The following is a 72,089-nucleotide window of genomic DNA, read 5'->3' on the forward strand; positions in this document are numbered from 1 at the left end:
TTTAAAAATTTTTTTTTCAACGTTTTTTATTTATTTTTGGGACAGAGAGAGACAGAGCATGAACGGGGGAGGGGCAGAGAGAGAGGGAGACACAGAATCGGAAACAGGCTCCAGGCTCTGAGCCATCAGCCCAGAGCCTGACGCGGGGCTCGAACTCACGGACCGCGAGATCATGACCTGAGCCGAAGTCAGCCGCCCAACCGACTGAGCCACCCAGGCGCCCCAAAAATATTTTTACTTCAAAGCTTTTTATACACTCCAATTTCAAATTGTATATGTAAAAGGGCTTATAGTTAATATTATTTTTAAAAATCAGTATAAAGATTTTTTTAACTTAAGCATGTAGCTAATTTACATTCAATACAATTACTAAAATATTTGTCTTTGAGTTGATTATATTCTTATGTCATTAATAGTTTTTTTCTTGGGGTGCGTGGGTGGCTCAGTGAGTAAAGCATCCAAATCTTGATGTCGGTTCAGGTCATGATTGTACCATTCGTGAGATTGAGCCCTGAGTCGGGCCCTGTGCTGACACCCAGAGCCTGCTTGGGATTCTCTCTCTCCCTCTTGCTCTACCCCTCCCCAAGTCTCTCTCTCTCTCTCTCTCTCTCTCTCAAAATAAATAAGTATTTAAAAAAATTGTTTTCTTATTTTATATTCCTTTTTTCATTTTTTTGCTATATATACACACATACACATAAATACATACATAGTCACAATATATAAATATACACACATATATTTAAGAGTTTGGAAGTTATAAATTTTTCCCTTCCAAATGTTTTAATACAGGTATTCATGGCCATACCCTGGAGATAATACTGTACCTATGCTTTATCATAGATTAATAACTATCTTTACCTGAATTATCCTTTCAGAAAATGTAAGGATCTTAGAATACTTTTTATTCAATTACCTCATCTCAATTTATATGCTCTTAAGTGTTTTGATTCTCTTTCTATACATTAAACCCCATAAGACACTTTACATTTTATTTTCTATTATCAATGTTTATTTAAATTTGCCACATATGTACTGTTTTCTTTACTTATCATGTCTTCCTGAATTTCTGAGCTTAAAATCTGCATGAATGTGGTAAGACTGGTTGTTTTATTGTCCACACCTAATAATTCCAATATCCAGATTCCCAATGGGTCTCTTTTTGTTTTCTGTTATTCCTTCTGGTTTGGCTTATTTTGTCTTATGAGTCTGATTATCTTTCTGTGTTGGACATTGTATTCAAAAATTGCTTTTAGAAATAATCTGAGGCTGACAATGGTGTTTGTTTGTTTATTTGTTTTTCCCAGAGAGGATAGCATAGTCAGGGCCAGGGCAGCAAAGAAATCCAGTTGAAAGGATTCAGAAACTATTTATAGAGTGTTCTGGGGCAGGAAACCAACAAGGGACATTGAGTCACTTGGTCTAGTTTAAAAGGACAAGGGAGGTAGCAGTGGAGAATCACCTGTGAAGCTTTACTTGGAGATGAGTACAGCCACTGCATGAACTATAGCAGAAATGGAGGTGGGGGAGGCAATGCCCTGATTTCTCTGTCCTCCCAGCCTCTGCTGTCCTGACCATGCTTCTCTTTGTCCAAACCCGATTAGAAGCCAGAGGACATGGGAGCCTGAATGATGTAGTCAATTAGGTGTTAGTGATACTGAAACAAAGAGCAGGGAAGAGAAGGGTAGAAAGTAAATCTGGACAGCCAATGTGGAATAACAGATACAATGGGTGTATTTTTGCTTCTCCTGCTCTTTGCTGGGGCCATGACTTGAGTTTTTCTGGAACATGTAAGTAACTTATTGGAATAAAGTCCAATCTTTCACTGTCAGGGTGGAGAGCCTCTAGGCCTAAACTCAGAGGGATGGTGACTCAACTGGAGACTCCTATCTTGATGGGCTCTCTATGCGATCCTCTGCTTACTGAGTCCCTAAAAGTAAAGCTCCACCTTTCAGCTGTCTTCAGTCAATCTGTAAAGCCTCCAGGGCAGAAGCACGACTTAGCTATAATGTTCTTTGATCTCTACCTGATTACCCACTTTCTGTAATATTTTTACAAGAAATTTTGAAGGAAGATGGGGAGGATCTAACTATTTTCTTTGTCTTCAGTAGAAAGGTTGAGCACGGGTTGGCAAACCATGACCCATGGGACAAATCCAGCCCAATACTTGTTTTTGTAAATTAAGTTCTGTTTGAAAAAAAAAAACCTGTACCTATTAATTAATATATTGTTAATAGCTGTATTCATGATGCAATGGCAGAGTTGGATAGTTTAGCTAGAGACAGTAGGACGCCACAAAGCCTTAATACTTACAATCTAGCCCTTTATGGAAAAAATTTACCAGATTCTGCTAAACATGCCCGTCATTTTCAGAAACCAATCATCCTTCCCACAAGAAAATTTAAACATATATAATTCACAGTCTGAAGCATCTTCATATATACCATCTAATTAAATTTTAGTGGCAAACTTGATCGAGTTGAGTTTCTTTATTATTATAGATCTATCTAATGATGGTGATATTAATGAAATTTTCAGTGCTCAAACTGAAGTTAATTGGTAGGAAAATAAGAAAGAAGTGGTGTAGATTACTGGAAAAGGCCAATAAAACTGCCATTGATGGAGATAAATGGAAAACTGGAACTTTAAAGTGATTAAAAATATGATTAAGAGATTTAATTAATGTACACACAAACAAATATTAGGCTTATCATCATTTAAATCATATTTTGATACTTTCTAGCACCTACTGTGTGGCTGATAATGTGCTACAATTTTTATATGTACTCTCCCAATCAAGTTCCAATCTCTGTTGAGTTAATTACAATTCTTCTCATTTAACAGATGGGTAGACTGAGTTCCAGAAAGTTTAACCAATTTATTTGTGATCTCAAGCTTGCAGGGAACGGTTTTGGGATTTGGATCCCCTTTAGAGTGAAAGCAGCAGAAGGTCCAGCTGGGGCCATTTCATGTACTTCTTTAGACAACAGGGTTGTACTGCCCCAACAGGTTTTCTTCATGCTGTAAATACGGTAACAATACCATCTCTGACTTTTTGTTTCAGTTGTATCCCGGAAAAAAAACATCAAATGGCAGAGGCAGAAATGTTTACTTCTAAGAAACAGTAGGACAGATCTGATTGATTTGGACTGAGGCATACTGACAATTCAACAGTAGCTGGCTGAAATTGCCTTTTCCAACTGAAATAGGCAAGCCTCGTTGAGAGCACTGTAGTCAGCCCGCACCTGCTGCAGGAATCCTTTGCAGTACTTCCGAGGCAACGCGTATCTTGGAGGTATCTTAAGACTCTGTTATGTATTTATTATGTTCATGAATATCAAAGAGGTGGAGGACAAGTTTGGAAGCTTCAGATAAACTTCAGATAGGCTCTGGGAACTTCTAATTGCATTTTTTAAGTTGTGTTTTATGTATACTCTTTATAAAAGATTTCTTCCCCATAAATTCCTAAGAGACTGTTCCTTAGCCTGCACTCAACAACTGGAAAGTTTTTTGTCTCTTAAAATCCAATTGATGTTTAGGTGTTTGTGCCTTTGTAATGTCCTCGGTTGCTTTCCCAGCAAGATGTTTGCACTTAGGACTTCGTTTTGCTTTAACTTTGGCAAAGATTTGCCCTGAGTCTGAGGCCAGGAAGGAAGTCATTTAGGCCCCAGAAGGACAAATTCATCTTGACTGGTAAGTAACAGAAAATGGGTTTGTTGTTACAGAAAACTTACAGGCTTAACTTGAACAGCTGTGAATGCTGCAATCGATATGAAATGGTTGTTTTAAAAATAATTAACTACAAAAACAAATGCATAATTAAATTCTAAATATTGTTATACTGGTAGGCATGTTTATATATTGTAATTAGTCTGAGGTGAGGAAAAGAGCCCAAGGAGGTTCCTGAACCATTAGAATACTTCCAGTGTCAGAATGCTTCATCCTTCCCTTCCCTATTTTTTTGCTCCACCCTCCTAATTTTGTTACTTCTTAGTCTTGAAGAGAGAGAAATATAGGGGAAGAAATGATAGAAAAAGGCAGAAAGATTGGTACTTTCTAACACTGGAAACACAAATCATATGACATCAGTGGAGAAGCAGTTCGCTTGGAAATTCAAATATGTGACCTCCCCGTAATGTAACATGAACGATTACTGAGAGTTGATCTCTATATTTTTTAGAATGTGTCCTTTAACAAATGCACAGTAAATGTGCTGTCTCTGGAAGGATTGACCAGTGTGTAAAGTCTTGTTTCACGCAACTTGAAACCATTGAAAAATATTTTTGTGAGTTACCTTTACATGTCCTCTGTAGGACAAAGATAAAATAAGGGAAGAATAATTTTTATATGACAATGAAATGGACTCTTAAGGGTGGAGGAAAGGATTGGAACAAAAAAAATGTCAGTACATTTAAATTAAATTTGCTTGCAATGATTGGTTCAGTTTCAAAACCTCTTCTGGTTAATAACCATTTTGCCACACACCTTATCCAAAGGTCACTACTCTCCTGACGGTTCCACCATTATAGATTAGTTTTGCCTACTTTGGAAAATTATACACATGGAATCATACAGTATGTTCTCTTTTATGTCTTTCTTCTTTCATTCATGAGATTCACCCATGTCATTGCATTTGGTTTTGGTGTTTGTTCTCATTGTGTGACTGTACTACACATTATTTATTAATTTGACTGTTGAAAGATATTTGGTTTGTAGGACTGCAAACCAGGTATGTGGAATCCTGGAAAACCTTTTTTACCCCAAGGTCTCTGCCTACATAAATGATTTGAGTAAAAATGAATTACAAAATTTATGGGCCTATGTGATACTGATTTATGACTGTTGAAAGATATTTGCTTTGTAGGACTGCACACCAGGTATGTGGAATCCTGGAAAACCTTTTTTCCCCCAAGGTCTCTGCCTACATAAATGATTTGAGTAAAAATGAATTACAAAATTTATGGGCCTATGTGATACTGATTTATCAATAAACATTTAGAATAATAGGTAGAGAAGAGGTATTTACAAATTTGTTTATTGTCCAATTGGTAGTCATATTCTTCGTAATATCCAAATATCTTCTAAATAAGACCCAGGAATTATGTCTTAATGTTCTTAATTGTCACATATCTTATTCCTGGCTAATGTTTTTCTTACTATAAGGAAAAGTGAGCAAGACTTTACTATCTGCAATGCCATGGCTCTTCGGCACCTGTTGGTATTGAAACACCATTGATTTTCTTGCCTTTGCATATCCCTAATACCTTTTTGTTAAATGCTGGTTACCTTATTACCCATGATGTTGCATCACCCATGTGACATCTGTGAATATTGGCTTCCAATGCCTCTCCCAAAGATTGTTACTTTACTTCATTGATTGTGACCACACATGCAAGTCTTATCCATAGTGTGCAGTGTCAACAAGAATTCATTTCTAGTCATGATAAATTTACCATTCAGAATTTTATAGGATAAACATAGAACAACACATCTTGTTAGCTATGTCTTCTCTTGAAGTCTTTTGACTAGAATCAGTATAATCCTAGAATGTGATATCTTTTGGTGTTGGTTATAACCCCTGCCTTGTACTTCTTCGCACCACTGGGAATGATCAGCTAGGAGTCGATCAGTTTGTACAAGCAGGGTGGTTCCCGTCCATACAAGGTACATCCCTGCCATGTTCGGTACGGCTTAAGAACAGTCAAGGGGAGCATCAAGAGGACCCACTGGCATTACAGAGCATCAGTCTGGTTAGCCCATGGAGGAGATAGCTATGAGCAGTGCTGGAGGACTGGCGGATATGAGATACACATTCTATGGAGAGGGTGGGGATTGTACTGGCTGTTCATATGGGATGAGTGCTGCCACCCTCACCACTGCCAGGTGCAATAGACTAGACGTGGCACTGAAGTAAGAGCTGATACATGGATGTACATAGGTGGTGAAGTTGTCAGTGGACTGTTAGTAGCCCAGAGCCTGTGTCTATCTTGTGTCACCCCAAATTACTGTATTAGCCTCATTCTGGTGACTCAATCCCATGTGATTTTATAGAAAAAAAATGCCAAACAAGGAGTCCTGGACCTCCTTGGGACATCCAGTCAGCCCCATTAGTGGGGTAGAGTGTTGGAAAGCACCTAGGAGAGGGGAAACAGGGAGCAGTACACATATGAGTCCTAGTCTGGGCTCAGACACCCTACATGGATGGCAATACCAGCTCCAGCTGATACTACCCACTTGAAAGAGAGATAATTGCAAGGAAATCACTCAAAGCATGGGGTTCCTTGTGGCATTGGTAGGTAGAATGCTGCATGTCTAAGGACAATACTATTGGGTTGTTTCTAGTTTTAACCATTACAAGAAAGCTAGTATGAATATTTTTGGTGCACATATGAACTGATTTCTGTTGGCCCTATACTCAGAGTGGAATTGACTGTAACTAATTATATATAACTGAACATAACATGCATGTTCACTTTAGCAGGTGCTGACAAGTTTCCAGAGGATTTCTATCAAGTCACACTCTCAGAAACCTGACAATATCAGATCTCCACACCCTTGTCAGCATTTGGTGAGGTCATTATTGTTATTTAAAACAAAAAAAATAAGCTCTTCTGGTGGATTCAGTGGGACTTCATAATGGTTTTAATCAGATTTTTCTGATGAATAATGATATAGATACCTTTTCATATGCTTATTGGATATGTTGGTATCCTTGATGATTTTCGATTTTTCTATTGACTCTATTTGATAGAAAAACATCTTTTTTTCTTATTGCTTGGTAGAAATCTTTTTCTTATTGAATGTAGGAGTTCTTGATATATACCTTTAATACTAGTCTTTTATTGGTATTTGTATTGCACATATCTTTATCCTATGTAACATTTAGGTTTTTATTCTCTTAATGGTGCCTTTGAGTGACAGAACATTTTAATTTTAATATAATCCAACTTATCAACATTTTCCTTTATTGTTAGTACATTTTTGTCCTTGAGAAAGGCTTGGTTTCAGCCTTTCATAGGGCAGTTTTTCCTATTTTTTATGGACCACACTCTTTAGGGTTTCATCTGAAATTCTGGGTTCTTTACCAGAAGGAACCTCACCTTGGCAGACCCTGAGCTCTAACCCTGTCTTTCAGTACCAAAAAACTTCAGATATTTTTGCTCATTGTTTTAGCCTCTCAGACTTACTTTCCACTTGTATTCTTGGTGACTTGCATGTATAGCTTTGGTGTCAGCTAACATCTTGTGGGGAGATTGCATATAGAATTTTCTAACTCACTTTTGTGCCATTCCTTCCTCTGTGATCTTGGCCCTGCAAATCTGGGTATCTCCAAATTCTAATTTCTGTCTCCCCAGCCTGATGGAACTGCCTCCAGCTCCAGATTGCTTTCTGCTTCTCTTTCCTGGGCTGCAAATTGGTAAATTACTCAGGAAAAAAAAAACCCACAGAGGCAAATTTGAGTCTCACCTCAGTTAGCTTATTTTCTGTGATGTTGATCTTTCAAGTCCTGTCCTCTTTGGATCATTTATGATGCTTTCAAATATTAATTAATTAATTAATTCATTCATTTTTGTATTTATTCAAAATAATCTGCTTTTATTGTTGATCTGAGAGAGAGAGAGAATTACTCTGATGCATGACATATGCTATCATTCCAGAGGTGGAATGAAGTCATAGTTCTTAAAGTAATCCTTTAAGCATGCTACACCTGGGGAGTTTCATTGGTCCTAGCTGGTATCTAGTTCCAGCTTTCCTCCATCTTTATGGCCCCTCCTATCCCTTATCTCTTTCTTTTCTGTAATTTTATTTCTGTTCCTCTTTGGCAATAAAAAATTCCTCTGTTTACCTTATGCAGAGTACTGCTGTTCTCTCTCTCTCTCTCTCTCTCTCTCTCTCTCTCTCTCTCTGTCTCTTTCTCTCTTTTAATCCTTGAACTCTGTAGTCACCTTAACTGGCAGGACCCATTGTCCATTCCAAGCTTTTAACTCTCATGTGAGGATAGTTCCCACTTTAAGAGGAACTCTAATGCAGTTGTTAGAAAATTGTCCCCCTACACATTTCTACAAAGGTATGTATCAGTTTTTATATAAATGATACCTAATTCCAAAGAGAAATTGAAGTGGCTTGACAGAAGGAAGTCAAAGTCCTTATGTCTGAAGTATATTTTTTGTTTTTATCTTGCTCTTATTTTTTTGAGTAATATTTCCTATATATATATTCTACTATGTTCTAAGATCTTAGAAAATATTTAAAACTTCAAACCTGACTTGAAACTTCTTAAAATTAAAGGAGACTTATTTATTTACTTATTTCTTTAATGTTTACTTATTTTTGAGAGATAAAGTGTGAGTAGGAGAGGTGCAGAGAGAGGCGGGGGGACAGAAGATCTGAAGTGGGCTCTGTGCTGACAGCAGAGAGCCTGATGCTGGGCTTGAACTCACCAACCTTGAGATCGTGACCTGACCCAAAGTCAGATGCTCAACAAACTGAGCCACCCAGGTGTCCCTTCCTTACCTAATTTTTAAAAAATTGACTTCTAAATGAAGCACTGATGCTAGGAATATTGCTCTGTTAAGCCTAAATTTCCTTTAGGCTCGTCCTCTGGATTCACTTAGATAAATTATCATTTGCACAGACTCTCAATGTATATATGCTGTTCACTCATTCAACACATATTTATTGAGTGCTAACTCAGTGCCATGCTCTGTGCTACGTGCTAGGCATACAATGGTGAGCAAAACACACATGATCTCTGTCCCCATGGAGCCTACTGTTCTGTGGGGAGGAGCAGATATTAATAAAATGACATAAAATGCTACCTCAATCTACAAACGGAAAATTGTTGACAGGAAAATGTGCGGCCTCTGTGATAGCACAGAGAGATCACATATTGGCTGGGAGTTGCTAAACAAAGCCTTGTTATGTGGATATTTCACCTAAGGTTACATGCAATTTCTATCATTACTCTGAATAATCAGCAAGGTGAATGATTTTGTTACAACTGTGTGCTACAACTATGTAGCATAACATTTCTAATCATCATGAGATCATCACATTAATAAAATTCCAGTATATAAGACGTATCCCACAAGCCTACATATTGTATGGCTAGGATGTCCTTTATTTTAAACATTGCTCTATTTAATGGCATAGGTGGATGGCACAGGGATAGAGAAAAAGACGGTTCTTTGTTGTATAGTACTAAGTAAATTTAGATATTCAGTGTATTGTTTTAAATTTTTATTTATGCTTCCAGTTGGCGTTGCTAGGTGGAAAGAAGGATGTGCTAATATTTTTCAGGGCAGATCATATTTACTTCTGGTCTTTGAGCATAAACTTCAACATATATACAAAAATGATGAAAATTGAATATCTTGGAAGAGAATACCTGCCAAACACTATTGTCACTTGAAATGCTACCAATTCTGTTCTTGCAGCTTTGCCGAGGGAACACTATGAACAAAACATGCAGGCATGAATGTGTGTCATATTCTCAGGGAAGGGCGAGCATAACAGTAAGTACAAAGAGAGGTAGAATGGAGTGGAAAAAATAGAGTGGACCCAGATTACAGGTTGAGGGGTGTCCTGCTAAGAATTTGTAGGTAATAGGGGAGCCACTGAAATGGGTATGTTGTGGCAGGGAGGATATCTATTATTTGGTAAGATTGCTTTGAGAAACCTGAGAAAATGGATTGAAACGAGGAGAGTTATGGACTGAGCCACAGTGAACAGATAATATCTGGGAAGGGATGGTATTCGAGAGTCTCAGATATGTCACCTATGATTAAAGATAATCTCTGTTGTTGTTGTTGTTTCTTTCTTTTCTTTCTTTTTCTTTTTTACTTTTAGGAAAAGCTTAACAACTGGAGAATTTTAATGAATCTGATAGGATTGCGAGATTACTAATTAACAACAATCGATCTTCATTTCATAATTTGGGGTCCCTTATCTGATTTTCCTATTACCTTAAGCATTCTATGTTCTGACTTTTTGCTTTTGATTCCCTCAAACTATGCTGCTCACAAATGAAGAATACATTAATGTAAATATGTAAGGAAGTTCTCGTCTTTATCATTTGCTCCTGAGCCTTGGACAGTTCTGATGTAAATCATTTTAGAAGCTTCCCTAATTAAAATGGAAACCCATTGTGTCAGTTTGTCTGAAGGAACTAGAGTAATGTATATTTGAATGTTTGTTTGAATATACCTTTTAGGCTATTGACAGAAATTTGAGAAGGAGGCCAAGTTTAGCAGCATGGGCCCAGAGAAAGACCAAAGCCAGGCATGAATATTTACTGACAGGCGGTTAAGCAAAACAGCCACTCTGCTGTTTGTCTTTTCACTGTCCTGGATATTTGCTTCTTATTAATCTTTTAGGATGTATTCTTCCTTTGCTGAATCCATTATTAAACAGAGAACAGACATTGTGTTAGTAGCATTGTTTGTTCTTGCTCAGGTTGATGGAGAAAAAAATATGTTGGAGGTAGTTAAAAGAAGTTGTATTACTTTTCTAATTATGTGCATTTACAAACAGAACAAGATTTCTAAAAAGACATCCTGTATTTTTTGTTGTTTTTAGGTGAGAAAAATGTATATCTTAACACTAGATTGTAGAGAATGATCTCACAAATTCTCTAAAATCTGCCTCTTGCTCCCTGGGAGTTTTAATAGAATTATAAAAACTATTATGCTGATGAGTTTTTATGATAAAAAAAGAATACACTGGATTTTGTGTTTCATGGGCCAGCTATGGATTGCTTCTCTAGGATGATTTTGCCATTTTTATCTGCAGTATTTTTTTGGCAGTATTATTGTCTTATAACAATTAAAATAATATTGTTCTATTAAAATTAAATATGTAGCTACAATCTTCATTCTTTTAACAACCTTGTAGTTTAGAGATAAGGTTGCTGAGGCCCAGAGAGTTTGAGTAACTTGCCAAATATCACGTAATGGTAAATAAAGACACTGATATTCAAATTTAAGTCTGCCTCCAAAGATCCTATTTTTTTCTGATATACCCTGCCGCTTTTTCACAGAGATAAATGTCACACCAAATTATTTTTCTTCTTCTACTCAGAGGAGGAGGATGAGGCATGGAGGAGTTGTGTCTTGACGATATGAAGCAATGAGACCTTGTTGTAATAAAAAATGGCAGCCAGTCTTTCAGTGGCTTGCTCATTAGTGTCTCAAAATAAAGAATTCAGTTCTGATGATGGCAAATTCTTGGCAACTAACAAAAGGAAGCAAAATACAAACATTTTGAAGTAGGCTTCTACTGATACTTCTGTCTGAGAGATTTATACTTTTGTCTCTTTGTTTTCCCAAAGTGTCCGTTTCAGGAAAACCAAATCTCCATTTCAGTTTGACCTGAACGGGTTGTGTGAAGCCTTGTCACTTACCGCTTGATGGATGATGTCATGATGAGTGGCATGTACAAGGATGGAGTCAGTGATCTCAAACTTTCCAAAGCTTGATTTGTATTTTAAGAATGTATATGTCTGGCCAAAAGGAAAGATACATTCAGTGGCAAAGAAGCAAATTTTGGCATTTTAAAAGCCCATATTGTTAAATTGTGCAATTGAAACTGTATCAGGGATTAATAAACTACAGCCACTCGGACCAATCTCCATCATCTGAACTTGTTTTTGCATGGCTTCCTAAGTTAAGATGGTTTTTTACATTTTTAGAGGGCTGTAAACCAAAAACCAAACAAACAAATTCAAAAATGCAAAGAATATGAAAGAGACCTTATGTGCTCCACAAAGTCCAAAATATTTACTATCTGCCCATTTGGAGGAAGAGTTTGTCTATGCCTGACCTATACAATGATGGTTAAGATATCTAAACATATACCAATTCTATTCCATGCAGCTTGCCTTAGAGAAACAATAGATTTGTGCTTGAATCCTATTTACTGCTTGTGTGAACTTGGGTAGAATACACAATGTTCTTGAGGCATGCTTACCCATTCTTGAAATAGGTATAATGTTATCTGTGTCATAGCGTAGTCAGAAAGATTCTGTATGTGAAGAAAGTTTTAAGTGTCAAAGCAGATTGCAAAGTAGAATGTAGAGTATAATCTCATCTTTGTAAAAACATGTTTATTTTTACGATTTTATTCACATGAAAAATGCCTGGCAACATAGCCACTGAGTTGTGTTAACAGTGGCAAATGCTGGAGAGTGAGAATAAAAAAAAAGTTTACTCTATTTTATATGGTTCTGTATTAAATTTTTAAAAGGTACTTCTTTGTTAATTACAGAATAAAAATAATGTAAAAACTTTTGGCTTATCATAGGGATAGGGTGAGTGTTGATCCTTCCTTTTTCCTTAAAGAAGAATAAAAGATTCTCCTGATGGCAGATTCTAATTTGTGGATTTGAACAGCATTTTGGAAAAGGCTTAAGTCTTAGCCTAGGATAGCAGAGCTCAGATTATTTAGGAGAACAAACATGTAAGTGTCTTTTAAAATGTACTTTATTGTTTAACAATTTGTAATGTCTTGACTTCTGAAAGGAAAATTAGATTCAATATTTCATTTCAAGTTTTAGCCTTTATATGGTTGGATGGGGCATCCTCAAATAGGATGCCATCCTCCCTGCATCTCACTTGGGGGAAAATTCCACCGCTTATGTGTCCGTCTGGACTTTCTTTTATCCCTGAAATCAAATTCATGGAAAGCTCAGCCTAACCTCAGTGGATCCAATACTTCTGTTATTATAGACTTACTATGACTGAAAGTATTTCTGTAATTAATGAGAAATAAAAGACATAATTAGCGACATTCTCCTTCCATTATAGCCCAACTGGGGCTCCATCAGGTCTATAAAGATTTCAGATTCTCTTAGACTGTTAGGCAATGCTGTTTGCCATGGTCTGGCTTTGTCCAGATATATAATGTAAGTTGAAAGAGCATTATATTTATATAATGTAAATTGAAGTGTAAATTTCATCTGAAGTTGAGGAAACATGCCCATTAGTTTCATTCCTAAGTGCTATGACTTCTAACTAATGATGCTTTGGTGAAATTCCAACACTTTCAATATACCCAAACATCCTCAAGACCCCACAAAACTGTAAGATCCCAGGTAAGGTCACTTGAGCAGCTTCTCACCAAGACTGATGGTTACTCTCATCCTCTGGAGCTGCCATGCTCTTTTGTTCTTTGCACAGTGCACAGGCCCTGCATATCATTCCCTGTAACTCCCACTCTTCCAGGACCAGTTTGCCTGCCTTGGATTTCTCTCACACCTATAATTCTTTTTTTTTAATTAAAAAATATTAATGTTTATTTTTGAGAGAGAGAGAGAGAGAGAGAGAAAGAGGGAAAGAGCATGAGCAGGGGAGAGGGCAGTGGGGGGAGATAATAGATAGATAGTAGATAGATAGATAGATAGATAGAGAGAGAGAGAGATAGGGATACTCTTAAGCAGGCTCCGCACTCAGCCTGGAGCTCAGTGTGGGGCTGGATCCCATAACCCTAGGATTACGACTTGAGCTGAAATCAAGAGTTGGACACTGAACAAATTGAGCCATCCAGGCGTCCCTCTCACATCTGTAATTTTGATTCACCCTCACACTCTTATCTTTCTGAGGTGTGGGTCATCCATTTTCACCATTGCTCTCCACTGTCCCTAGGATTACCATTATTCATCTTTTAACCTGTTAAAAAAAGCTTTTCTTCTTGGAGATGTTTCTTTTACAGGATACAATGCAGTTGATTTAATTTTATTACTCAGCTCTCTTGAATAGGATTGTCTCTGTGTTATGTCTCTGTCCTGTTAAAGGGATAAATAGTCTGCAGAGAGGAAAGGAAGATGGGTTGGTTTAAGTTCAAGTACAATTTTACGTGGCTTCCACTCAAGATCCTACAAGGCCTGATGAATCTCATTCCTCATGTCTCAGTGTCTGTCCCTTAGAATGCTGTGTTGTCTTCCTGAATCTGTCCACCACCATGGCTATCCTTTCTCAGCCAAGCCTTCAGTTATAGCTTTGTTTGGTCTAAAACTGTGAACAGGGCTTGGACCTTTCCCATAGGAACTTTGTTTCTTAGGAAAACTTTGGGAGGGATCTAGTTGTCTGATAAACTTCCTCTCTGTATTCTATGACTTTGTTAAAAAAAGTGTTTAAAGGTTTTTTTTTTTTAATACTTTGATATCCTAAAAACTGCAAAAGACAGTATAGACTTCTCATACTCTTTGCCCAGTTTTCCCTGTTGTTAACATCTTATAATAGTACATCTGTCACAACTGAGGAACCACCATTGGTATATTCCTATTAACTAAACTCAGTCTTTATTTGGATTTCACTAGTTCCGTGATTCTTAAGGAGGTATTTTTTTTGCCAAAAGCACAGGGGATATATAGGAGAGTGTTGCCTGTTATATTTTGGATTAAGCTCTGATCCTTTCTAGGTAATTTGGGGTGGTGAGTTGCTTGGTTGACAATTAATTACATTATTTTCTAGGTGTGTCCTGATTAAACGACTTGAAATGGGTGCCATTAGGGACAAACATTGTTTTTTCACACAGCGGTTCTTTGCGTTTTTAGAACTCCAAAGAGGACAGATTAGGGTAACCTGAGTCTTCTTTTAGTGAAACCTTTTGCTGAGAAAGAGCAGGCAAAGGCCTCTGCTCCAATTTTAGTATATGTGCTGCTGGAGGGAGCACCAAAGGCCTCTGTTCATGTGGCTCCCCCTGCCCTGGGGCTTCATGGGAATAATGCTGACTTCAGGCAAAACTACAGTGCCTGGGAGAGCAGTAGGGGCTAAGGAAGGTTTACAAATAGGGTAAAAATAAAAATCATTTGGATTTTTGGAGAAAGCAGAATGAAGTGAAACCAGGATGAACTTAAAAACATAGAAAACTATTAAAGTGCCCAAGGGGATTTGGGTTAGTGGTCATAGAAAATCTTGTATGATTACTGTACCTTCTTTAAATGTAAAATGTATCTCATAAATGTTCTGAAGATACTGTATGTTTGTGTGTGTGTGTGTGTGTGTGTGTGTGTGTGTGTGTGTGTATGTGTATATTTGAGCTGGCAGGGTGACATTTATTAGGCAAATAAATATTGAACAGCTAGCTAGCTGTGGACTAGACACTGTAGTAATTACTGAGGATACTGAATAAAGAAGACTGTTCTTGCCCTCAAGAAGCTTATGACCTGGCTGATGGTGACCTTACATATGTATAACCTAGCAGTTTTTCTTTTCAACTATTTCTCTTCTTCCAATTTATACTACATTTTATCTGGCATGGCAGGAGATGTCTAGCTATGGCAATATGACCATTGTCATAAGTTTGTCCTTATGACAAATATAAACACAAATTATCACCTTCATTAACAAATGTTGATTAAGTTTTTGCTCTCTGTAGCACTTTTACCAGCCATTAGGCAAATAAAACCAATGTAAGACATACTCTATCCCTTTTTTACCCAGTGTATTATCCTATAAAGAAAAACAATGGTACAAGTTAGCCCCAGTTCGTTCTGAAGAATGTTACAGATTTAAATTCTCAGGGAGATTAGAAAAGGATGCAATCGCTTCCAACTGGAACCAGAGGTGAAACCTCATGGAAGAAAGCCTCAGATTATGCACCAGAAGTAAAACCTTATATATTCACAGGGTTTTCGAGGGTTGAACTAGACCAGCCCAATTTATTAAACACCCCCCTGTTTTCTTTGGTATTGCTCATTTTCTCACCTTTTTGTGCCACGATGACCAATTATGGTGAACATCATTCATTTCTCATTAGCTGAGTTAGAAGAAATGGTTAATATAGATTAAGATTGGCAGCAACAAGCCATGCCACCCTGGGAGTTAACACAGCAAGTGTGGAAATTATCCTGGTCTCTTCACTTCTCTGGGTTCCAATGCAGACCTTGAAATCCCCTATAGCAGTGATTAACTAACTGGTTATCTGTATATTGTGCCACAGTATAGACTTTTGGCCCAGAGTCCTAGTTCATGGTAGAAGTAAATACTTATTCTATGCTTTTTCTTGAATTCTCCAATTGCTGTTTTACCCATAGGATATAGTTGGAGACTGTCATAATTCTGCCATAATATTCCAGATTTAGTTTTCAAACAGTCTTTGTCACATGCATTGTTATTTTTAAGATACAAGTGGCACAAGATTTATTATGCTATAGTCATATATATATGTATATGTGTGTATGTATATAATTTCCTACCCCCTAAGAGGTGAATTCTTTAGAGGAAATGAAAATAAAAATTTCATAGGGTGTAGGGCAGAGCAAATGCTCATCACAGACTTATCTGACAAGTCTCTTTCAAGAGCCTGTCCACAGATTGAAGATTCACTCTTTGCTCAATTTGCATCCTTGGCCCAATAAATGTTTTATGACCTCCCTCTATGAGCACTCACAGCCAGAAGGAGGTAATGCAAAATTGATCTGTATATTAAAACTGCTGAGCCAAGCGGGCTTGCTCCTGGAATTACACTGATTATGTGTATATGTGATTCAACAGGCCCTATTGAGACACCATAGTATTTGAAAAGACACCCATCAGCTGCATTTTTTATATACACAGTTTCTTCTTTTCCTCCTCCTCTTAACCCTCTGGACCAACTCCTATATTCACATTTTTAACTCCCTTTGGGCTCATGAATAGCAATAAGTGTTTTCAGAAAAGAAAATGCTTCACCATTATGCTCAGCAGTCTATTATTTCTAGAATACAAGGAAGGACATAGACCTTCAAATCAAACACACAGAGGTCGGAATCCCAGCTTTACCATTTAATTGCTATGTGGATTTGGGCAAATTATTATATCTCTCTGGGCCTCATATTGCTATTTTAAAGTAGAGATAATAACATCTACCTGCCTGAATTGTTGCAAATATAACTGGTATAGCCAGGCTTTCGCTGTCTGTGAATATAAAATGAGGTCCATTTCCTTTCATATCCATGTTATGATGGTGGAGTTAACGCTGACATGATAGATCCCCTTAAAGCATGCTCTAATTATTTCTGGAAATGACACCAGGTTCTCTTTTACATGGGCTAAGAACAGATTTATTCACGTTTTTCATTCTGTCCTTTTTTGACAAGCTCCCAAGATATTCATTTATATAACAACTATTTTTATTGATACCTATTTTGTGCGAGGAGCTTTTCTAGCACATGGGTTATTGCTGAATAGGACAGACAAGGTCCTTGTTTTCGTGAAACTTATAGATTATGTGGAGCATCTGGGTGGCTCAGTTGGTTAAGTGTCTGACTCTTGATTTTGGCTCAGGTCATGATCTCCCCAGGTTTGAGAGTTTGAGACCTGCTTTGGACTCGGCTGTCAGCACAGAGCCCAAGCTGTCTCTTGGGATTCTCTCTCCTCTGTGCCTTCCCCATGCACACATGCTCCCTCTCTTTCTTTCTCTCTCTCTCTCTCTCTCAAAGTAAATAAACTTAAAAAAAAGAAACTTACAGATTGTCGCAGGTGAGGAGTGAGGGAGTCAGATCAAATAGATAAATAATTATAGATAAGGATACTCTGAAAGAAATAAAGCAGAGAAATCCTCTAGAAATTGACTAGCAAGCTGTTATAAAGGAACAACATTAGAGATGATAGGTAGTTGACATTTGAGCTAAAACCTAGATGGTGAGATGGAGCCTACTAAATGAAGATCAGAAGTAGAGGAAGGATATTCCAGATTGAAGGATCTACAAAGGCAGTTTTGAGAAAGAGCCACGGAGTTAGAGCAACTGAGGGAAGAGGAGTATGATTCTGGTCATCAATTCTGACATGTGGGTGTCTTCCCACACCACCAAGCGCTTCATCAACACCAGGTGGGTGTCTTGCAATTCAACTCAATTCTGACACTATCTACCCAGGAGAGAGCATCAGATTCCACAGGGTAAGGGTTTAGTCCCATAACACTCGATACTATCCCACCCTGAACTTGCACTTCAGATGCCAGGTTGCTACCTGTGCTTCTGACTGACTGGCTATAAATCAGAGCTTCCCATGACCCCCTCCTTTGGTTTCATTAATTGCTAGAACAGGTTACAGAACTCAGGAAACCAGTTTACTCACTAGATTACTAGTTTATAATGAAGGATATCAAAGGACATGAGTCAACCTACATGTGAAGAGATATATAGGGCAAGGTATAGGGAAAGGGCACGGAGCTTCCACGCCCTCTCCTTGCACACAACTCTTCCCGATCTCCATGTGTTCACCAGTGAGGAAGTTCTCTGAACTCTGCCCTTTTGTTTTTTTTTTATGGAGACTTCATTTTTTAGGCAGTGTTGATTAAATCATTGGTTGTTGGTGATTTATTCAGTCTCCAGCCCCTTCCCCCTTTCCAGGGAAGTCAGGTGGGTGGGACTAAAGGGTCCAACCCTCTAATCATGTGGTTGGTTCCTCTAGGGCCAGCCCCAATCCTTAGATGACCTAGGGACTTTCCAAAGGGCACCTCATTAACATAACAAAAGACACTCTTTGTCATTCTCATTGTTTATAAGGGTTCTAGGAGCTTTGTGCCAGAAATGAGGGATGAAGACTAAATATATGTTTCTTATTATAAATCACAGGGAGTATAACTGAAACAGTGAGAAAGGGTAAGGTAGTACAAGGTGAGTCTGATAATTGCGCAGGGGCCTGATTATGTATGTCCCTGCAGGACATCAAAGGGCAATTAGAATGACTGGAAGATACTGATTGATATGTTTTAAGCAGATAAACCACATGATCTAATTTACTTAAAAAAATTACGTTAAAAAAAAAACAAAAAACTTCTGGCTGCTGTATGTGTAAGAATATGAGTACAAGTGTGGAAATAGGGAAAATATTTTGGCTATGATTGTAGTTCAGATAGGAGGGGTCGGCTGGGTGGCTCAGTGGGTTAAGCGTCTGACTTTGGCTCAGGTGATGATCTCATAGTTTGTGGGCCTGAGCCCCATGTTGGGCTCTGTGCTGACAGCCTGGAGCCTGGTTCAGATTTTCTCTCTCTCTCTCAAAATTAAACATTAAAAGATTTTTTTCTGGCAGTGGCTTGTGGGTATGATGCAGAGCATGAGTTCTGTTTTTCATAAGCTGGTACTAGTCTTACTATTGAAGATGTCAAGTAGTTAGATATACAGCCTGAAATCTAGGGTTTAGAGAGGATGGGAGATTTAAATTTGAGAGGCATGAAAATATATATAGTATTTAAAGCAATGGATGTGGATGAATTATTGGGGAATATGAATGGGACATAAAAGAAGAGGTTATAGGATCAATCCCTAGAGTACGCTAACATTTAGAAGTCAGCTAAAGAAGAGAAGGAAGTAAAGAATATTGAGAAAGAGAATTAACGAAGCTGGGGGAAAATGGAATAATGTATGATGTTCTGGACCCAAGACAAAAAAAGGCTTTTAAAAAGGTAAGAGTGTTTTGGAATGTACGGCTAAGAAGTGCAGCGAGAGGAGACAGAGAAGGGATTACAAAATTTGGCAGCATGGAGATCACTGACAAGATCCTGAGGAGCTAGTTCATTGAGTCATTGACGTAAAGAGTGAAAACCCAGTTGAAGTGAGGTGAAGATAAGATAGGACCTGAAAAAATGGATATAGATACGTATTTCCAGACATTTGGCTATTGAATGAAGTAAAGAAAGGAGACACTCTTTGGCAGAACATGAAAGGCCCAGAAAAAAACTTTTTTTGTTTGTTTGTTTATTTTTTCCAAATGGCAGATCCAGAACCTGTATACTTTTCAATGTTAATAATCCTTGGAGAAGAATAATTGATGGTCTTGGAGAGAGGGGGAATCTTTGCCACAGTGAAATCTTTGAGAAGCCAAGAGAGGATGTCTATAGAACACAGGTGCTCTGCTGGCATTTGATAGGTAAGGATTGGTCTTTCATGGTAGGGGAAGAGAAAGCAGTGACTGCACGTTCATTTTGGGGGAAACTGAAGACAATTCCATCTGATTATTCTATTATCTCAGTGGAGTACAAGGGAAGGTTATTATTTAAGAGTGAGCAGGGAGGAAGAGGGGATTTGGAGGGTTTGCGGAGAGAAAAGATGTGAAATAGTCTCTGAGGGGAGAGGCAGTGCCAGTCTTTAAGGAAGTGTTCTGGTCTTGCTGGGAAGGCTTGAGTACCCTCAGAGAAGGAAACAAATTTAAATAAGACCTATTAGCGTGGTGGAGTGCCTCTGCTCCTGCACACGCTCTCGAAAGTGCTACTCAACACACAAAACACTGCTGGCGGCTGCTCTGAGAGGTGCTCCGTGAGGGACTAGTCCCTTTGGGACCACGTTCCAAGCATAAAATGAACATCCACAGAGCAAGGTCATGCTACAATTTTTAACAAAGTTTTGGATCTGGTGGAAGGAAGCCATGATGGTATGAATTTAAAAGTATTCTTGAACAGAGCTACTCTTGCAGTTCACAGGAGAATTTTCAAGGAAGGTCTGATGAGCATTTTGATGCTTATAAGTCGACTGGCTCCCAGGTAGGTAGTAAGGGTCAGTTTACCTTCTCCAAAGAGAATGCCCTTGACAGTGGCTGTTCTGTGTCCAAGAACCAGGTATGCCAAGGCCCAGAGAGATGAAAATACTTCATTCTCATCCCAGCCTGAGGTGTTTCCCAATCTCCATTTTTTGTCCCTAGAATTTTCCTCTTTCCAGGTTGACTGACAATAGTAATATAAAATCACATTTTTAAAGCTTATTTATTTATTTTGAGAAGGAGAGAGAGAGAGAGAGAGAGCGCACATGAGCAGGGTAGGGGCAGAGAGAGAGAGAGAATAAGAGAGAATCCCAAGGAGGCTCTGCACTGTGCAGAGCGTGACATGGGGCTTGATCCCCATGAACCGTGAGATCATGACCTGAGCTGAAATCAAGAGTCAGTTGCTTAACCGACTGAACCACCCAGGCACCCCAATATCAAATCACATTGAAGAAAGTCTGTCTTAACCAAAATGGATGTAGTCTTACTTAATGGCCTGAATAAAATAGCAATATTAGTGCATTTGGATTATTCCCTCTAAATGACATCATGTATAGAACATCAGTTCTATCAACATCATCATCATCAACATCAGGTTGAATCTGATCAAATACTTTTTTTAAGTCAATGAATAGTAGCTTGAGGGCAAATCCATATCTGTATTCTTTTTCCATAGTTCTCTCTATTTCAGCTTCATACTTCCTATTTGAGCTACTTAAGAACATATACAATTCCAATGAGCAATAGTATTTTTTTAATCTACACACCATCCAGGAATACAGCTTGCAGAAACACAGTTTATGCAGGGCAATTTACATTGCCAAATAGAATTCATGGCAGTGAATATTTTATATTTTTCCCTAAAGAAAATATGTGTGTGATGGTTTTACATTTGCAGAATTATGGCTCATTCAAGAGGTTCTCCCCCATGCCATAACTACAACAAAGGGTTTCTGTTTCCTTCCACAAAGAAGAGTTGAGGTCTCTTCTATGTTGATGTATAGATAACCCCAGTGACTTGACTTTGTTTGTTTGTTTGTTTGCTTGTTTATTTATTTATTTATTTATTTATTTATTTATTTATTGAGAGAGAGAGAGAGAGAGAGAGAGAGAATGAATCCCAAGTATGCTCTGAGCTTTCAGTGCAGAGCTCAGTGTGGGGCTCAAACTCATGAGCCCATGAGATCATGACCTGGGTCAAAATCAAGAGTCAGATGCTTAACTGACTGAGCCACTCACGTGCCCCCCCCCTCCACCACAACTAACTTTTAAATAGTAATTTTCTGAGGTTTCCAAACATTTAGGGTTGAGTTGTGGTCTAAGGACCTTGCTAAATGAATTTTAAAGATCACATGTTTAATGTGGCTTGAACATACCTACAAAATAATAGGGGCCCTATCTTATAGATTTTAAGTTCTATATAAGTTAATGCTATAGTATTATGGTACCTACATCATAGGTAGATACCTAGAAAATGTAGATTCTTTTACCTATAATAATCATTGTTTCTTTCAAAATACAAAATTAAATTATTATAATGTACATTACTATTAGTACAAGTGCCTAAATTTGCATTATATACTGCATTTCTGCTACTTGATTGGTTCTTCTTCATGGGCTTATTACCCCAGTTTATTAAAAATCGGCATTTGCTATAAGATGGATTTGTCTTGAAACTTTCCCATGGATCTATTTATGGATCTATTTATTTAAAATGGCTTAATTTAACTTCTAGGATATATTAAAAATAATAAATTATAATAGTAAAATTTTATTATACCACTTTATTAAAAAATAGTTTGCCATATTGGGAATCCAATTTACTTAAGTGTTTACACTGGTGGGGTGGTTACAGTAGGGTCAGAGAAAAAATGAGAGGAAAAGAGAGAGAAAGAGATTTACAATAGATTACAGCAAGAAAATAAAACCTTAGAGTATGACCATGTAGGTTAGCAACTATAATCATAGAAAAAGGGAAAAAAAAGGACGATGTCTCAATGACTGGAAACAAGATAATTGCAAATAATGCACCAAACTCCAGGCTACTGCATGAAGAACTATGAAACAGAAAATCTTGGCCTGTTGTGAAAAAAATTAATGTTTCTGATATTCCTTCATTCACTCACTTAATCATTTATACATCAATCCTTGCATCATGTTTAGATGAGAACAGTGAAGAAAAAAATTGATGTCTAAATTCTGAAAAAAGGTAATGAAATAAACTCCTATTTGCTTATATGTCTTTCTTTGTAGAGACATGTGGATACTTGATTGGTAATCATAATTAATTCTACCACTTTATAAAGGATTAAACCTGCAAAACTATAAAACTCCTAGTAGATAACATAGAAGAAAATCTAGGTGATGTGGGTATGGTGATGCCTTTTTAGATGTAACACTGAAGATGTGATCCATGAAAGAAACAGTTAACAAGCTGGGCTTTACTAACATCACAAACTTCTGCTCTGCAAAAGACAATATTAAGAGACGCAGAAGACAAATTATTTGCAAAATAGTTTTTGGGAAAAATATTTGCAAAAGACACATCTGATAAAAGACTGTTACCCAAAATATACAAAGAGCTTTTAAAACTCAGTGGTAAGAAAATAAACAACCTGATTTAAAAATTGGCCCAAGACACCTTAACAGACACCTCATCAAAAAAGAGACACATGGGGCGCCTGGGTGGCTCAGTCAGTTAAGCGGCCGACTTCGGCTCAGGTCATGATCTTGCGGTCCATGAGTTCGAGCCCCGCGTCGGGCTCTGTGCTGACAGCTCAGAGCCTGGAGCCTGCTTCAGATTCTGTGTCTCCATCTCTCTGACCCTCCCCTGTTCATGCTCTGTCTCTCTCTGTCTCAAAAATAAATAAACGTTAAAAAAAATTAAAAAAAAAAAAAAGAGACACAGATGGCAAATAAGTACATGAAAAGGTGCTCAACATCATATACTTAAGAGAAATGGGAATTAAGACAACAATGAGATACCACTAGACACCTATTAAGATGGCCAAAATTAAGAACACTGACACGAAATGCTGATGAGGATGTACAGCAACAGGAACTCTCATTTATTGCTGGTAGAAATACAAAAGGGAACAGCCTCTTGGGAAGACAGTTGGACCGTTTCTTAGAAAAAGAAGACATATTCTTACTATATGATCCAGCAATTGTTTTCCTTGGTGTTTGCCCAAAGGAGTTGAAAACTTGCGTCTACACAAAAATCTGCGTGCAAGCGTTTATGGCAGCTTTATTCATAATTGACAAATCTTAGAAGCAACCAAGATGTCCTCCAGTAATTGAATGCGGAAATAAACTGATATATCCAGACAATGGGATAGTATTCAGTGCTGAAAAGAAATGAGTTATTAAGCCATGAAAAGACATGAAGGAAACTTAAATACAAATTATTAAGTGAAAGAAGTCAATCTGAAGAGACTATACACAATAATTCCAACTAGGACATTTTAGGAAAGGCAAAGCTATGAAGACAGTAAAAACATTAGTGTTGGCAGGAGTTTCGGGGTGGAGGGAGATGAATTTGCAGAGCACAGAGGATTTTTAGGGTAGTGAAAATACTCTGTATATTATAATGGTGGATATGTGTCATTATACTTTTGTTTATACTCGTGGAATGTACAATGCCAAGAATGAACCCTAAGGTTAGCCATGGACTTTGAGTGACTATGATGTACTGATATAGGGCTATCTTTGGTAAAAAATTGTACTATTTTGTTGAGTGATGTTGATAATGGGGAGGCTATGCATGTGTGGGGGCAGAGTTAATGAGAAATCGCTGTACCTTCCTCTCAGTTTTGTTGTAAACCTAAAACTGCTTGAAAAAATAGTCTTTAAGAAAAAGCAGGCCCTTGACATCAAAAATCCATATGATCTTTTTGGCCAATAGGACTACTGTGAAATTGAAATGTGCTGACTTTAAGTGTATAACACATACTGGATTTTGAAGTGATAATAATAATGATAAAAAATATAAGATGTCTCAATTTTATGTTATATGCTGAAATGGTATTATTTTGGATATATTGGGTTAAATAAAATACATTATTAAAATTAATGTCACTAGTTTCTTTTGCTTTCTTTCAAATGTATTTAATAGAAATTTAAAATTATACATGCAAGGGCACCTGGGTAGCTTAGTCAGTGGAGCAACCAACTTTTAGCTCAGGACATGGTCTTGCGGTTCATGGGTTTGAGCCCCTCATTGGGCTCGCTGCTGTTGGCACAGAGCACACTTTGGATCCTGAGTCCCCCTCTCTCAGCCCCTCCCCTATTTGTGCTTTCTCTCCCGAAATAAACATTAAAAAAAAACTTTAAAAAATTATAAGTGCAGCTTAAATTATATTTAAGGACAATACTGCTCTAGACCAGTCTGCCCCCAAATAATGAAAATTGTTGGAAATAAAGGAGGAATTAAAACACACATACATAAATAGGTATTTGAGAGAGGTTTGCGACTTTTAAGGTGCAATCCACACTTCTTAGATCAGAGGAATTTATATAGATTTCTTCTGATTTTGACTTAGAATTTATTTCTGAAGATTTGTTTTGCGGATTGTGCTGACTTTTTTGTTCATCTCTCCTAGTAAATTAATTGCGCTTACAGGATTTTTCTTTGTTTTCTGGTACATTTCTCCTTCCTTTCATGTTTGTCATCTATTCTCCGACCTGTTCCAAGGGTTTGAAATTGACTCCATATATGACTTTCCACATGGTGGATTTTGAGAATCCTCTGAGAAACGATCTAGGGTGGGATCTATGTTTCTCACTGTAAAGGTGTTTATGGCTTTCCATTCTCAGCCACCCTTTGGGCATCACAATTCTGACTTTCTCGCTCCCACCTCCTCTCCCTCCTTCCCTTCACTCTGTGTGGTATGTGCATGTGTACTTTGGATTTTGTGGGAGTTCAGAATGTGTGATGTCTAAGAATGGAAACTAAGGTAGGTTTTTTTTTTTTTTTTTTTTTTTTTTTTTTAGCTTGTGTAAGAAACAAGTAATCAGACAAATGCTGTATAGGATTTTGTTGAATATCGGTCAGGAACCCCGTTCTGTTTGAAATGAAGTAGCATCCAGCATATTGACATGAATGAAGCTGACACTTGGATGCAGAAAATTCACTGAATATAAATTTAAATATTAAAGAATAATGAGGTTATAAGTGCCTGAAAAATTGCTTTTGCTCATGCCCAGTAGGAATTTTCATGAGCATGGAATTATGTAACTGTTTCTGCCTCTCTGAAATATTACCAAAGTTTAATTGGCAGTTGTACAATTGGGTGGAAATTTTTTAATGGTTTACTGTTTTCTATAGATTGAAGTCTTCACTTATTATTACAAAATGTCTTCATACATTTGACAACAATAAAACCCAGACAGACAAAATGAAAGTGTTGGTACCTTAAGAAATGTAAGATGTTGGTCAATTTATAAATGTGGACAGATCTGTTAAATGTCCAGGAATGTTAAGGTATTTTATCCTCTATTTAATTTAGACAAAAATATAGTCACAATTTATAATTGCTTATATTTAGATGATATTATATGTGTATCTATATGTGTATAATAGTCCATAAGATAAATGGCAGTATCTTTCATTATTGTCATATCTTTACTTCTGCATCTTTATATGTGTGAAATTAGACATTAATTTGGAGGTTTAATGAATGAAATATTTATATGCAGAAGTTCCTGGGTGGCTCAGTCAGTTAAGTGTAGGATTCTTGATTTCAGCTCAGGTCATGATCTCACAGTGATGAGATCAAGCCCCAAGTCGGGCTCTGTGCTGCACATGGAACCTGCTTGGGATTCTCTCTCTCCCTCTTTTGCTGTACCTCCTCTGCTTGTGTGTGTGCCTGTGCTGTCTCAACATAAAAAAAAAAGAAAAAGAAAAAAAGAAATATCTATATGCAGATTTACTGCATATGTTTCCTATTTATATATATTCCCATAAATGAGTGAACAAGTCTTTGCAAGATGTTTTGTAAAAGTCATTGTTCTTAAGATATTCACTCATTATACCTAAGCTTGGGAATGGATATGTTTACATTTTACCTATCTTTTGTTCAGGTGAAATTTGTAAATATTAATGGAATGTCTATTATGCGCAGGTGCTTCTTTCTACTTGCCTAATGGGGCCACTGATACTGATGGTTTTATTGTGGTTTTGTGTGAAAATGTCCCTGTTTTAAAGCATTTGACTGTGATGGGACATAGGTCAACAGTTCTCAATAGTTCAGGAAGAAAAGAGTTTTTTTGTACTTATAATTATGCACCATACTTATAATTTTCCTGTAAGTTTGAAATGTTTCTAAAAAACAGAAGGGAAAAAAAAGACTATCACTTGGCAACTGTTTGAGCTTGGAAAAATAACTTCAATGTTCTGAGCTCAGTTACCACACATACTAATATCTTTTTTAAAAAGTTTTTATTTACTTATTTTGAGAGTTAGAGAGCACACATGGGCAAGTGGGGTAGGGGCAGACAGAGAGGGCAAGAGAGAGAATCCAAGCAGGCTCCACACTTTTATTGAGGAGCCCGATGTGGGGCTAGATCTCATGAACCACAAGATCATAACCTGAGCCAAAGTTGGAACATTAACCAACTGAGCCACCCAGGTGCCCCTGGGCATACTAATATCTTAAAAAGTTGTTTTAAGGATTAGGACTGTAAGTTAATTATAGATTTATGATTTCCTATTTTATTCAGTGGTTTATAATTTGTTAGAGTCATTATTTACTTTGATGTTCAAATTATTCCATATTTGCTAGTGGGAGCCCCTTCTAGTTTGAAAGCCTGTTTTAACATCCTTGCAACAATCCTATTTTATGATTAAAAAAAATCTTTAAATTGCACCAGTATAGCACATCAAAGTACACATGACATAAGGGCATTTGCAGACATCTCAGAATAGAGATCTGGACAGTGGTTTGCAACAACACAAAACAAATACAAAGTCCCTGAAGAACCACCCGTGTTACAGAGAATGCAGCACCTGTAGGAGGTGTCTGTGATGGCAAGCACTGGGACAATAACCTGAAGTGTTGTTTGCTCTATTCGTGGTGGTAGGCAGGGTAACCCTCTGATTAAAAAATAAAAAAGACATTTCCTGACTTATTTCAAAAAATATTAATCCCACAGAGAAAGAAAATCATGGTTAGGAAAAGGGAATTCTAATATTTTTGCTTATAATCTCTGAAAACTGAAGAGATGAAATTAACAGAGGAAACATGGGGGGAGGTTGTAATTTCCCTCTTTTTCTTACCTTTAGGAAAAACCAGACCCAAGCTATTCCAGACACATGATGTTATTTCTTCAAGACCTCCAAAAACAGGAGACTCCACCACCTTCTCAGTCCATTTCAACATCTACTGATACTTACAGCCTGGAATTCTATGTCTCTAAACCAAGTATCATGTGCTGCTTTAAGATGAAACCTGCCATTCTTGTTCCATAGTCAAAAAAATAAAAATTCTGGTTATCATTCTCTTCAAGATGTCTGTAAGGGAGTAGTTTTCAAATTTATAGTTGCCGTGTTCATTCTCTACTTCCAAGGAGTAAGGATGGAATATTTTCTGGATTTTTACTCTTTGCCAGAGAGGCATTTTACTAACATTTACTGAGTACTTACTATATGCCAAGGGTGGACCTTACTAATTTGTTGAAAGCCTGAATAGAAAGCTGAGTAAGAAAGAATTCTTTCTCTGCCTGTCTTCAAGCTGTGACGATAGTCTTCTGCTTTCAGACTCAGAATCAGATCAGAGCTTATACTATTGTGTATAAGACCAGTCCAGACCAGACCTTCTCAGCCTCCATAGTTGTGTGAGCCAACTGCTCATAATTATCTATCTATCTACCTATCTATCTATCTATCTATCTATCTATCATCTATCTATCCATCTATCAACTATCTGGCTAGCTCCTGTGGGTTTGGTTTCTCTGGAGAACCTTGACTAATACAATAAGCAAGAAGCAGAGCTTGGAGCCCAGGCAGTCTTACTTCAGCATCCTTGCTCTTAACTAACACACTGAGTTGTCTCTGATTCAATAAACATTGTGTAATCTTCACAACTCAGCAAAATTGGTGGGATTTTTTTCCCTCTCTTTTACAGATGAGGAACACAAGACTTAGAGAGGTTAAGCAATGTACCTGTGATCAAATAGCTAAGCTAGTAAGTGGCAGATATAAATTAAAAATTCAGATAAACACGGCTCCAAAGCCAGTGGTATTTATCTTCTAAATTTATTGCACTCCTTTCACGCAGCTATTTATTTATTTATTTTTAATTTATATATATATATATATTTTTTTTTTTTTTGTAGGCAGGAGAGGGAAGGAGAATGTTATCTACAACAGGGGGCCTGCTCAGAAAGGAACAGAAACCATTACTTTGCCTGGACAAGAACTGTATTTATCAGGTGTATTTCATCAGGTGGGCTCCAAATTAGATCTATAAAAGGCTGCAAAGGTAAAAAGACTTTCAGCTCCCTTCTTAAAGAACAGATAGTAGTTGCCATTTATCAAAGGCCTGTTATGTGGTCAGTACCATTCCTGGGTATAATAATCTTTCATTTAGTTCCCAACAGAAACCATTGAGGTAGTTTATTTTCATAGGCTGGGTTTCCCAGGAGCAGACTCTAATATAAAGATTCAAATGCAAATGATATATTATGGAGAAACCAATAAGGGATTGAGGAAAGCAGGCAGAGCAGGGAAGAAGGAAAGCAAGGATACAAATTAAGGCAAGAATTCACTCACAGAAAGTGACTTCAGCCTGATCCCATAAGGGCCACTGGAAAGGAAGGCACGCCTCAGGGTTTATCCCAGCCTGAGGCATGGAACAGTGCTTTCCTCAGCTGCTCATTTTCTACCCTTGGTGAGTGTTGTTCTGGTATTTGGGAAAGGGTGGCATATAAACTCCCAGGCATTTATGAAGCTCCAGTAGCCTGAGGGCGGCCCAGGGAAGAAAAGTCACATGTGTGGTCAAGTTGGAGATAAAACCACCATCAAATTTGGGGAGAGTGCACAGAAACAGTAAAGGGATCTGAGGGAATACCCCGTTTTGCCTCTTCTTGATTCCCCTACCCGAGCCTGTCTTTCCTTATTCCTGGCTCAATTAACAGCCACAGACCCAAGGACTGAATTACCCTGTATCGTGGAAACCAATCACACTGAAGGCAGTTGAGAGAATCAACAAACTCAATTCCATTTCCTAAAGGGTTTAGTAGCCTTCTAGGCTTAGAACTCCAGAACTAGTGGTTTAGGAAATTGATTTCCCATGTTACAATTTATGAAATTTTAAAACATTTTTGTAACTTTATTAAAAAAGCATTTAAAACTTATAAAAATAAAATGAAGCCTCCTGTAAGATGGCCAGACCTCTGTCCTTCAGGGCAGCAATGTCCTCTCTGTGTACTTTGGGGGACCTCCTTTTCCTGGACCTCACAAGACAGCAGCTCCTACCTGGGTTGTTTGTGTTCCTGGTGGGAGCAGGTCCTGGACAAAAATAAGTCCCCTCCTGCCGTAGGGACCAGATACCTTGTGGATTTCTGATGTATGAATGCACAGGACACAACAGATGGGATCTTTGAATTTTGCTTTTCTGAAAGTCTCCTTTCTTTTTCTCTGACAAATCTTATTTATACTTCTCTAAACTTGAATTATTAAGGCTTTGTGGTCTTGTGTATGCTGCAACTTGATGAACATAGACAATAGCACTAAGTAAAAGTGTGAAGAACAACTTTACATTTTTATAGCGTTTTTCACAACCGTTGTATCCCGAGGCACTTCACAGGAAGTAGCAACACCGACTTTTCCTATAGGTCTTATTTGGGTGTGAATTCTGAAACCCAGTTCTGGCCTTCTAAAGTTCATTTGATGGAGTGGGAGACTAAAAAAGGCACTCTTTAGCTTTTTTCTTTCTTTCTTCTCTTTTTAAATTTAACTTTCCTTTGGATTGTTTCCTTTGATGTTTTTATACACCTCTCCTTTAAACAAATATTTATTTAACATTCAGCAATGTACTAAGCAATAGGGCATAACATGGCAAACAAGAGATAATTTTGAATTTCATTTAAAAAATTTTGAAGTTTATTTATTTATTTTGAGAGAGAGCGAGAGAGAGAGAGAGAGCGCGTGTGCAAGTGGGGGAGGGGCAGAGAGAGAAGGAGAGAGAGAATCCCAAGCAGGCTCTGCACCACCAGTGCAGAGCCCGACGTGGGGCTCACACTCACAAACTGCAAGATCATGACCTGAGCCGAAGTTGGATGCTTAACTGACAGAGCCACCTAGGTGGCCCGTGAATTTCATTTTTGCCACTTTGAGCCTGGGTTTTGTTACCTATAAAATGAGAGTTATATGTTTCCTATGGGGAATGAAATGAAGTGCTGCATATTAAGGTCTTAGAACAATATCTGGGAGTCAGCTAATAATTAGGTATTGAGAACTGATTGTGTGTGTGTCAGGCACTGTTCTAGGGAGTATGAAAATGGCATAATGCTGCTGTCCTCAAAGAACTTACTTCAAATAGAAGGAGACAGACACAGCGCAGAAATTATAAAAATTTAATTACCAATAAGTACAATGAACCAAATAAAATGATAATCCATTGGAGATAAGAAAATTTTCACTGGGGTCATCAAGGAAGGCATCTCTGATGAGGTGACCTTTTGAGTTGGGACCTGAATGATGAGGAGGCTGCCAGGTGAAGACCTGGGATTAAGTCATTCCAAGCTTAAAGTGCAAATGCCCTGAGATGAGAATGAGTTTACATATTTAAGATCCAGAAAGAAGGCATGTGGTTGGAGCACAGTAACCATGAGCGAATGGCGGAAGAGGAACTTGGAGAAGTAAGCAGGGGCCAGATCATCTAGGACCCTCCACTCTGTGGGAAGGATTTAGAATTTTATTGTGTTTGCTGTGGGGAGCCACAGGATGCTTTTAAGGAAACTAAGTGGTAGTGATTGGAGTAATATTGAATTGGGTTGACTTAATTTCACTTCAGAGTGGAAAAAAAACGCATAATAGGGTCAAGAATGTGGTAAGAGGGAGCCTTTGTGATGGTGGTCCAGGTGAGAGAAGAAGTTGCTAACTGGAGTTAGGGAGTGATGATCAGATGTGGGATACCTTTTTGAGGGTATTAAAACTGGACTTATGGGGTTGGATGTGGGAAGGGGTGGTGGGTTTTGACTAGCACAAATGGATGAGTGGTGGTGTCATTTTCTCTGAGCAGGAAGACTTGGATTGAGTTGATAGTTATGCTTGGGTCATGCTAAGTTAAAGTGAAGTTAAAATTCCTCTTGCACATCTAAAAAATGAAACAGCCAAATAAGCAGTTGGCTATGTAAGTCTTGAGTTTAGGGAGATTTCAGGGCTAAATGCAAGCATTTTGAAATTATCAGCAATTAGGTGACTTTTAAAATCATAGGATCAACTGAAATCCTGTAGAAAATAATAGCTAGTATTTATTCAGCACCTACTAAATACCAGATACTGTTGTAAGTGATGTATGCATTAACATCTTTATTTAATACTCACAGCAATCTGACAAGGTAAGAGATGTTCTTATATCAATTTTACTGATGGGGAACAGAGACAAAGAGAAGTTAAATATTTGCTCAGTTATATACATAGTCAGATGAAAAAGTCAGAATTTGATTGTAAGTAATCTGGCCTCAGTTTCCAGGCACCAGAGTATAGAGAGAAAAGAGGGAATAGGATTCAATTCTAAAGCAATTTAACATTAAAAATTTTTTTTAATGCTAATTTATATGTGAGAGAGACAGAGACAGAGCACAAGTGGGGGAGGGAGAGAGAGAGAGGGAGACAGAATCTGAATCTGAAGCAGACTCCAGCTCTGAGCTGTCAGCACAGAGCCTGACATGGGATTTGAACTTGTGAACTGCGACATCATGACCTGAGCAGAAATCAGATGCTTAACCAGCTGAGCTACCCAGAAACCCCCTAAAGCAATTTAACCTTTTGAGATCAACTTAGAGGAGCTGTGGTCTGTGAGACAACTGAGGAGAGGTGGTCAATGAAGAGGGAGGAAGTCTAATTGCTGGTGAGTTGTGGATGCCCAGATAAGTAAGTTAATGAGTAAGAGGCTGATGCACCAAATGTTACAAGATCACCACTAGATGTGTTAAAATTGGAACAAAGCAAAGAAAATGAGCTCTTATCCTTGAGCAAAGGTGTTATGCAAATCTGTGAAGTGGTTCATGTATTTTTGTGGGCCCACATCTCATGCTCTACAAAAAATATAAAATTTATGTGGGTTAAAGATTTAATTCTGAAATTTAAACTTTAAATCTTTTAGAAGAAAATATAAGAGAATATATTATGAGCTGGGAGTAAGAAAGAATTTCTTTTATGAAAATAGCCAATGCTTATTAAGTACTTAAAATGTTAAATGCAGTTACAATAAGTTAAAGATATTAATACATTGAATCCTCACAACAATCCTGTAAGATTATCCCTACTTTACAGATGGAGCCACTGAAGCATATAAGGCTAAGTACCCAAGGTTGTACAGCTGATGAGACGTGGAGCCAGGACCCAGGCCAGCACGATAACTCTGAAAACCATACACTTTAAACACCATTCCTTATTAAGTCTAAGATAGGATACAAGTACACATTCCATAATGCAAAATATTAATGGACTTCAGTACGTTTCATTAAACATTTTTCATCAAAAGTTATCGTAGAGAAAAGAAAGAGACAAACCACAGACTGGGAGTGTATATCTGTAACACATGTAACCAGCAGATGATGAGTCTCCTGAATATTTAGAGAGCTCTTAAGATGATCAATAAGAAAAAGACAAAGAATTTCACAGGAAAAAAGGGCCAAAGACTTGAACAGGCGTATTTCACAGAGAGAAAATGTAAACCATCTATCACCTAGAAGTTACTCAATCTCCTTGATAATTATGGAAATACCGATTACAATCGTTTGGTTACTTAGGTAACCATTTGATACCCAGAAGATGGGCAAACATAAAAACATCTGGTAATAACAAGCTTTGGTTGGGACATGGAACAATTTATGCTGTTCGTGGAATGCAAACTGGTGCAATTACATAGGAAGACAATTTGGTGTTATCTAGTAGAACTGAAGATGTGTACCATCTAGGTCCCAGTTTATATCACTAGTAAATATGTGATCTAGAGAAACTCTTATGCCTGTGTATCAGAAGACATGGCTAAAACATCTACAGTGGATTTAAAAATAAAAAAAAAATATTCAAACGAAGAAATAAAATCTGGAAATAGCTAAAATATTCATTGATACGGGATAATGAAATGAATTGTGATATATTTATACAATGGAAGGTTTCTCATTGTCACTGTTGTGGCTATTGTTGCATTATTATTGTTTTGTTTTGCTTTGTTGTTTAAGATGAGAAGGGTAAGAAAAGACTGGCATGCTGATGCAGATAATTGAAAAGAAAGTGCTGAACTGGTGATATAGAGAGGGAAAATAAGACTAGACATAAAGCCCGTAAGAAGGCAAGAGGAAATGAGATTAAAAGCTCACATGTGCCAGTTGGACTCAGGAACAGACAGATGGGAGGCAGGTAGGTGGATACCTCTGCAAGTTGTGAATGAGGTGGCAAGAAGGTGAGATGGTTCCTTTGCATCTATGCTTTCTATGGTGTTTGAAGTCAAGTCATTGTATGGGGACACTGCATGGAGACAGATTGTTGGAGAATTGAGGAAGAAGAGGAGGTGTAAAAAAAATTCCCAAAGAATTGGAAAATGGGTAAAACAATTGTCAAGATATTAACGCTCTCCTGTAGAAGAGAAACAATGCTCAGAAAGATGAAATAAACTCGATGAAGCCCCATAGCTAGGTAGTAACAAGTCTCGGGTTCTTACACAGGTCTTCTGTCTCAGGTCTGGTATGTTTTCTCCCATGCTTTGACTTCAGAGAGGTGAAAATTTGCTTCTTTTTAGGGATCTTAATGATCCCTGGAATTTCTGGATGAGTTGGAATTGTTTCAAAGGTCTACCTGCTCCAGGAGTGCCTGGGTGGCTCAGTTAGTTAAGTGTCCGTCTCTTGGTTCTGGCTCAGATCATGGTCTCACGGTTTGTGGGTCTGAGCCCCATGTTGGACTCCACACTGACAGTGTGGAGCCTGCTTGGAATTCTCTCTCTCTCTCTCTCTCTCTCTCTCTCCCTCTCTCTCTGACCTTTCCCTGCTCACATTATCTCTCTCAAAATAAATAAACTTAAAAAGGTCTGTCTGCCCCAGGCACTATTAGGGAGATCAGATACCTGTCTTTTTTGAACTTATATAGCATCATTGTATTCTTATTTGGCTTATTTTAAGAGTAAAACTACAGGTAATGAGTCCTTGTTTGAGGATTGTAATTTTCAGTCATTTATTCATTTGAAACATTGAGCACCTACCATGTGCTTTAAAATAACGGTGTGTTGTAATATATTTATGAGCACCTCTATAATTTGGGGTGGGGCAGAAAATCCCAGGTAATTATGTCAGATGGTGATAATTTCTACGGAGATAAATTAAGCAGAATAAGGGGGTTGATGGAGAGATTACGATCTTATATTGGACTGCTGAATGAACAAGCTTCAGAGGACAATGGGAGGAGAAAGATTAGACATGGTGGGTATCTGCAAATCTTTAAAGAAATTTTGCTATAAATGAGAGTGAAAGGGATTTGTAGTCGGAAAGAATGTAGAAGTCAAGGGAGAGCTTGTGTTATTTTTTTCAGGTGGGAGATTGTGATGGTTAATTCATGTATCAACTTGATTGGGCCATGGGGTGCCCAGATGTTTGATTAAACATTATTTTGGGTATGTCTGTGAAGATGTTTCTGAGAGGAGATTAACATTTGAATCTGCAGACTGAGTAAAGCAGATTCTTCTCCCCAGTGTGGGAGGGCCTCATTCAATCCACTGAAGACCTGACTAGAAAAAGAAAAGGCTGTGTGAGGGAGAATTCATTCTCTCTCCTACCTTGGTATGTTTAAGCCTGGACATCATTCTCCCTCTGTGTTTGGACCCAGAATTAGATGGGAACTTCTATCATTGGCTCTCAAGTACAGGTCTTGGGACTCCCCAGTCTCCATAATCATGTGAGCCGATCCCTTACAATAAATCTCTTTATATGAACAAATTGGAATTTTCCAGTAAAGAGGGGAAAGTGATGATTCTGGAAAGGGACAATTGCTGGTATAATATTCTTGTTTAACAGAGAGGGAGTGGTCTCGAGTGAACAAATGGAGAGATTATATACCGATAGTTCATTAAAAAAAATGGGATGTAAGGAAGAACAGGTTCAGGAACAGGTATGTATATGTTTGTGGATGTGGTGGTGCATGCTTGTGGAGGTTCTTTTTGATTTCCTCCATTTTTTCAATAGAACAAGAAGCAAGTTCCATAGCTGAGTGTAAGAAGGGGTATAGGTGTTGAAAATTCGATAAGTAAACAATTTTAAAGGAAAGAATATACTAACAAATAATTTCTTACATAAAATGAATTTCTGTACAACTCTAAAGTCTGATTTTTGTGTCTTCATTTCAACCTCCGCATTGATATTAAAAATCTTATAGTAACTGAGAAAATTGCACTTTATCCTATGTGTAGTATGGATGATAAGCATTAAGTGTCAAAAAGGTTAGTGGAGACAAGTGAAAAAATAACAAAGACCTTGAGTAATCCACAAAGAGATCCCTCTCTCCTGAGTACTTTCATTTTAGACAGAGATTGACTTTGTACTCTGAAATTGGACTATGAGACTTGATATATGTTCTGTTTTTTTTTTTAAGAAGCTCAAGCATTTTGCCTGTGCTTTCAATTTTTCTCTAAAGTGAGGGAATGTTTTAACATTTATCCATGTGCAAACATTACTCTTGTAATCCCAGAGGGTTATGGAGACCTTGGTTTACCCACCACATCACTTTCCTTTGCCCATGGGCAGCTTTACCTTGTGTATCCCAAAATTTCTAAGAGGCCTTGCCCTTTCCAGATTGGTAATAACTTATATTTTTATTGATCTCCAACTTTGACCAAGGTGCCTGTCTCCCCGACAAAAGTGTAGACCAGCATATAATAAGTGTTAATATTAAAACACAGAACCTTGTGTTTTAACATTTATGACAAACTAAAATTTTAACTTCCATACTGCTAAGGTATGGGGAGAAGCAGGTGCTAAGTTGTAACCAAGTAAAAATAAGTAGGATTGGACAAATCTCGGTGGAGAAGTCAAACCTCCCATGGGGATTACCAGAAATAGTTTGGGGAACTTTTTCCTTCCTTCCACTTCTGCTTTTTTTTTTCCAGCTTTGTCTATAAGATTAAGATTGGAAATGTGAGCACAAAGAGCTCTTTGCTACAGTTTTACTGTGTGTTTTGCTCATTCAGGGAAATCTAATCCAAAATAAACTTTCTGGCTTTTATGAATTTCTTTTTTTAAATTTTTATTTAATTAAATTTTTAAAAAAATTTACATCCAAGTTAGTTAGCATATAGTGCAACAATGATTTCAGGAGTAGATTCCTTAATGCCCCTTACCCATTTATTTAGCCCATCCCGCCTGCCACAACCCCATCATTCTTAAAGCCAAGCATGCTGTCTTATTGTCAAAAGACATTAGCTTAATTTGAAAAGTACTTTCCCATAAGTAGATTTTGTTCCAATGATGTATTCATTGATTTTTTTTCAACTTGTGTTGTTTTTTTTTTCAGGGGTGTGTGTGTGTGTGTGTGTGTGTGTGTGTGTGTGTTTAACAATTGTAGCGTGTTATTTTTGCTTGGTGGAGCCTTCCCCGGAATATGAGCTCTTTTTCATACAACATTGTGTCTGTTTTCATGATTCATTTATATAAAAAAGAGACATATAATTACCACCCAGGAAGTCTGTGACAGTAGCACCTCAGAGTTACTTGTTGTTGTTGTTGTTGTTGTTGATACTTAATTTTGCATATATATTATTTATGAAAACTTTATAAATCCTGCCAAAACACATTGCTGCTGAATTGGAAATGGCATCACAAGAAAAATTGCCTGGTGTGGATCCACAGGCTTTGTGGCCTGTTTTATAAATGTGCCTTTTTGTTGTTTACTTTATAAATCATGTATGTAGAAGGAAGAAAAAGAGTGATTTATTAAATGTTTATGAGAAACTCTAGTACACCCTGTTTTTAAAGTGCAAGGAACAGACAATTAGCTCAGGGATTTGTCATTCAGGTTATTGATCACAACGGGGGTCTAAATGGAGGGAAAATGTGAATTTCTCCTCAAGCCAACAGTCACGGTACAGATGAAGTAACCCTAATTTTGAATTCCCTTTCCTTCTCAAAAGTTTATTATCACTCAGTTTGCAGCGCTGAGATCTTTAGCCTTTGACCGAGAGAGAAAGAAGAATTTCTGAAGGGGGCTCTCTTTATCCCCTTTTATCAGTTTCCTTAAGAAAGGAAGACATGTTTTTGTCTCTTTTCTTGCTTAAGAAAAAGGCTGGCATAACGTTATAGATCTTGTTGGCTGCGAAAGAAGAATAACTATATCAATTTGATTGAAGGTGTCAGAAATGTTTTGGGAAACAGCAGAAGCAGAGTTCTAAGGTGGGAAAGGTTTGACATATAGCAACGGCAGCGTCTGCTTTGTTTGTGTTTTGATTTAATACACCCACTGGGTTTTTAAGCATATTATGCTAGAAGAGTGAATTGCTTATTTGCCAACCTGGCTAGAGTGTGTTTTGTGGACGTTTGTCCTTATTTTACCTCCACGTTTAAACAAACAAACAAACAAACAAACGTAATTTTGAGATTTTTGTGAAGGGTCTGGTCGACTTTTTCCCCCTGGTTGAGAATGGTAGGCGTCTCTCAGTCGGATGAAAATGAAGAGGAAGCAGTGTTTTAGGTAACAGATTGTTTTAATAAAAAGTGTCCCTCACCCACAGAGATTCTCTGTTGTATGCATGGCTGCTGCTGGAAATATTTGCCTTTTAATGGAAATAAATAGCTCAAAATCAGAGCTCACACTAAAGAAAGTGAATCACACCCATAATTATCCTTATATTCTTAATTTTTCCACTTGTTTACATGTGTGCATTTTGATGAGGCACTTTACTTCCTGGTGCCTTAGTTTTCATATTCACATAGTGGGGTCCATAATATGCGTTTATAACCCTGCTGAGAGGATCAATGAGGTCCGTGTACATGAAGGGGCTTAATAAAGAGTATGTGATTTGAGCTTTCTGGATGAAAGGTGCTACGTGAGGACAAAGTAGAGCAGCCTCCCACAGGTAATGCCTTTGCCTGGGTAACTCTGATTATAGGCTTTCTTTATCTCTTCAAAACAGAGATTTTTCTCCTTGATTCCTTCCTATATCTTCGTTGTGGAAGCTAAGATTCCTATTTACTCAGTACCATTTCCTTTTGAGCATGCATCCACCAATCAAGGAACACACTTGGCAAAAAGATTTGTTTACTTAGTGCACACATGGTCAATCACGTAAACGCAGATAGGAAAAAGGAACAGCATGAAAGCGATGTTCACATCACATCCAGCCCCCAGATGGCTCTCAGAACCTTTGCCATCTCAGGTGGAACAAAATTTTAGAATATGTATTTTCAAGTAAAGCCACTGTGTCCCCAAAACATTGAATAAAATATTTTTTGGAGTTAATTTAAATTCGACTTCATTCTATTTCCATGTCCTGTGCGGCTCTAGATAAAAGTGATAACAAGAAATAATTTTATACAACACTTTAAAGTGTTTACAAAACATTTTCGAGGGCATTCTTTAATTTGCTCCTCACAACAGCCCTGTGAGGTGGGAAGAACCTGTGTGCTTGGGAAGGTTATGTAACGTGTCAAAAACTACCCCGCTGTTAAGTGGCAGTGTGTAATTTAGAACAAACGTCTTCGGTGCTTTTCCACATTTTCTGGGATGGCAAGTGAGTTTCAGCAGACATTCCATCTCTGATTAATAAGTAGTGGCTGTCTACAGTGCTGTGCTCAGTGGTGAGTATCTGAGGGAAAGAGGGCAGTAATTGACTAGTGATGTCTGTTCTGTATGTGGGCAAAGCACTGGGTCACGAGTGATGCGTATCTGCCAACCCAGAATATACTATAATGTGGGTGCTATGGACTGAAAGTTTGTGTGGGCTTCCCTCCCCTGTTTGTCTGTTGATATCAAATTCTTCATGCCATGGTATTTGAAGGTGGGGCCTTGGGGAGGAAATTAAGTCATGAGAGTAGAACCCTCATGAGTGGGATTAGTGCTTTTAGAAGAAGAGGCCAGAGCACGCTCTTTCCACCTTGTGAGGAAAACACAAGAAGACGGCTCTTTATAAAGGAGACGTGGTCACGCACCAGGACCTGACCATACTAGCACCCTGCTCTTGGACACTCAGCCCCAGAACTGTGTGAAATAAACTGATGTTGTTTATAAGTCACCTATCTATGGTAATTTGTTATAGCAGCCTGAATTGACCATGACAGTACGTTGTTTTTAAATGTTTTGTCCCTCTAGTTCTCATTTACAATTGGTATTGCTAAACAATTTGTACCTGGGGTGTGGACTGGGTGTGTTATCAGCCACCATATACAAACAGCCGCTTGATCAGCAAGAATTTAATTGAACTACTCCTTTACCTAGATTTCTGATTTTGAAATGTGGCAGATGATTATGATACAGGTATATATTTCCTTGAACTTTCTCTCAGTCTGTGTGTTTATTTATTATCACCAATCCCCCTACTTATCCTTTAGAAACTCTTGCAGAGTTTGGGTTAGGTGAAATCTATTTAGAAAAACTGATGCATGAAAATGAGAAGGTAAAGGCACTGGGTAACAAACTTCTTCTAAATATTGGTTGGTAAAATGAAGGAGAAATAAGGGGAGATGATCTGAAATAGAAGTAATATGGCAGGGAATCTTAGTTTCCTGACATTATATCAGGTAGGTGACAGTCTGTCCTCAGTATTGTAAGGAGAGCATTGATTGCTGAAGTAAGTTATTTTAGGAGAGCATTAATATTATGGTAAATAATTTAGGCCTATCAACCACAGGAAGTATCCTATCTTAAAAGACACATCAGAAGACATGTCTTTTGGCTTTTAAGAAAATGATATAAGACTCATGCAGTTAAAATTATTTTTGAAGCTGACTATCCCTAGGTGCATAACTGTACTGATATTTTCCCATCAGTTTGCAGACAATTGGCCCACTTTGGTGATGAGTCATTCAGTTCCACTTTGAATCTTGGCATTGAAACAGACATAGATAACTCTAGTGTGAAAAAAGAAATTTCCATATTCTTACCTTAAAATTAGATTTGGAACTCTATGACCTGCTATTTTGTTTCTTTTACCAGAGGTTTTTGCAATGAAATTTTTACAAAATTGCTCTAATACATTTTTATAGTTGGGAGGGACCATTTTAAAATATGAATTGGAATTCATCACTGTGTGATTGGCTTCCAAGTCTGTACCTTCCGCCAGGCACCTCCTTAGAGTTCTGGAGCATATTTATTGACATAAAAGGAGATTTGGAGTGGAATAAGGAAGAAAGGTGGGTGTCATTATTGATATTTGCTAATTTTTGACTCTGCTATAACAACCTATCCCAGTAGAGATAATTTACTCCCTAAATCATCTCTAAAATCTGACCATATCACTCTGGGTCCATTGTTAGAAACGTTAGGCTTAACCTTAAACCAAGCTAGCAATCTCTCCCTGGACTTTTAATGATGTCATAACTGATCTTCCTACACTGATTTTCCTACTCTTGCCCCTCTCCTATTCATTATCCAGATGAGCTTTTTAAATGAAGCTGCTATACATCCTTCTCCACAACACTAGAGGGTAAAGGCATTTTTATTTCTAGAAACAAATTGAATCTGCTCACAGACCTTGGGTCCTGGAAAATTGAGTCTCAGATAGTACAGTAGATTTAGATGAGGGAGGCCAGATTCAGACTCTTCTAGCTCAAGTGCTGAATTTGTAAACCACGTGATATTGAGCAGATCACTTATCTCTTAAAGCCTCTTGCTCTTTCCTCATGTGTAAAATAGGGACAGCAGTAGTCTTTAACTCACAGGTGGTTGTCAGTATCCAATGAGACAATCCCAGTAAAGATATGTTGGATGTGAGGTCATGCAGATCATCCTCAAGGCTGCCGTGGGCAGTCCTCGCTGCCTGTCCCCAAACTCCATAGCATCAGTGCTTGGCCGAATCCACAGGAACTCTTGCTGTGGTCTTCCTGGTCATGATTTATATTGTCCACCTTTGGTAGGCATCCTATATTCCAAAATTGAGACCTGGGATTCTGCTCTAATGCAACCCCCCACACCTCTACCTCTAACTTCATCCCTTCTCTCAGTCAATACCACGTAATGGACCTGGTGATGGAGTCAGGGAGTGGGGAAAGGGCAGGGAGGTAGAGATAAAATGGCTACTCAGCCCTTTGGATAAATAATCCTGGCCTCTCTTTCCTTATGTCAGATGGGACAGGAGAAGCAAAGTTTTATTTATTTTTTGTCCTTAATAACTTCTCATTATCCTAAAGTCAACTCTTACTATATCACCTACCTTGATTTCACATCCTTTACGGGTGCCAAGATCCACCCAGGCACAGAGCCTATGCCTATGGTATTCCAACGCACTTCCTGTCTTTCTTTGCCTGGTGAATTTCTACTGGTTCTTTGTATCTCAGATTAAACTTTCTCAGAGAAGCTTTCTCTGATGCACCGAGTGAGGACAATTCCCCCTGTTGACAACATATTTTATATTTCTGTGTGTTCCCCCACTCATGACCTGTCATAGTTTATAATGATCTTTCTAATGTGCATATGGTAACTATCTCATATCAGACTGAAGGCTCCAGGTGGATAGAAACTATATCTGTAAGGTGTTGACTGACTGAATAAGTAATTTTTTTCATAAACACTGAGAATTTATATGGTCTGTAGTACCCTACTATCTTTTAACATTTATTTTTAAAAGTTTTTTAAATCTGATCTGCAAAGGACAGCAAACATGCAATAATCTATTCTTAATTACATTATAGCTGAAGAACAATTTTCATGTTTGGATTTTCCAGTTGCCTTCATTGACCAAGCATAGGAATTAGTCATTACTGCTTTCTGTTGTCTGCACCGTTTATTGCAAACTACTGATATTTAGAATTAATCTTTTTATAAAACATTTTAAGGTTATATATCAATTCACAAGGGCACATATACACAGAGGTAAATACTTCCTTTTTGTTTTTTTAGAATGATATTAACTATGGGCTTTCCAAATCTTCTTTCTCCTCTTTTCCTTCTCTATCCTGCTTCCTTCCTCTCCCTCTCTCCTCCTCCCTTTCTCCCCCTCCCCACCCCTCCATATATACACTTCCTGATCTGAACTCACAACTGTAGGAAACGATGGAAGCATCTATCCATTGGTGGCCTGGTTAGCTCGAAGTTAAGACACATGCAATATTGAAATATTCTCTTTAAACTTCCAGCTCTCCATTGTGATTTAAAAATTTGCATTATCATTTTAAAGGATTAATTTTATTTGGCAGTTCTTCCAGGATTCTGCTCTTAAAATCACTTTGGGAATTAACAAGTGCATTTGTTTTCCAAATCTGCTCAGCTCTGCACCTTCAGCTCCAAAGCGTTCAGTGCTTGCTTCCCTCATTCTCTCCTTGCTACCCCAGTTAACTCAGAGGATGAATAAGTCCTCAGTAGACTAGTAAAGAGGCTGCTCAGAGATCTCTCCTTTTCTCTTTTGGGGGGAGAATTTCCTTTGACAAATTTGGCATGAGTGCTATCAGTCAGTTAATACTTCATAAAACACAGACCGGAATAAAATTAATCTTCAGAATACTGGCAAATCAGTTACACTTCTGCTAATTAGGATTCAGTGTGCATGAGAATGTTATTGGAGACGGAATACATCTTTCCATCGTGTAGTTAATCTGATTGTTTCCAGCTCACTCTACTCTCTGGAATCAGTATAACCCACAGAGCTAAATCTGGGTAGTATGTTGGTCTTACACCCCCATTGATGCTAAGAAGGAATATGCAGTAACTGGATGAGGTGATGTTGGAGGTAATTACCACCCTCCTTAGCCTCTCAAATATTCAAAAGATTCCTTAACCCTGTAATAGGTTGCCAAACTTTAATGTAAGGGCCATGATGTACAGGTGCTACTTTTTAAATATCAATTTTGTTGTCTTAAGTGTAGCAGTACCAGGGAGACCTTATGGAATGGGAAAAAAATAAGAAAAAGAAAATTACTATTGTACTGCTGCTTTAACACATCTGGTATCATTTTGATGTGGACTCTTCTAAATTATTTGTACATGTGTTTTTAAGTAGCTGTATTCACAATTTTGTATACTGATTTTTCTTTGATACCATTTCAGAAATATTCCTACATTATAAGGTAGAGGTCTTCAAGTATCAATACGATATTATCTAGCTAATAGATATGGCATAATTTGCCTAAACATGTCCTGTTATTAGACATTTGGGCTTCCTATAACTCCTCAATATTTTAAATAACATTGTAATGAATAGTTTTGTGCATAGATATTTTGATTTATTTTCTTAAAAGAAATTCACAAAGTGGTATTATCATTGTTTGACTTTTGAAGGGTTGATATTAATAACATTCTTCTTCTTCTTGAATTGCCATGGAGTCTCAGAAGGAGAAACTGTGAGGTCACATGATAATTCTATAAGAGCTTTATTCATTGAATAGTTTCAAATACCCTTTCAGTTGTGTTTCTTATTTTCCCTTTTTTGGAACTAGGTAAATCAACTTCATCTGTAAAAACATCACTACCAGTAGCCACAACTCTGTACTTAGTATCTATGTTAATATGCCAAGCCCTTCATTTATATTATGTTAGTTGATTCTTATAATAATCCCACAAAGTAGACATTACCATTGCACCTACTTTGCAGATGAAGAAAGGAAGGTTCAAGATGGTTGGGTAACTTGCCTAGTCACACTAGGAAAATGGTAGAACTGGATGTTAAGCCCTACTCTTATGATGCACTTTACAGCTTAATTGTATGGACTCTCTGAAATTATGGACAGTTTTTCACCGTGTTCCTCAGAAGAACCAAAACTTCATGCTGTGCACATTTTAAATACCACTCTCATTGTTTATTGAAGTGAATACATGCTATTTCATCAGGTGAATAAGAACTCGGCAGAAACAGTAATCACTTAAGGAGAAATACTGGATACAATTAAGTAATGGATCATATATTTCTGGGTTTCTGCACGGCTAGATTGAAAACTTCATGACCAAAAATTCATGCCTTTGTGTTCACAGCTACATTTCTAACCTTGTGCGATAGTATTCACAGAGGACATTCGAATACTGCATGTTGGATGCCCATCTCCAAATGCTAACCAATTCTTTCATAGCAATTTGCTACCTATAGCATCGGAACTATTCACTGAGCCTTGACTAAGCTTACTTGTAAGTTACTCAGAGTCCTTTTTTATCTATTAAATCCCTCTCCTATAATAAGAATCCTATAACATTAAAATACCTCATTGGAGGATGACATAATTCTGCCACTTGGAAAAAAAATAAAGCAAACAAAACATCGTTAGGCCTAGAGCCTACATAAGTAATTGCAATTCGAGAAAAGGAGAACAGCTGAAAATAATTTAAAACCTATAGAATCGAAATTGATAAATGTTTAATAAATAGATCTAGAAAATGTAACAATGCTATGTAGTCAAATGAAATTCCACTGACCTCTTAAAATGTTATAAATTTTATTTATGGTGATATGTGGTTATACTTTATTATGTTTACAATTATGCGGGGGGAGTCTTCAATGTTAAGAGTTCCTAGGGTTGCTGAAGTCATAACACTGCAGGCCACTGCTATTTGGTTCAAATAAAAGACAGCTCATTAGTCCCATACTGATTCCTCTGGCTGTTGAAGGCCAGATTCCAGAACGGCAGGTGTAATCAATAGACACTTGTTAGTCTTTCTTACTGTTGGGTATTGGGGGTCAACAATTGGTGAGCCTTAAAAAAGTATGGGCTTTTCTTCCTCTAGTTAAGTCCTGTTCTAGACTAGTATTTTTTTTCTTTTCTCTCTCTCTTTTTTTTTTCTTAACTCTTATTTGGTCAAATATGTGCACACATATAAATTTCCTGAAATTATTTTCTGCTTAGGGATTATCTTTTAGATACTGTTCAGATGCTTCATGTACTCTCATGGAGACTTTTAATGCTGTTGCATGTTAGTCTTAGCTTTAGTTCTGGGAAATATTTGCCCTAGGGGTGGAAACTTTAGACTTTCTGGAACCAGAGCTCATGAAATCAGCCTTGAGTCAGTTTTGCTTCTGGGTTTGGACCCGGATGTTTGAGCTGGGTTTTGCTACTGATCTTTGGTTGGTGTGGTTGTATTTCCACCAGGAGTGCCTGGATCCCCAGATGTTATCTATCTGATTGATTGAACCTCTGCTTGTTGCCGGCCAACAGTCACAGGATGAGAAATTCTGTTCACCTGTAGGGCTATCCACCTGTTTCTACTTTTAGACCTATTTAATGCTTAACACCTGCCTGCCTGCCTGAACTTCCTTCAGTATCAGTCCAGTCTTCCTTTAGTTCGCTTCGAGGCTTTTCCTAACAGCCTCTCCATCTGTCCATTCTGGCTCCAGTGGGACGGTCTAACGTTTGTGCCCGGTCTCCTCCAGATTGGCCATTTGTGGTACTGACAAAATCCCTGGTCCTGAAGCAAAAGAGAACACCATGCAGTTTAAATACGTGAGAAGCAGAAAGCAGTGAGTATATAACATTTAAGTAAAACAAAATGTTTTATTTTATGTTACTTTAACCCACATTGAAACCTAGTGGTTTTTGTTGTTGTTTCAGACAATTGTCACCTCAGCTTTTTACTTTATGTTCTGTATAGAAATCTTTGGTTTCAGGCAAATGGAGTCAGAATGAAAATGAATTCTTTTACTTTTTTTTTTTTCTTTTTTCTTTATGGAGTGGAAGGTGTGGTATTTACCAAAATATGGTTATTGGAGGAAAAGTTTCCAGATTTAAATATGGAACTTTATTTTCAAAACTATTTTCTATATTAGCTTGAATTCTAAGAATGCTCCTTCAGTAACTTTTTCTCTCTGTATTGCTACTCGTGATTGCAGCACCTCAGCCTTGCTTTCTCTCCCTTCTAAGAGAAGTTGCCGCTTTTCATCCTCAACACCCGGTTAGCCGTTGACTGATGTTGATTATGGCAGTTTGCTTTCTTTTCTGGAATTGGAGACTCCCATCTTGACCCTGGCCAGTCACTTTGTGCTTAGTGTATTACAGTGGGAACCAGGTTAGAAAGCGGGACTGGATTTGTATGGAATTCACCTGTGAATAGTGCTTCTTATGGAAGTTCCGTCATATCACTTCTCTGAAAGGACATTTTAATTATTCCTAATGAATCCATTTTCCTGGTTCATTTCTCCTTTATTTTTGGTTGTTTGTCATCCACAGGTGGCAGATTTATCAATTGGATGACCTGTTTGTGGGGGAGTGGCTTTCTTCTGTTCTTACTTGGTGTTTGGCTTTATCTGGTGATAATGATTTTCCTCTTGGATTTGTATGTGCATCTTCCTCGTTTCCAGTGCTCATATGGAGAAAGAAAGCACAACATGGCAGTGTTCAATATAGCGCGAACTATTTGGCTATTCTGACGTCTGATAACCATCAGTGTACTGTTGAGTTCCTTTTGTTGTTGAGTATATCCATTTTGTGGCTCCAACAGACTATCCTCCCCCCCCTTTTTTTTTATTTGAACATTGGAATGGGAATGAGACCAAATAAACTGAAGCAGAAAAATTACGCTTTTTAATCAGAATTGCCTAAAACTATGGTTGCCCTTACCTTCTGGTGTTCGAGTGGTTAGCTGGTGTTCTATCCTACAAACATCAATTACTCAGCCTGAAATGATTTAGATTTAAAGCGAAAGTCGTACCCTTCTGTAATTATGGCTATTTGATCAATGGTCTTGACATTTTTACATTTTCAGTATTGTGAAGAGAAAATCCAGTTTTAAGGCTTGCCCTTTAAGAAATTAGAAAATTAAAAATTAATCTGATTGAATATTGTGCGTCTACAAAAAAGAAAATTCCAGATGTCATTAAAAGACAGGTGTTCCCTTTCCAAAACCTGACATACATAGTGAATACCAGCTTTAATATTTTGATGACCTCTTGGGATAGAAAGTTAAAAACGTGCCAAATATTTCTAAATATTATATAGCTAATGGGGTTGAAGAACAAGGCAACCTCTGATGAGTGGGTATTTCCCATAAAAGAGTTCCCCAAAATGTTCTGTGCTTCATGAAACTATCATTGGTGAGATCTATAACACAGTGAATCTCAATTTTCTAATACACTATGTGAATTATAATTTTTACATAGGGAATGGTATGTACTTTATAAAGACTCTATTTGATAAATAAGGGTCAGGCCCAGATTTAGAACGAAACACACTATCTTCTAATTGAATGTTAATTCGGGACTCATTTGAGGACTCAGGTGATCTCATTTTCCTATGAGGTAAAACGTGGAATGTTAGAAATCAAGTGACTGGGATTAAAAGGATACGAGGTTGAATTTTATATTTGATTCTTACTAGAAATGTGGTTGTCGACAACGTAACCTTCTTGTACAGTTAAATTTTACTCACAATATTGCTTTAATTTAATGAGCAGACAGTATATGATCATTTAAGGCAAGTTATGAACATTAGCTTAATTTTCATAATACCGCGGTGAGATAGATATTGTCATATATGTATTACATATAAATAAATTGAGTCTTGGAGAGGCTAAGTAATTCCAATTTCATAGAGTGCCAAGAGTCAATATCCAAAGTGAGACCTCTTTCTTTGTGAGAAATGGTATTAAATTCTCTTGCAAGGTGTTATAAGAATTTAATGAGATAATGCAGTATATTTCCAGCCACTATATAAATGCTCTATTTGGCATCCTATTTGGCCATCCTGTTCTTCACTCTTTACTTCTAGTCATTCTTTAATTCCTGCCTTTTATATTTCTTTTAGCCTTCTTTACTTCTTAGATTTCGCAGTGTTAATGCCCTGATTTAGGACATTATTTTTCTTTGAATCATTTTCCCTGGCTCTGCCTCTTAGCATTTCATGTCCGTTCCCTTACCTGCATGTCCTACATATCCTATAATATAGCTTTGGTCATATGACCACCTCCATACTCTTTCTCATAAGTTTTTCCAGGAACTGAAACTAACCTTCCATGACTTACAAAGCACTTTTAGTTCTTAGCATAACTTTTAGGACTCTCCCCAAAGTGGCCATGTACTACCTCTCCAAACTTAGTTACACTTCAGGGCAGCAAACTTAACTAGTCTCACTCCCTGAGCAAGGTGTGTGTATATCTATGTTTTGCATCTCTAGTGTTGCTCACATTATGCTTTCCATCTGCCAGGTCTTCCTTTCGTACTGCCGCTGTTGTCCATCATTTTCATGCGCAAGTCTTAAATGGCCAGTGGAAAACTACCTCTTGCATGAAGTCTCTCCTGCCTTTAGCTAGAATCTTCTTTCATTACTAAAACATCAAAAACTTAGATGACTGGTAATGTTTTCCTGGCACTCTATTAGTTGTGTCCACATTTTCTTCCATTGTTAACTCTGTCCCCCTTAAAGACAGACATGATGTCTTGCTCATCTTTTTATGTTCTAAGTAGCACCACATAGACCTATAATACCTTATATCTAGTAGAATCGTGACAAAATGAATTTTGGTTACATAGATGGTCCATAGAGAGACACTCTGGAGGAGAGCAAAGAGCGAAAACTTTGGGAAAAGGTATAATCAATTTAAATAAGATACCTGCCAATTACGAGATGAATTAGACCTCATATCTGTAAAGTGGGCTGATAGTGTCTATCTCAGACGACTGTGGGGAAGATATATACAAGCAGCATATACTGATAGCTGGTACTCTGGTATGTGATATGTGTTGGCTCTTGTTCTCAGTGCTACATACATATTTTGCATTTCATTCTTAGAACTGCCCTGTGGGATAAGTATTATTATAACATTTTTAGAATGGACAAACTGAGGCACAGGAGGTATTCAGTCTGTATTATTCTTGCCTAAGTTCACATGGCTGGTAAGTGGAGGAACTGGGACCTGAATCCAGGCAGATGTGTTTAAGCACTGCCTTCTTCATTTATTTTCCCCCTGTGTAAGTGGAGGATTTTTTTTTTTTTTCTAAACTGAAAGGGGGATGATTATATTCACGGGTTCAGCAAATGCTTGTAGGTGATGTCAGTGTGCCAGGCAAGATGTGGTCTCTGCCCTGAGGGAGCTCTCAGTCTCGTGGGGGAGGTAGGCAGCAGGTGAGCGGCATGACAAGCCTTGGCGTTCCAGCAGTCACAGTTGCTGTGGGAGAACAAACTTATTTCCTGTACACGCAGGTTTTCTTTTAAGAGTGTTCTTGGCAAGGGGGAATTTCTTCTGTTTTTTGATGCCATAGAAATTAAATAATTGAAAAGAAGTCCTGTTACAGGTTCAGGAACTAGGCCCTAAATAGCCTATGATTTCCAAAGTCTCATATTTATATCTTTTTTTCTGTTACTTGGTTCTTTGAATTGTTCAAATCAGAGGGGCTGCTTCATGGACTATGATCTGTAGATCAAATGAAACCTTAGGGAGGAGAGCTTTGATACTCTCCCATTCAGACCCAGGTGAGGAAGGTCCGGTATGCCCGAGACAAAATGCAGGTGGGCAAATCTGACTCATTGTATTCTGAGTTGAATATCTTTAGACAAAGTGAGAGAAATAGCCATATAGCTATGAGACTCTGTATGACAGAAGTTAACGTCTTTCATGGTTCATATTAAGATGTTTTTCACTACTCTTTCCCTACTAACTGCCCTAAAATAATAAGTGAATATCCACAAAAAGAAGAAATCTGTTCTAATGGCACTTATCCAGTCTAATTGAAGGTAAAATCTTACATAGTTTGTGTGTGCGTATTATTTTCTGGCAACCAGCCAGCTACCACGTACCTGTTTGGCAAGATAGTTGATTTCCTTTCAGAATGTGATATGTACACAAATAAACGTTGAAGGAGGTAAGAGATGGGAGAGTCTAAAGAAAAAAGGTCTTGTTTAGTATAGCTACATCCCTCGATGATTGTCATACCTGCTTTCCTTTTTCATACCACACGTTTGCATATGTATCATGGCTCTAGGCGTATTGATTTGAAATTTTCATGCTCAGTGTTTTCCATTTTTTTCTGTCTATAGGTGTTCTTGTCTGAGCGAGGGGAATTCTACTTGTTTAATGGGTTTCTGTGAATTGGCAACAGTCTGATCACTTGATGATATTCCAGGAGAAGTTTAGACAAGTCAGAATCACTCGAACACTACCCCAGAAGGGATGGAAACCTTTTCCAAGCAGATAGTAGCTATATTTAAATATGTCTTCTTATCTAAGACTCCAAAATTACGTGAAAATTGTCTTTTTCCGCCCTGAATATAATGTTTTTTTGCTCATTTCCCTAAGTCCAGACTCATGGGTTAGGAATGACTTGATGTTAGATGGATGGCACCATCGTGTGGATCCACAGAACAGTGGTATTTTAGATGCTTCCAAGAAGTATTTTAGGTGCTTCCAGGAGAGAGAGGGGGAGGGAGAGAGCTCTAGGCCCCACACCAAGTACATGAATGCTGTTGGTCAGGCTGGAACAAGTAATGTTGAAGAGCTTACCTGATGATTTTTAGTGATCAGCTGCATTTGAAAACCATTATAAGCATGAGTTTGGTATTTTTAAACTTTCACGATTCTACTGTTCAGCCTGGAATGAGAACTACTTGATAGCAGTTGGGAAGTTAGATGGGGCAAAGTATAGACTAGTAGGGATCATTGGACTAAACTAAATACAGACAACCTGAAGACCGGATGAGAAAGGCAATAGATTTGAAATCTGTGATCTTTAAAACTCCAAGTCTCTAAGTAGCACTGACATCAATAACTCTGCACCATTTCATTGACCACCTGTCTCCATCAAACTAGGATGTACGTTGGAATTCTGGCATAACTATATTAGTGTGGTTGTCAGAGATGGGGAATGTGCCAAGCACTGTGTAAATGGAAGAGAAGACCATGGGATCCCCGTATTTGTTCACAATTAGGTGAGAGAGGTGGTGGGAAAGATGGGATGATCCTTTTTACTTAGAGTTGCTACTGTGTGACAATTATTTTACTATACTATTAATAGCGATGCCTGGGGGGCTCAGTTCGTTAAACATCCGACTTTGGCTCAGGTCATGATTTCACAGCTCATGAGTTCAAGCCCCACATTGGGCTCTGTGCTGACAGCTCGAAGCCTGGATCCTGCTTTGGATTCTGTGTCTCCCTCTCTTTCTATCCCTTCCCCACTCATTCTCTCTCTCTCTCTCTCTCTCTCTCTCTCTCTCTCAAAAATAAATAAAACATTAAAAAATCATAGTAATAGCTAACACTTTTATGGTGTTTTCTAATATGTCAGGCACTGTTTCTAAGTATCCTATATGTATTAACTATTTTAGTCCTTGTAAAAACCTTGCAAGGTCGAGACTATGAAGTTCCACATTTAGAGCTGAACCAACTGAGACCCAGACAGGTTATGTGACTTGTTCTAGCATCACAGAACTAAATAATGGCTGAGTTTAGATACCTCTTAAAATGCACTCTCCTTGCGTCCCTGCTTTCAACTACTTTCTTAAATAATGGACTTGGGTGTCCATTTAGAGTGTCCTTCAGAATTTGTGTATAGATGGATGAAAGACTGAACTGCTTTCTGAGGAATACAAGGATCGCTGGACATTGATCACATGCCTCTTTAATGTGCCTCTCAAGGATGCTCCTTTCTTAAAGCAAAGGCATGGGCAAATGCAACAGTTATTATAGAATTGCAAAAACAATACTTGTGATGTCAGTGCTTTAAGTTTATTAGTGGCCTGATATATTCTCCTGTAGCCCTCATTCTTAGTCTCTGCTTACATCTCCTTTTTGACATCTGGCTTTCTTGTTCAATTTCTTCTTTCCATGTGCTATTTTTCTACTTTGCACCTCGGGCAAAAATACAAAAAGTTCAAACAAAAACCAACCAAGCACCCTGTGTGACATCTAGCCAAAACAATGTAACAGAAGGTATCCATCTTTATGCATTCCTTTCTAGCACATAATATATTCATATTTAATATCTCCAATTTGGTCATTTGTCTTATGTTGTTGTGAGCTTGCTATGATCACCAGACTAAGAGACCCGTTTTACATTCTTTACCCCAGCTTCAGCTGCTAGTTACCCTATGCCCTTTAATGTTATAAACAAACAAACAAGGAAACCAAATCAACAAAATCCTGCCACGGCCATCAGCAAGTGGCGACATGCCCATTTGACGGAAATCCCATCCTTTGCTTCTACCCCCTGAGAATTCCTGGACAGTGTAAATTTCTTTTCACATCCTTGCCCTGATTTCTTATTTCCCTCTAATTTTTTATATCTTTCTTATGCATCTCATTTTCTGTAACTTTTCTTATCTGTATCAAGTCTATCCAGGCGCTTTTGCCGAAGTAACATTAGCAAAGGCATTTTTGCACGTCAAGATTCTGAGAGTTTGAGGGTATCAGAAGTTTGTTATGTCGTTTCCCAGCACTGCAAATGAAGTATGTTTACATTTTAGACATTACTATTATTCAAGTCCCCAGGCATTACCACCATAGGTGTTTCTCAATGATCATCATCTTTCTCAGGGGTTTCAACCTTCTTCCTGAACAAGCAGCTTCTGTTCTTTTTAGATTGTGTCACAGCTACCCAAATTCTCATTTCTCCTCCTATTTTTTAATCGTCTATTTGTGGGTTCTTGGAAAAGAAGGCTGTTAGGGTTTATGGCTTGACAAGTCTTCCTTCATATACAGACAGATTTGATCTGCTATCATTAATGCTCCTAGAACAGAGATGGTTCTACTTTAAAAAAAAAAAATGAGTTTACATAAATTGCAACCGAGGAGAGAGTGAACAAATCTTAACAGCATATTACTAGAACAACTGTCCAAGCAGTATCTGATTATTCTTTAATATTCCTCTGAGTAGAAAATTTAAAAGACTTTATTGAAAAAAAAAAAAAATTTGACTGGTATTTGTACCTTAGAGTTTTAAATCTCTTACTCAATCCCTTGAAAAGGAACCAACTAACTTTAGAGGGCATTGTCAAGGAGAAATCTTCCCTGATAATTGGCTAAGAATTCCTACGACTCTCCCCAAGCCTCAAGTTCCAAGTTTAGCTCATTTCTATATCTAAAGTCATTCAGATTTCTTTCATTTCTTCCTTACCATCCAGTCCTTTCCATGAGCTGATCTTTTCACCTCCGAATTACCCATCGATGTGTTTTGTACATCAAAAATAAGTTGTCAACTTTTGTTTCATTGTGTAGTTATTTTCTATAAATAATAGTTTTGCCCCTCCGTGCTGCAGGATCATGCAACACTGCACTGCAAACTTACATTGAACGTTGCAGTCTTCTGTAGCCCACTTACTGTTACATTGGTTATAAGCCTCCTCCTCTCTTGTCTTCCTGATTCTGATTTTGATGATTGACTATTTTAGTACTTTCCTACTCTGTTCAAGTAGTCTCATCTCATTAGGGTATTCTGAAGACCATTTGCTAAACCAAACCAAAAGGAATGTGAGCATAGGGAATGTAGCTTCAACATTTGGGTTTCCAAGATGGAGTTGAGCAAGACAGGAGGGTTGCCTGCTTCATGCTCCGTGTTTCTTGACCAATATTCTTCATTTTATGAAATTCACTGAGTGAATTGGTCTCATGACGTTGTTGAGACAGCATGAACAATGATGGGCTTTAACTAAGGAATACTGTAAATTTTGAGGTGCATGAGGTTTCAAAAAATTTTATTTTAATAACAGTAGATAAACTCATACTCTTGATGTAACCACGCCTGTAAATATTTATCTTAGAATTTGATCAATAGGAAGTATTCCTTCAAATGCAAGGAGAAGTTTCGCTTTTTCTTTATTGTACCATTAAAATGACAAACAGAATGCTATGAAGCATTCATTACCACCTTTTATCCTCCTGGCTCTTTGATGCCCTAAAAAGTATTAATGTTGTTTATACTTATCAGAATCATAACTGTAATACACTTTTCTCCCCATCGCCGTGTTGACTGCATACAGTACATGCTAAAAACCCAGAGTCAAAGCCATCCAACTTTCTGCTGGATGGTTGGCATTGGTCTGGTATATCTGCCCTCCCACCTGTCCCCAACTTAAGGGTTAATATGTTTTTTTTCACTCCTTTTTTTTTTCACCAGCTGGCGAGTTCCAAGCAGAAAAAAATAATGCTAAGTGGAAGTGTGTTAAGTAGAAAATAATGGGGGAAGATCCCATAAGGCCAGTATACCAATCTAAATCCTAAATCCAACTATCCTGAAGAAATGCTACATATTTTATGGGATCCCCCAAATAAAATGACAGTAGAGGAAGAGGTAGCTTTAAAATAACAGGATTTTTTAAAAGACCCATAAACCCGCAGAAAGGAAAATAAATTATGGTAAATGAGAAGAAATAATATCTCTATTAAGTAGGATTAAATAACTTTTGTAAGTACTCATTGCATGTATATGATATACAATGTAAAATTAGTTCACTCATCCTGCCACTTCTCTAAAGTACTCTGGAAAATGTGGACTTTCTAAAGTATCATGTAATGAATTGCAGTTTCCATCCTTTAAATATTCATTTAATAGTCTAAGCAAAACAATGATTGCAATGTTCCTGTTAATGAGAATTTGTGCTGGAACTCACTGATGAAATCTTCTATCCACATTGTTGCCAGTTTGAGGTCAAGATTTAACAATAAAAACAAAAAGTTTAAAGGGCTAACAAATATCTCTTCAAAGGATTCTCTTGTCTTGTTGAAAATAAAACCAAGTTTAAAATTCTCTGTGTTCAAAAGTCAATTATTGCCAATTTCATGGACTTTTCAAACATGGGACTTTCATTTAGCAGAGAGAACTTTACCTGTCAAAAGCCCATTAAATGACCCCTTTCCATCTGGTAAATGTTCCACAATGAAATTAGAACCATTGGAAAATAATGGAAACCTATGGACATATGTATACTGTGGCTGAAATGGGGAAATGTGTCAATGGTGTCTGGTGTGAATTACTGACTTAAAGACCAGTGTTAACTCCTCTAGACCAATAAAACTTGGGTTGCTATATTATAGCTGATGTAATTTCCTACCTCCAGGTAGAAGTAATTCTAACATTTCAAAAGAAATGAGAGCTCCCACGTTGGCAAAAGTGGTTCTTCAGTATTTGTGGTGAGTATCATGACCCTTTGGAACATCAAATGAAAAATATACACATTCATCCCAGGAAAGAGATGCTATGTAAAAAAATTAGAAGCAACTTGGGTGGTTTAAAAAAAATATATTCCAAATAGTTTTTTGAAAGAGGGGTTCTACAGAGTCTCTTAATGCATTTAGCATTTCTGAGGAGGAAGATCTTTCTTGAGTCCAACATATAAATTTAAATAATTTCCCCTAGGTTTATCTACCAACTCTATTTATATTATTGGCTTTTTTCCTCTTTGAAGATTTAAATGAATTTCTCATAATTTTCTACTACTCTATGAATGGGCCACAAAGGAGACAGCCTAACTAGTGAAAAATGGTTTGCTTTTTCCAATGCACGAAGAAAGGAAAAAATAATTCTATGTATGTGCCCATGTGCATACTTATGTGTAATGCAGAGAAGGTGAACTGGCACATGCATAAGTAGACAAGGTAGGAACCTGACAGAACATGTGCATTATTAATTTATGAAATGTAATCCGTGTGGGTATGCTAGCTCCCTTCCCCTATCTCGTTCTGGGGAAAAAAAAAAGCCTCTTTTTAAAAAATTTTTTATTTTCTTATTTTATTTTTATTTATTTTATTTCGTTTATATATTTATCTTAATATGAAATTTATTGTCAAATTGGTTTCCATACGACACCCAGTGCTCCTCCCAACAGGGGCCCTCCTCAATGCCCATCACCCACCCTGCCCTCCACTCCCCATCAACCCTCAGTTTATTCTTAGTTTTTATGTTTACTTATTTTTGAAGAGAGACAGAGTGTGAGTGGGGGAGGGGCAGAGAGAGAGGGAGACACAGGATTCGAAGCAGGCTCCAGGCTCTGAGCTGTCAGCACAGAGCCCGACACGGGGCTCAAACCCACAAACCATGAGATCATGAGCTGAGCCAAAGCTGGAGCTCGACTGAGTCAATCAGTCCCCCCCACCCCCCCAAAAAAGCCTCTTAACCTCTGATTCATGAAATTTTTTATTTTAGCAAACATTCTTAATTGAAGTAAAATGATATCCAAGGGCAGAAAGAACTTTATAATCCTCATAGGGGAGGAAACATTGTGAAACAGTGGAAAAAGGGGACAGTGGTAGGATACTGGGCAAAATTAAGTTGTACAGAAATTACTCTTCCTAAGACAGGAAATAGGTTTTCAGTAGATGCTTCTAGAAACTAATCTTGTTTACATTTGGTTGCTCACTTTGTCCCTCAGTTCTGTGAATCTTTTCTTAAACGATGCTGTAGTACTTTGTTTTCTAACCATATTGAGGGCTCTATCAACCGAATGGGTTTCAAGGCATTGGTTTCACATGGTGAGGATAAGCGAAGCCCTTTTGGACTTAGGGGAACCAAAGGATCATCTGCATAGACAGCTGCCAAGGAGATCCTACTTTGTAGTAGAGCGCCACATCATTTCTCCTGATTCACAGCACGGGGAATTCCAGCTTACTTTGAAGCCTGTTAAGAATACTCTTGTCCATCTTATTTTCAGACCTGCCCTTGGTTAGCTTTGACTGACAGAAAGGCTTTAGAAGCCATTGCAATCTTATTTTAGAAAGGATTGAAATCTTATCTCTTTGAGTTCTTCAATCTCTGTTTGGAGACCAAAGGCTCTATGTCAAAAGACTTGTAGATACCTGTACTTGCAACGGGGAGTTCTATGGCAGATTTACAACCCTTGAGTTATTTGAGGTTTCCAAGTTAAGACCTTATGGAAAGAGGGACATGGAGAGGCAGCTGAAATACGGACAATGCACCTATAAATTTTTCCTGGAAATAAGTATATTCTCTAGTCTGTCACAGTTAATACAAAAACAGAGTAATACAAATGAAGACTTAAATTGATGAGGCACATGTGTAAATTGATAAAGGAAGTTTGATGCATCATAACATTGGAATTTATCTAAATTCAATATTGTTAAACATTCTTAAAGATCAGATGAATTATACATGAAGTATATGGATTATTTGTCCCTGGCAAACAATGGTGACATTTCTGTCTGTCACTTAGTATGACAAGGTTAGCATGTTTTATTCAAAACTTTTAAACAGTAAAATGATTTGTATGCATTACTCTTTCTTTGGACTGTCAGGGAAGGCAGAAAGCAACACAGTTATTCTATGACATTGAGTCAGCATGTGCATAAAAAAATGACAGAACAGGATTGCCTCCGACATCTATAAAGCTCATACTTGGGTTTTCTAATCATCTGGTAGGAAAACAATAAAGCCGTAAAGATAAAACTATTTCTCTTCCACCCTAAAAAGAAATATTCCCCTGTTTACTGAAATATAAGTATAATATTTGTGATCTAATGAATATAGAATATTCGTGAGTGGGAAAAGGTTTCTGGAAATAGTATGCTTTGGGTTTTAAAGAAATTTAATGAAAGAGTATTATTTTCAGTAAATAGGTTAAGAGTCAGATTTTGTTTCCTTTGTTAAAATACTCTACTGTGCTGGGATGGTCAGTAATCTATGAGATATTTGGATCTTGTGCTCTCTGTATGTGGGATGGGCATATAGAAGGAAAGAATAGAAGGCGCTGTTCAATGCGTGAACATAGGTGACACTGGAGTGTCATAGCTGACACTGGAATGTAGCAGAATTGATTTCTGATAGTGAGTCTTGGAGAAGGGACAACTCCCAGGGCAGCCCTAAGATTGATCATGCATCCACCCTTTTCTTCTCCACCCTGGACACCAGAAGAACCCACTCGTTACTGTGGTTATGACCTTCCTCTCATGAGAATCTAAAGCAGAAAGGAGTTTTGGGGACATTATGGTAGGTTGGAATAGGGTAGAACTTAGGGACCTTGGTTCTATATTCACACCCAGGGACAGAGAATATCTGAGACTTTTTATTCACTACTTTCCATTGACAGGTGGCATTAGGGACCTCAGTAGTATAGCAGCCATTTAACAAACAACATTCCACTGACATTTTTTGAGAATAAACTATGGACCAGTGACTGGGAATAAAATGATGACTAAGGCAAAGTCTTGCCTTTGTGGTATTTACAGTAGAGAAAGAAAGAGACATTAGCGAGTAAGCACAATGATGATACAGGTGCTATTGTGGCTAATTGCGCAGGGCGAGTGGGGTAGGGGAGAAGAGGGGTACCAACAGTGGGGAGGGGCCAGCAAACCACAAGTTACTGTTTCCCGTTTCTCTGTTCCATACCTTGGAATGGTAAGCACAGAGAAGAATATTTCATTGCAGTCAGCAGTATATTTACTAGAGCTCAAAAACGATAAAATTTCATATATCATGCATGCATTTTGTATCTCTTCCATACTTGCCTGTGACCTGGAGTAAAGGAAGTCCTTTAGATCATGTATTAAGCTTTCCTGATCATTATAACAGCTAATGGCTATAATTGATTGAGACCTATCTAAGGCAAAAGACTGAAGTATGCATTTTTTTTTTCTGGAATTATTTCAGAGATCCTTTTATGAAAGGAAGAAGAAATTTTACTATAGACTCCATTTTTGGAAAGACACATGTATTCTTATATTGATCCTGAAACCAGTGATAGTAATATATACGATACCAGCTACAAGGTAGATAATTACTGGTTGCACTGATAATTATTGCTATTTCATTTTAGTTATGTACAAAAAACTGTCCAACCTATTTCAATCCTTTATCTCCATTTCCCCCCAAGCCTCCAGCATATCTAGCATCAGGTCCAAATGGAAAGAAAAAATCAAAGAACTTCATACTTTTCAGAGATATTTATCCTGACTCAATAAGCACATTTACAGAGATCTTTGGAAGGAAATTATAATAACCTATTGCTGAAAGGGGACTTAAGGTGCTGCCAAATCTTTGGGATGCTATGCAGTCTTTCTGGGCTGTCATTTTAAGAAATGTTGTCTCCCTAGAGGAAAATGTTTCCAGAAATACTCCGACCTTGCCATTTTTTAGCATGAAAGTGAGGTGATCTAAGAAGAGCCATCTTCCAAGTAAACGTGGTGAGCCTTAGTTTGCAATATTTATCGTGTTTCTGTTGTGAGGAGGCCAACCCAGTGCTAAGATTCAGCTTGCCGGTCTATTCAGCTTATTCATTTCATGCAAATCCCAATGTGCATGAAATGAACAAAAGACTTCCTTTCTATTTGTATGCATTGTTAGTTTTCTATTCCATTTTTATTCCCAAACTTGTTTTTCTCTCTTTCGGTATTAGTACTGCATTCTTTCAACAAATATTTGTAGCATCCCTAGCCATGGCAAGGCACCAAAATGAACACCATTCCAGCATGGTGGTAAGCATGACCCCCAGGATTCATGTTTTTCCGGCTTTATAGATGCACCGTTAAAGGAGGCTTGGAGATTTCTTGAGCCACATCTGTGATAAGGGGAAAGAACGATCTGCTCAATTATGTGTATCTGCTATGAGCATAGCTTGGGGGGCTCGTTGCCTTACTGACTCAGGGAATGGGAAGAGTGTACACCTGGGAGTCAAACAGCTATGGATTCTGATTCTTGCTCTGATATTTGCAAGCCCTAACCTGGAGGAAATCACTCGTCCTCAGAGCTTCCTCATATGGAAAATACTTGTCTTAGAGTGTTGTTAAATGAATTAGCAGAGATTCAACACTTAGGACTCCCCAAATAAGTGCTCGTGCTCAATGCCTTAGTTCCTAGGCTCTACAATCTATTATATATGCAAATGAGTAAAAATTTTAATAATAATGAAAGTTAGGCTAAAATAAGTTCTATTAAGGCAGGTACAGGGTTCTGGGATTTCTTGGAGGATGTGTAAATTGTAGACCTTCTGATTTTCCTTTTTTCAGTTTTTATCTTAGATGTAATAGTTTACATCACGGAAGTTTTAAACTTAGGTAAATTGAACTACAAGTACACAATGGGAAGAGAGAGAGAATGAATATGAGTTTAAGGAGTTTGGATAGCATGGCTGATTACACATGCCTTTCCACTCAAGGAGTACTACTACCCTGATTCTTCTTGGGACCATCTCCCCACACTGAATTTGCTTCTATTGTTTTAAAGACCTATGTTTTTTATACTATATTGCCCCACGTTCAAGCTAACTCAAGTAAGCTTTGATTTGTCCCAATGCTGGAGGAAAAAAACAAAACAAAACTGACGTTGTTAGACTTACTGAGACCTGGCAAGTTTCTCTATAAAATGGTATCTAAGGCATTATGAAAGGCATTTTTTATTATACATGATTATTAACTTATTTGCAGTATAACATTTAACCTCACTGTACTTCTTTACTTTTCTTTTATTCTTTATCATTCCTTTCATCTTTTACTTACCTTGATTACCTTGTTTTTGTTTTGTTTTTTTTTTTCTACATAATCTTTGCAGGTAACTTTATCTGTTCTTTGCCCAGGCTATTTAAGAGGTATTTTATTATTTTTTCAAAAAATGTTGTAGGGCAGTGTCTAAAATTCAAAATCACTGTATGTTATGTCTCCAGTGGGTCTTGATACTTAGGGCATTATCTGCTTAGGAATACCTGGTAAAGTTTTGTGTTCCTGGAGTTGTATGCAACAGTTTTGCAGGTTAGAATGAGCACAGCAGTGTTTTTAATGTTACAATAATCGCTCTTTGCTGCCTGACACTTACCTGTTTTTATACTGCCAACACAGAGGATCTTGAGACTGTGAGTACAAGAACCCAAGGCTCTGATCCACAATAAAATGCAAAGAGCACAGAGAAGTAAGATCCCTTTATCGGTTATTTACATCTCTGTGTGAATCAAGTGTGATAAGGGCTAGAGAAAAAGGCTAAAGGGCTCTAAGCAGGTAAAGAAGAATCAGGCGTGTCTCAAAACTGCTTGGATGAGGTATAAGGCCAGCTTTCCTACTTCACACCTTTGCCAAGTGCTATCGACCACCATTAAACATTCTCACTCCACTCCTGTCCCCTTTTTGCACGTTGGTACTTTTACTCTGTCTGGTGGGCTTGGGGTTTTCCATTACCTTTCTTTTAGGGAACTTGTTTTCGGCTCTTTCTGCCCATACACGTTAATATTGAATATTCCTTATTAAAGATAGTGACACCAATGGTGGTCTAAAATGCATTAAGTATAAGGAAGAAAATCCTAAGCATCTCTAATTTTCACAATAATTCTATAAGGAAAAGTTTCATGTTAAAAATGAAAAAAAAAAAATCGAAACACGGAAAGTAACTTAGCACATAATGTAGCAAATGGTGGAGCCAGATGAGTATCCATATGTCTGTATTGCCTATGCCCTCTCCACTCTCATATGCTGCCTTTGTTTGTACACTAAGTATGTTTGTAAGTGTGTGCACGCGTGCATGCGTGTGTGAAAGGGAAAGAGCGAGATCATGCTTATCAATCTTTATGTGTCTACATGTATTTTTTTGAAACCATGGCTGACTTCCACATCTTTTTGCAGTGTTTGCATAGCAATGTTGCCAGATCTTTCACTCCAAACATGTACCCCTACCCTCCAGTGACTTGAAATTTTGCAAGTTGCAATTTATACAACTGATGTTTTCTTCTCTGATACGGTTTTTGCAAATGAAACAAAACTCCTATCATCTTACTAAAAAAAAAAAAAAAAAATTCCAGGGCTAGCAATTGCTTTAATTCTCACTGGCTGGTCTTTGATGACACCAACACTATTTTCCTTAACATTATTTGCATTTTGCTGTAAGGAGGAACACCCCTTTCCTATTGTGTCCATTGAAGCAGTTTCTCATTTCTGAAATTTTAATGCCTTAAAAGATGGAAAAAAGAGGGAAGGAAAGACCCTGTGGTGATTTAAGATAATTCTGGATAGAAGCATCTTGCTACTTAGAGGAACACCATATTTCATAGCGTATTTGTAGAAACGCTTCAGGGCACAGACTCCTATTTCCTGTCCTTGAAGGCCGATGGAGTAACATAGTTTCTGTTTCAGTGACTATCTGATCAATAATTCTATGACTTTTTGGACTTGCTGTATATCTTGTGATACATTTTTACTGTGTTGATGTGCAACGACTAATACCTACGTGTATATATTTTTTGTCTCCTGCAGCTGTAAATTATTTTTAAAATATTTCTATAGGTGCTTAGATTTATTTATATAAAACATATCTTCCTTTACTTCATTGGAGATATCCATAAGTCAATTTCACTAGAAAAATATATTTGGAATTTAATATAACTTCTCATGGGCTTGGCCTTTAACTCAACATAATAATAGGACACCAGCTGTAAGATGGGAAAAATGATAAATGTTATGTCAAGATTTATGTGATAATTGCATTAATGCATTTAAAGTCATTTAAAGTGGTGCCAGGCATCCATCTCAAAAAATTCCGAGTATCACTGACATTGCTGTTATTATCACATGAGCTGTTAGTATCACATTGCTATTGTTACCACGTTTGCTGTTACTATCACATGAGCCACAAATAATTATTATAATACTCTACAATAAGTATAAAGTATTCAAGAGAAGAGTACAAAACTCCTTCATGAGCTATCAAGGAAGCTTTACTAGGAGAGATAAGACTTGAAAATCTTGAAGTTAAAATATTTCACTACATGTATAAGGAAGGTCCTAACACTCTAAGTCTAACACTTAAAGCTAGAAGTGGCTTTAAGAAGGTAGGAAGTCTTGAGAAAGTATGTCCCCACTCAGCAAACTGTGGATAGGGCCATGTATATAATGGGGAGTAAGTGTGAGGTACAGAGTGGGGTCACAAAGAGCCCTGCATGATACATTAAGAATTTAAGACTTAATCATATTCGCATTGGAAGCCATGAAAGGATTTTTAAAAAGGGAGCTAACGTGGTCAGATTTATATTTTAGAGATATTACCTTAGCGTCCTTATAGAGGATAGATTAGAATGCCAGCTAGCTGGAGGAAGCTGAGACATGGGGCTAAAAGGCTTTTCAAATTGGTCATAGGAGAGCCGGTCAGGTCCTTAAGGCTGTGGCTATGGAAATGGAAAAAGCAAACACATTTGAGATACATTTAAGACACTTTACTGACAATGCTACAGGATCATTTGGCTGGAAAGGGAAGAGAAGGATCCAGAATGATGTAGTTCAAGTTGATGTTTTGGGCAATTGAGTGGATGACATTGCTATCAGTAGAGATCAGGAAAAGATTTGAAGGGCAGAACAAGGGCAGTATGGTGGGTAAAGATGAAACTCTGGGAGATTATCACCTACTCATGGACTGGTAGAGAAAGACCAAGGAAAGAAGACCTATAAGAAATGTACAAGAAATAGGAGAAGAACCAAGTGTTAGATAATCTAAGGGAGAAATAAATGTCAAAAAAATATGTCAACAAAATTGGTCGGAAGTTATTGGTGATCTTAGTATATTCTAAAGGTATGAAGAATGAAATGAAGGTAAGGAAGTGAAGACAATTAAGTCATTGTCAAATAGATTGGCTATGGGACATAGAAATGTTTTTTTTTTCCCCTAAGTAGGAAAATAGGCTTGAGAAATTTTTTAGTCTATGGGAAAAGAGTCACTAGAGAGGGGAGAGATAATAGTAACAGAGGTAATAAATAATTCCTTTGAGATAAAAATGGGTTTGGAACCAGAACATAAATGAAGTTCCAATTTGAGGATGGGATCCTGTTAGTATTTATGGGAGAGGGCAAGGATGAGGTACATGAAGATAGATTATATGTATCTGGAATACGAATTTGGAAGGATCATATCTGATGGTTTCTATTTGTAAAGTAGTGTTATGCCCAGAATTCGTGATCCCCAAAGACCACTAGGGAGCCGAGTCCGATGCAAAAGCAAAAGAACCTTTATTCGAGCTAGCTCGAGCTCAATCCCCTACCTGCACCGACGCAGCGGTGAGATACCAGGGAGAGAGAGCGAGTTTCAAAAGCACAAAGGTTTTATAGGGGTCTAGGGGCAGTTGGTGAGGTAATGGCTGTGGCCTCAGCCGATTGGCTGGGGAAGGGTCGTGGCCTCAGCCGATTGGTTGGGGAAGGGTCGGAGTCCTGTTACGCAGGTCGCTGGGCGTGTTTTGATCAGAAAGTTTGAACGGGTGAGCGGGAGGTTACTCAAGGGGAGGAGGCGCAGTCTGAGGTTTCTGTGAATTTCCGGGAAAAGGGGTCACGTCGGGGACATAGTCACTCAAGGTGGAGAACACAGAACAAGATGGAGTCGGCCGGCGTAGGCCCACCCTTTCAGTAGAAGGTGAGGTCATCTTTGTGAGTAGTCAAAGTTTGTTCTCTTTTCCCTCTTTAAGATTTTGTTTTGTCTAATCAATCCCAGAAACCAAGTAGTAAAAGAAATAAGTATTTTATTTTATTTTATTTTATTTATTTTTAAAATGTTTTATTTGGAGAGAGAGAGCATGTGCACAAGTGGGGGAGGAGCAGAGACAGAGACACAGAATCTGAAGCAGGCTCCGAGCTGTCAGCACAGAGCCCCACGCGGGGCTTGAACTCACTGACCATGAGATCATGACCTGAGCCGAAGTCAGACGCTTAACCGACTGAGCGACCCAGGCGCCCCAGAAATATGTATCTTAAAGAATCTTCAGGTTTTGTGAGTTTATTGGCATTTCCTATACTTCTCTGTGTGTGTCTTTTCTAATGAAGACTTATCAACTAGTGTGTTAACAGTAAGATAGTTTCTGGGGCACCGGAGTGGCTCAGTCGGTTGAGCGTCCGACTTCCGCTCAGGTCATGATCTCACAGTTGGTGGGTTTGAGACCCGCGTTGGGCTCTGTGCTGACAGCCTGGAGCCTGGAGTCTGCTTTGGATTCTGTATCTCCCTCTCTCTCTCTGCCCCTCTCCTACTTGTGCTCTGTCTCTCTCTCTGTCTCAAAAGTAAATAAATATTAACAGTAAGGTAGTTTGCACTGTTGTAGGCCTGTGCCTCCTCTACCTCTTCATTTTATTGAGGGGCAGCATGGATCTCTGTGAGGGCCAACCACCATGTCATTAATTTGGTGAGGGTCACCCGTGGAGATCACCTAGGAACGTATTAGCAGAGAGGAAAGGTGACCTTCAATATTTGGGGTCAGCAGTATCTCCAATATGGATTCTTCTTTGAAAATCCTGGGAGGACACGTCTTGTACTTGGAACTGAGCACTCCTCATACCCATTGCTTGCTAAAGGAACATTTGAGGAACATCTTTACTTAAGAATTGGGTTAAAAAAAGATGATACCAGACAAATAAACTGAGAAGATGTTAAGTACATCATTTCCTGTTGTTAGCTGGGCATGTGTTTCAAGTTTGCTCTTGATTACTACCAAGTTCAAGTTTTTAATCCTATGGTATTAACCTAATGCCCCTGTCCAGTCTCAAGCTTTATGCTATTTGACTCTAGGTCTGTCTTCTGGAGTGAAACAAAACAATTCTCTCTTTTCTTCCACAAGAACATCACTGCAAGTAATTGAACTTTACTGTAATCATCATTTTCAAGTCCCTAAAATTTTCATCATAGGTAATGTTTTGCACATCTTTTCAACGTCCAAGTAGTCTCTGTGAATAAGCTTTGTTTCACAATTTATGAGGAAAATGCTCATAAGATGGAAATCGCATTAGACTTGAACACAGAGGATGGGTTCTGTTTTAGAAAATTCTAATTTGGGGAAAAAAAAGCCACAGCTGAATCTTTATTCATGGGCACCTGAGAATGGCACCTTAGCAATAAAATTTTTTCTTTTTAAACAGTTTCATTAATAGTTTACATACTATAAAGTTTACCCATTTAGAATACACAATTCAATGGTTTTTAGTATATTTGGGGGGTTGTGCAAGAATCCCCATAATCTAATTTGAGAATATTTTAATTACCCAAAGAAACACCATAGGCACTGGAAGTCACGACTCATTACCCCCATCTTCTCTCTTCCCACCCCTGGTGCTAGGTAAACCCTAATCTGCTGTCTTTCAATACAGATTTGCCTATTGTATAAACTTCATATAAACGGAATCATAACATGTGGTCTTGTGAGACTGTTTCTTTTTTTAAACTTAGCCTAATGTTCTTGAGTTTCATCTATGTTGTAACATGTATCAATACTTCATTTTTATAGCTGAATATTCCATTGTATGGCCACACTACATTTTGTTTATCCATTTTTCAGTTGATGGACATTTGGATTGTTTCCACTTCCTATTATGAATAATTCTGCTATGAACATTTGTGTACAAGTTTTTATGTGGACATATGTTTTCATTTCTCTTGAGTAGAATCCTAGGGGTAGAATTGCTTCTTAAATTTTTTTTTGCATTCATATGGTAACACTGCTTAGCATTTTGAGGAACTGCCAGACTGTTTTTCCAAAGTGGCTGTACTATTTTAAATTGCCACCAACAAGGTTTTGATGATGACTAAAAGATTGAGTCAGAGGAATAGTCAGAGGAATAAGTAAATGGTAAAGTACTACCCATGGATTCTTTTATTGCTTTGTTTTGTCTAACTCTTCCCAGAGAGCAAAGAGTAAAGAAATATTTAGTATGCATTAAAAAAAAAATCTCCAGATCACCCTGTGGGTTTCTTTAGGTATTTCCTAGACTGAGTGTTGGGCTTTGACCTCACATGTTCCTTGTAAGGCTCTAGTGAGGCCAAGAATGGATGTGAGTCTAGTATATTCAAGTTAAGTAGTTAGCTATTTGGTCATTTTCCCCCCATTATTACATTTTATCTAAAGGTTTTAGAAGACAAGTGGCATAGCTCTCAAAAGTTATTTGAATTATTAGAAACCACAAAGTTGGGAGAGCGTTTTTTGTTTTTGTTTTGTTTTTAAAGTGGATACCAAAATAGCTTTTAGGAAGATGACACCTTACTTATCTCTTAAATTACTGAAGTGAGCAAAAGAAGCCTTAAGACCTGAAAAGTAAAAGTTATAAACATGATAAAGAATACATTAAAACAAACAATAGAATGAAGAAAAATATATTGTGTTTTATAGGTTAAATTTTGTTATAAATGAACATCATTTTTATGCAACTCTATGTTTATAAGCCTTATACTGTGTTTATTTTCAATTTTGGGTGGTACATTTGAATTTCTCTCTAAAGAAATGGGGGAAAAGGTATTGGGTGTCCCCTCCCCTCCTCTCCCCTATTCCCACCAGCCCAGTAAGTCCCTGCTGGGAAGGCATTTCTGCTGCCTGTAAAATTTTGAAGTAAATAGAGAAAGAAACTGCATCAAATGTTAAATGTTGAGCAATGGCACAGACTGGGCCCCAGCCCTGGCAGGTGGAGCACTCTGTGTGTGGACAGTCCCACGGTGTCAGGAGGAGAATGCAGGACTTGTTGCTCTGCTGGATACTGGGGTACACGGGCACAGATGTGACATCTGGTCCCACCCAGGTAGCAGGAGCTGCCAGGAAGGCCGCCTACAATTTGTTCAGGAAGTTGCCAGGGTCTGCAATATTTACTTCAGGCCTTAGTGCTTGTGGGTCTTTGCACCATCTGGCTGGGCGGCTGGTGCTGTGGTAGGGGTCTCTGGGCAGAGTTGGCTGGCGGCTGACCATCCACTGGGGAAGGCCTAGCTGCTTGTGTGGGACCTCAGGTTGGTAGTGAAGCCAAAGGACTGGTTGATGGGCAGGTAGGCCTTCAGCACAAAGATGGGGGTGCTGGCCACTTGGAACTTGTCCAAGGCATGGCCCCATTCGGAGCATGTTCTGTGTTTAACACAGTATATGCCACCAACACTTGTTCTAGACACGGGATCTCCACAAGGCCGATGGGCTCCATGAACCAGGGCTGGGGCATCAGCACGTGGGTGTAAGAGGCAGCGCCTGGCCTTGGGGATGACCTGGATGGCATCTTCGTTCAGGGACACGTCATGGGCAGGGAAGGGCATGCTTTGCTTGTTCTTGGGCAGTTCCACCTCTTTGTGTGATGTTCTTGCGAGGCAAGTTCTGTATGGGCTCCATATAACAGCTGTTGTAGGGACTGTTCTTTAGATTGGCTTCAGGTATGGGTCGTCCTTCTTCCTGGGCATATTGTTGGCAGTGTGTATAGTGGTGATCATTTCAAAATAGTTATCTAAGTCCTGTGTTGTACACCTGAATTACTGTCCTAACCTTGGGCTGTGAACTCTCAGGAACATGCAAATTATTTCATAGATGTGTGCATCAGGCAGCAGTTGTGGTCACTCCAACCCCAAAAATGACTGAAAAATGAGTTATGGTTGTCCCAGTGATGGAGGGTCATTAGTACTATTTTGTAGATAATGTTAATTAAAATGCCCAAATTGAGGAATTCTAAGGAGTTCATGCAAACATGACTCAGAGAAGGGACTAGTCTTCCATTATCATTCATTGCACATGAGACTGCTCTCTTTGGGGACAAAAAGTCACATGGTAGCTATTTGTTTCTGCAGTGCTTATGTAGTGCCTGTCATCTAGGAGAGTTTTTTTTTTTTTTTAAATGCCCAAATACATATTGCAGGGCCTTAGCACAAACCAGTTATATTAGGATCTTCACTGGTATTCTCAGGTCTGTTTGGTACACAAATCTATGAAATAGAAATCCTTTATGCCATTCATGTTAAATACCTCTGCTTAAATCTCTCTCCTATGAATTCAAACCCTTGAATGTAACTTACTGTCTAGCTTGACTTAGTTTAATGTGCTCTTAACCTCCTGGTTGTAATTCTCCCCATTCACTTTTGAGAATGACATTAAGAAAACAATTCAGGAGCGTCTGGCTGTTTGGCTCAGTTGGTTGAGTGTCCGACTTGATTTTGGCTCAGGTCATGATCTTACAGTTGTGGGATTGAGCCCTATGTTGAGCTCTGTACTGAGCATGGAGCCTACTTAAGATTCTCTCTCTCCCTCTGCCCCTCTCCTCTTCTCTCTCTCTCTCTCTCATATGTGTGCTCTGTCTCTTAAATAGGTAAATAAAACTTAAAAATTTGGAGTTTAATAATATGATACGAGGATATAAGGATGTCTAAGTCAAAGATGAAGGCTAAAGAGGAGCACAAACCACTGAATGCCATAAACAAAATGGGTGTGGCCTTTGGGAAAAAGGGTAAGGACAAATACACTTTTAAGCTTTGCTGAGAAGTGAGGAAGAATATAAACAGATAGGTCCATATCATGGGAAAAGTTTCAGAAAAAACTTGAATGATCTAACATCTTCATCAAACAGGAGAAGAAAAATGAAAATTTAGGGTAGGTGAGGACCCAGTAAAGAAACACCAAGCTTCTAAATAAATGGGGGAGACTATGTATTTTGGATGACAGAGATGAAAAAAAAAAAAAAAAAGGAAAAAATGTAATTAGAAGGCCCTGAATGAAACATGAACATTTGTGTGGGTAAATTATAATCTAGCACCAGAGTTTAGAGTCAATTCCCTAAGCAAAGACTGGGTAAAACCTAGTATGGGAGGAATTTGTATTAAAAACAAACAAACAAACAAAAAAACAGATCCTACAGTTCACTGAAAGGTTAATAAAAATTTACAGTGTGGCATGGTTGTTTCCTGGTCTATGATAGGAATATAGTAGCCTGAACAAATGGAGTAGTAGTTCCATTGTTTCAGTTTTATTGGGATTTACATGTGTTTTAATTCTGTTGCTGCATGAATTGAGCAATACTCAGAACACCTCTTGTCAGAGCTGTGTGTCCTAGTCCCAGAAGTTCCCCTTCTCAAGCTCCTGAGATGTTAACATCAACAAAGCTGTCATCTTTTCTTCAGAGGCCTGAGTCTTAGCTTTGTAGGACCTCCCAAAAGCTTCTAAATTCTAATAATTCTGTCCTCTTCCTTTGTTCCACCAGTCATAGGGTCGTAGCTTAGTTACTTCTTCTGTGATACCTTAGTGTTACCTTTTGCCTTTTTAGTTTTCTAATAGCTGGGTGACATTTCTTTTAATTAAATTTTATTAAAATAACGTGCAGTTTCCACCTTCTTACTGTGCCCGGATGGTTACAGCCAGGGATAAGTATATTATGGAATATGGGTAATGAATAGATCTTTTGAAATATTAAAGGGTTACATGTGAAAGAAAATATATCTAATGTATCACACATAGTTGGTTTCTTTATATTTCCTTGTGGGAGATTATCTGTCCTCCCTATGCCCTGCCATTGTGAATAGTCAGGTTCTAGATAGGGCACATGACCTAGTTCCATGACCATAGCTTTTGGGCCAGGGTGGGCACTTTACTTAGACAACAGATTCTAGGCTAATCAATTTGCCTATGACAAGGTTTGGCATAAAGTGCTCTTCTCAAAGATAGATGAACTGGGCCAAATGGATTTTTTCTTTTATGATTTTGAACCAAGAGTCTCAGTTCAAAAGCTGGACCAAAAGAAGCATGTGATGCAGTTGAATCGATTAATAGCACAACATTAGTGGCTCATGAATTCCTGCCACGGATTTTTTCCAGAGACATTTGACCTATGAATCACTCTCTTTTACCCTCAGCAAAAACATTTCCATAATTAAGACTGGGTTTACTTTGTGAGATGGATATATCTCTATTATTTGAATGTTCAAGCAGAGAATGGAAACCTGTCAAGTTTGTTTTAGAGACGTCCATGAAGGCTTTTCACGCTAGAATACAAGATGTGCATATATTACTGGGTTCTGTTCTAGATCCATTGAATAAGAATATTCTAAAAATGGAGTCAGGTTATATACACTAAAAATAGCAATAACAAGAAAAACTCCTCCATGTTATGCTGAAGTATCTGGTCGGTATATCAGTCAGATACACAAAAAAAGAAGCAAGTTGTTAGGGATATCTGTTGTTGAATAATAAACTACGCCAACTCTTGGTGTCTCTCCATTTTTATTATATCTCATGACTTTGTGGGTCAGCAATTCAAGTAGTTTCTACTGGGCAATTCTGCACCATCATATTGATGAGGGCCACTTGGTGATATTAACTGGAAACTAGATTCATCTGAAGTATATAGAATGGCTTCATTGATATGCCTAGGGTCTCAGTAGGGATAGCGGACACTTTTTTTGTCTCTCCATATAGTCTTAGGACTTCTTGCTTAGTTTTCCCAGCAAGGCAGTTGAAAGTCTTATGTAATGGCTCGATATTACTTAGTGGCTTGGGGCTCTTATGCAGGCCAAAAGCTGGCAGTCTTCTTAAATAGTAGGTCTGGATCCGGCATATACTGTTTCTACTGTTCTCTATTGGTTAAAGCAGTCACAAGCCAGCCCAGCTTCAAGGGTGGGAAATTAAACCCCATCTCCCAAAGAGAGCAGTTAAGAATTTGTGCCCATCTTTAATCTGTCACAAAGACCTTAATTTATTGTA

General features: G+C 37.9%; 1 long non-coding RNA gene across 1 annotated transcript; it reads left to right on the forward strand.

Moving 5' to 3' along the window:
* The first annotated feature begins 9,436 nt into the window (after positions 1 to 9,436).
* On the forward strand, positions 9,437 to 27,961 carry LOC109255832 (uncharacterized). The gene is made up of 2 exons (XR_002075356.2): positions 9,437 to 9,515; positions 27,739 to 27,961. It is a non-coding gene; the product is annotated as an uncharacterized LOC109255832 (long non-coding RNA).
* The last annotated feature ends 44,128 nt before the right edge of the window (positions 27,962 to 72,089 follow it).

This window comes from Panthera pardus, unplaced genomic scaffold, assembly GCF_024362965.1.
Source record: "Panthera pardus isolate Hobbes unplaced genomic scaffold, ASM2436296v1 HiC_scaffold_20, whole genome shotgun sequence".
In the NCBI taxonomy this organism is placed as follows: domain Eukaryota; kingdom Metazoa; phylum Chordata; class Mammalia; order Carnivora; family Felidae; genus Panthera; species Panthera pardus.